The sequence below is a fragment of the Theobroma cacao genome, chromosome 5, assembly GCF_053813885.1.
Source record: "Theobroma cacao isolate CCN51 chromosome 5, ASM5381388v1, whole genome shotgun sequence".
Classification (NCBI taxonomy): domain Eukaryota; kingdom Viridiplantae; phylum Streptophyta; class Magnoliopsida; order Malvales; family Malvaceae; genus Theobroma; species Theobroma cacao.
The window spans coordinates 13,842,459-13,914,547 of record NC_142643.1 but is presented as its reverse complement, the minus strand read 5'-3'; the positions used below and the strand labels follow the sequence as shown (position 1 = coordinate 13,914,547).

Here is a 72,089-nt window from a genome sequence, read left to right as displayed (position 1 = left end):
TAGTTGACTCCCTATAAGCCTGTAGCTAAGTCCTTTAAAGTAACTACCCTAGTTGTAGACACTACAACCTTGGGAGCCTATCCCTTAACTACCACTTCAAGACCCTATCCCTCTATCTGTGCACTATTGGGGATATCTGTCCTCCCTGAATTGACGGCCCTACCGTGTCTGCCATGGCTTTTAGTACTAGGCATATGTGGTCTATCTATAGTCTCCATGGGAACCTCATGCTCTATCGTGCCTTTAGCATTAACCCATGTCCTAGGTGGCATATCTCACCTAGACAAGAGCAACGTATACTATTAAACTCAACACTATAGGCTTATGACTCTACTAGACATATCTCTAAAGCATAAAGGGGTTAAATAGACAAGGAATTATATGCAGGTCTCTTGTTCTTGGTTTGTGCCTAGGTACACAAAACAAAAACAAGATTCTTACATACGACTCCAAATATTTCGTAAAAAACCAAGGAAATCCTAGAACTTTATAAACCTAAAGTTTTGATACCAACTTTGTCACATCTCTTTTCCTAGAAGGATCGTGACCGATGCATAGACCTAAACGAGCATAACCTGATAGGCCTAAGCAAGCCTCTTATCTTAAACATATTTAAACATTCATCATTACACACAAAGCATCACAAAACATCTATTATCATACATTTCCATTATGCATACATTTCATAAAACTCATTACACAATTAAGGAACTTCTTAACTTAATTATATAAACCCAAAAATTTCATATATATATATATATATATATATATATATATATATATTAACAAGTGCCACAACCATAGTGCACAATAACATAAACATTAAACATTAACAGCACCCTTCGGTGTCCATATAGGCTCTCGTGCCATCATTATAAATCTTGTACAAAACATCATTCATGGAAGATGCCCAAACATTGGCAATAATAACATAAACATGTTCATAGTTTGTAAACATTAAAAACAAGTAAAAATTGACTTGTCAGTGGAACCTGATTGACCCTCTAGGCTTTAAATGGCTACTAGACACCTATCAAAGAATGAAGATTGAACATTTGTACCTACAACATTGGTTACTATTAGAATGCTATCATTGATCTGCAACAAAATAAAAGCGAAAAATAATATGAGTCACAAAAACTCTGTGATCGAATACTAAAAAGGGACAGGCCAGGGGATAAGAATATTTCGTAAACATGCACTTATAATCTCATGTTATTCATAAACAATCTAATCATAATGTTCATGAAACATGTTATTTGGACACATTTGAATAGGATTTGCTTGAAAACATGTAGATATAAACCTTTAGAAGTCCTTCACCTTTGAAACTCTCATTAAAATCACTCAAACAACCTATTATGCATTGAATCTATCGATACATTCTTGAATTTATCAATATTTTCAAGCATCTGTTGATACATTAGTAAAATGTATTGATATATTTCACACAAAAGGCTTCCTGAAGTGTTCTGTTTAGAATGTATCGATACATATGCCATATGTATCGCTACTTTCAGCCCAAAACCAAAATTTCTGAACAAAACCCGTCATTTTACCATTCTTTAAGTTTGCTTACCTCTTGGGACTTTCTTTAAGGCCCAATCCTTTTCACCAAGCTCATTTTCATGCCATCATGCAGTACAAATCATGAACAATACTCAACAACATAAGTATGCAACATACCATAAACATAATAATTTTGATCATTCCATTAACATTAATCTCATACTTTGTGATGTTACATCCCCCATCACCTTGAGCCAGCAACATACATCTCTATTGCCCTGGGAGTTTATGATGCATCATAAGAGTGAAGTCGTCACTTGCACCCCGTGAGAGTGGAATCAATCACACTCACAGAGTTCTCATATTCATAGCATTTAATATGTGGAATGTCCTTCACATACAAGCTTACTAATCTCATATACTATATGAAAATATACATCATATACATAATCTCATGCATTCATCATGCTTTCTTAATCATTTCAAGTAATATATGGAATGTACATCATATACTTAATTACATGGCATTCATCACACTTTCTCAATCATCTCATGTAGTATATGGTATATACTTCATGTACATAACATAGTATCTTGCTATAGCCTCCAAACAAGAGTGTGGAAAACGGTTGAAAAAAAAAGAGGGGAGTGAACGGCACATTAGAATTTCTTTTGTCTTGCCATTTCTTGTGTGAAGAAAAAATAGTTTTTCATTCATTTCTTTTGTGTGTTCAGCCCCATAATTTTGTGTGGATTATGAGTTTATGAAACTCATCTTTGCTAGCACATTGTCAAGGCATAGCACTCCCAATCCTTAAAGAAGGATTTTCTCATTCATTGGTGTGGATCACCATTAGAGGTTGCATAAGGATTCCTTGGACAGCTTTGGTTTGCAAAAACCGGGCTGAGGTGGTTGAGCTTTTTGAAGGCTGATTTGGTGGTTTAACAAAAGATTCATCAACCTTTGTTATTTAGGTAAAGTGATATGATCACATACTTTTATTTTAATTTAATTTTGTAATCAATTTGACATGAAAGAGATCTTGGGAAGGTGAGGCATAATTTAATTTTTTAAATTTATTTTCGCTGCGCTTTATTTGTATTTGATGCATGATCAGCCCTCACCCAATAGTGGTATCAGAGCCCCTTTCATGCCATTTGAGTACTTGTTCATGTTCAAAGGATGCTTGATTAACAAATAGTTGTTTTGTATTTTGATTTGGTGCGATTTTGTTAAAATCGATTTTTCAAAAATCTGCTTTGCCAATTTCATTTAATTCTGTTCAGCGACATTTGTACCCTCTTTTAATCTTATCTTAACTTATTTGAATCATATATAGACTTAACTAATGTGTGTTTTACATTGTGCTAAGGAAGCACAAGAAAAAGGGACACCATAAGGCACAGTTTTGGAGGATGTCTTGCAAGGCAGCACACACATGGTTTTAGGTGCGGAATTTTGCTTCTATTTGTGCTTAATTGCCAGCAAATAAAATATGTAATTTTTACACATTTATTGTTGGATATGTGGACAGCAAAATCATGAAATGTTCATGATTAAATAGGCTGATTTTATGGAAAAAATTAGAGCAAAAACTGAAAGCAATCCAACTCACTGTTATGACATGAATTTCAATTTTAATTAACAAGAAAGTCTTGGAAATTAATTCTGAAAAATTCCAGGAAAATTATCTTTATTAAAATGTTCAATAAGGATTATTTCTGGAAAATATCATGGTCAAATATGCTGATTTTGAGCAAGAAAATTGGTGCAAATATAAATCTGTCCAGCTCACTGTTTTGGCATCAATTTCAGTTTTAATTGACAAGAAACTCTTGAAAATTAATTCTAAAAAAATTCCAGAAAAATTATATTTATTAAAATGTTCAATAAGGATTATTTCTGGAAATTTTCATGGCCAAACAAGCTGATTTAAGTTATTGATTATTGAAAGTTTGAAAACAGTTCAAAGAATAGTTGTAGCTTGGAAATCGGTTTTGAATGGCAAGACAATCTTGCAAAATTAATTCTGGAATTTCAGAATATTATCCTCATTTGAAAGGTTCAATGAAAGGATAAAATTTTGAATTTGAATTAATTTTTGAGTGGCTGGACACTTAACTAAATTAAAGGAATGTCCTTTACATGTGAAACGGCACTCATGACAAAGGTTGTGCATGGTGCCACCACACATGGATGCTGCACCTCCCATTGCCATGGATGCAACCGCTTTATGGAAAGAGGTTGTTTGCTGGAGAAATTGGACACTCAATGATCAGGAAGGATTCTTTTCTTAGCTGATCATTGACTCCTAAATGTTTGGGATACATGCCTAAAATCAAGGAGTTTGAATCCTTGATGGAATCAATCAATTTTGAATTAATTGATAGTAAATCTCCAAAATATTAAATCTTCCTCATTTGATGAGGACTCCCTAAATTAGGGGATTATGATTTAAATTTATCCACATCTAATTAGATTAGATAATTTAAATTAAAATTGAAAGTCAACTTGAGTAGATGACATCCTAATCTAATTAGGATAGATTTTAATTAAGATAAATTTACTAAGAAATTAGGACTTCTAATAATGATTAGAACTCTACAATTAGTGAATGGATAATACAAGATGTTTGAGCTATTGGTGGGTCTTACTCAACTAGTTTCATAAAATCTTGATGCTTGGAAACTTGATTATTATGGAAACTAGAGGCAAAGGCTAGGCGAAACATATATGATATGTTTAGGCAATGTGTTGTCACCTAGCTGATCTAAGAGTTGTATAGAGATACAATTGGTAAGCTCAATTACCTACCTAATCTATCTATCATGGTTTGTTGAGCACACTCAAGGCCATGACTATTTGGATGGGATCCTAGCCCACTAAGAGAATCCTAGTAGAGATCTCTCGAGGTGATATGGAGGGTTATCATCTTGTAGAAAATAGTGGGAGAACTATTTAAAATTTTAAAACCTTATTTTAAATAGTTTATGCATGATGTTTACTTAATGCTTTATTTTATCTATTTAGGCATAATTTATATACATGGCTAATAATCTATCATTGCGGAGCATCTTGGATGCAAATAAACTCACTGGCCTAAACTTCCTCAATTGGTTTCGGAACCTCAAGATCGTCTTGAAACAGGAGAAGAAATCCTATGTCCTTGACACTTTTATTCCACTAGTCCCTGTTGCTAATGCTAGTGGTGAGGATAAGGAAGCATATCAACATCATAAAGATGACGATGATCCGACAGCATGAGTGATGCTAGCCAGTATGACTCCTAAGCTCCAAAAGCAACATGAGCATATGGATGTCCAAACCATGATTCTTCACCTTAAAGAATTGTTCGATAAGGAATGGCACACTAAGAGATATGAGATCTCTAAAGAACTATTCCGATGCAAGATGGCAGAAGGCAGTTCTGTTAGACCCTATGTGCTGAAGATGATTGGACTCATTGAGAGACTTAGACAATTGGGATTAGCAATGGATCATGAGCTAAGTATAGACTTAGTTCTACAATCTCTTCCTGACAGCTTTAGTTAGTTCGTGTTGAACTTCCATATGAATTGATTGGAAGCCACTCTTCCCGAACTTCTAAATATGCTTGACATAGCAGAGAGTTCCATCAGGAAAGATAAGGTATCATTGCGTCTTGTTTCTTCTTCCAAGGCTCATACGAAGCAACAAAAAAAGAAAGCCCAAAAAGGAAATAAGGTACATGTAGTACCCCATACCTTGATATGGTGGCTAAAAATGCTAGTTTTATGTTATTTATATTTATTTTATGTTTTTATAGAAGTAGGATCAAAAATAATTTCAATTGGTGAAGAAAGGTGCACAATAGACTGTTGCTCTATTTGCATATGTTTTGGTTTTTCAAGTATATCTCCCACTAGACAAGTCCAAATGACATGATTTTTAGACCATTAGAAAGCTAAAGGCAGGGCTACAACTTTTATGTTTACCGCTTTGCCCAGTTCTGACGGGAAGGTGGTCAAAATCTTTGTCGAAGTGAAAGTACTGCACCAAAAGAACAGAGTTGGACAGAACCTTGAGCGCCGCGACGTTGGAAACTTAGTGCCGCGGCCCTGACTGTAATTTCCACCAATAACAAGTTTATGGGACTTTGAAAGCTAGGACTTTTGGGAGGCTATTCAAGGGACCTTTTTAGAGGATTTTAGACTTTTTCTTAGTGTCAAAAGAATAAAAAGATTGCACAAAGGATAAGAGTAAGATAAGCCACCTTGTTAAGGGCATTATTGTAATTGCATGAAAAATTGGATAAGCTTTGTCTATAAATATCATTTTTCAGTAGCTTCTTCTCATTTTTCCAGCAGCTTCCACCAGTTTCTAGCAACTTCTTTTTTCTTCCTCCCCACCCAACGCCATATTTACCTTTACCACCATGAAAATGGAGTTTTTCAATTTCTTTTCCTTGTTTTCTTTTTATTTCCTTTCTTTTCTTACTTCTTTCTTCTCCAAACTTCTTGGGCATTAAACCTAAACCCTAGGAGGAGAAGAAAGAAAAAAAGAGAAAAAGGAAGAAAAGCTTGGTTTTGTAATTCAAGCAAGCTAAGGTAAGGATTTTGTGTTTTTAAGCTTATGGTTGGTTAAATTCTTGGAAAATTATGTGTGAATCATTTTATGGCAGCTATTGTGACCATGGGTGTGAGGAAATTATGAATTCCGTTGGGTGAAATTCAAGCTAAAACCAAGTGGTAAGCTTAATGCCACAATTTGAAGCTTATGATTGGTCTAGTATGGTGAGAATGATTTCGTGCATATGTAGTGTTATTGTGATGTCATGGGTATGGTTGGAAGGCAATTATATTGATTGGAAGTTTGGTGTGTAGATATGTGTTGTTAGGAAAGGTTTAAAAGGTTATGCATGTTGGTGTGCACGAATGAATATTAATGTTATGCTTGGTGGCAACATGTAAATGAGGATGGTGGTACATGTTGCCTTAGAAAATGTTGATGGAAGTAAATTTATAGTTGCTACCATATGTTAGATAATTGTTGTGGAAATGATGGATAAACTTGATCAATATCCTTAGACAAGATTTATATATGTGCTAAGTCATAAATAAGTTGCCAGTATCCATAATCTAAAGAATTACGCAAGTAAAGATAAAGGCCACTTTGGTAAAGAATGTGTCAAGATATAAGTTAGTTGGATGAGGATTCATGATTGAAGGAAAAAGAGAAGTAGAAATGAGGTACACTAAAGATATTGAATTTGGATTGTTGCTAGGAAGTACAAAAGTAAAGATAGTGCACGGTGGTGGCATGTCGGAGGGAATAACTAGTGACCGACAAGTAGAATAGCTAGATACGCCTCCGAACAAATAGCGATGTAATATCCTGCTATCATAAGGTGAGTGAACTTGCATTCCAAAATGTTTTGGGGAAATGTTTACGTGTTTCAATGAATCATTTGGAAATTTCATCGGTTTTTGCTTTAAAATTTCTTAGGAACAAGCCCTTGATAAAATGTTTGATGTTGTGAAAAGTGAAATGTGTAAAAGGATGAATCCATATGTTTTTGCATAATGTTGATATATATATATACTATGTCATAAATGGTACCATTGTGTGACAAATGCAACCATGCATGTATGGGGTGAGTGTGCACTTGCCGGTGATGACGGTGGTGGGGGAGATGGATGGGACGTCCGGCTATGTGCACGATGTGGTGGGATGCACATGAGCTGGGTGAGATGGGATGTCTAGCTATGTGCACGATGTGGTGGGATGCACATGAGTTGGGTGCGATGGGATGTTCGGCTATGTGCACGATGTGGTGGGATGCACATGAGCTGGGTGAGATGGGATGTCCGACTATGTGCACGATGTGGTGGGATGCACATGAGCTGGGTGAGATGGAATGTCCGGCTATGTGCACGATGTGGTGGGATGCACATGAGCTCGGTGAGATGCACATAATGAATCTTGAAAATTTATCATTTATTTGCAAATTGATTTTATTGCAACAAGAAACATTCTGTTTATACTGCCTTGCGTGGATAATTGCTGGAAATTTCCTCTCTTTCTAATTTCATACTAAATATGGTTCCTTCATCATTAAATGATTTAATAACCAGGGGTTTAATGGAGGGATTTTAATAAGAACTTGAACTAAGTAGCATTGTTTTCAAATAAGGGCATCATGATTATCAACTTTTCTTATCGTTGCTTGTTCCCTTCTTATGTTCACTCACTGGGTTTATACTCACTGTTTTTAAACTTCATGTTTTCAGATTCGGAGGCAGTTGGGACCTAGATTGAGTGTCCACGTATGCTTGTCTTCTTGGTAGGTACTATGGCATCTTAGTAGCGGTACCTTCACTTAAAGTCACTCTATTGAAAGTTGAGAGTCTTTTGTCCGTGCACAAGCATATGTAATGTAAACTACTAAGAGTCATGTTATAAATGAAGTATGTATATGTTGGATTGATAATGATGCCCTTATGAGATGGCAATGAATGACAATACTTTGAGGTAATATAAATATGAATATTCAGTTGCTATTAAATATTACTGAAACATTCATCGTCGAGAATTACAATACATAGGTTTAAAGATGATGGATGGAATGAGGAACAGGATCTCATAAAGAGGCTTGCTTGGGCCTAATGGGCTACGCCTATTGGGTCCATGCGCCGGTCATAGCCCAGGATTTGGGTTGTGATAGTAAAATCCCAAAATGAGAAGGCCTTGAAGCCTAAGGGAGGTTTCAAAAAGGACAAAGAAAAGGACATTTGCCATCATTGTGGCAAACTTGGGCATTGGAAGAGGAACTACAAGGAGTACCTAGCTACTATGAGCAAGAAAAAGAAGCTTATTGAAGTTTCTAATTCATGTACCATTTGCTAAATAATTCTACTTTATATATTAAAGGTATATGATACCTTAAAGTTGGTTCTCATATGTTTGAAATATTGCAAGGACCAAAGATAAAGATGAGTAAGATCTTGGCTGAAAAGGTGACCACATGGATGGACTACCTAAAGCATTAAATGCTATATTGGATGGTTACACTCTATTTATTTCGACATGTTGGATAATTTATTTGGATGTTTTTGAAACATTAATTATGTGATTGCCATGGGAATGGCTAGTGAATCATTTGTCTTTAGCATTTGGATGTGGAAGCTTATATGTTTCAAGTTTGAATAATTATTTGGAATAATTATGTCATATTTAATTATCCATGCTTCATGTTTATCCTTGCAATGATATTTGATCAATTATGAATTATGTTCAATTGATCAAAAGGTATTGATCAAAAGGTTGAATATTGATTCACATAAAATGTAATTTTCTTAAGAGCAAAACATAGAGATGAATGTTCAAGAAAGAAAGCAACTTCATATTGCAATATGATTTGGTCCATATATCTCCAACATAAAAGCCCATTATGATATTCCAAACCGATATGATTCCAAGCATACATTGAGATGTATATCTATCATGGAATATTCAAAAGAGTTTAAATATTACTCTCACAAAGGATCTTGGATTTAGTGGAAGCCCAATGACAAAAAAAGTTTAAAAGGGCCAAATGGCATAACATAGAGTGACACATGCATATGATGCTTGCAACATAGTCTAGTTGGAATGGTCCCAAGAAGCAAAAGGGATTATACGTTTATATAAATAAAGTCATATACATCCTATTATAAAGGGCTCAAATAGGAAGATATTTAGATCGCTAGTTCATGGAACTAATAAAGGCTTTCGAACATTGTTAATGTAACAATGGAGCCATAATAGTAGAACCTGGGTCTCATTGGATCTAGATATAGTAATATGACAGAATGTGATGCATGGACATCATAAAGATAGATAAAAGCAATTAACCACATTGAAAGGCACAAGCGAGTCTACATGGAGACACGATTGCTAGATGGAATTGAATCCATATACGATGAGGTAGCAATTGGCTTTATGCTAGTGGGAGATGTTGGGATGAGCCCTGCAGCCAATTGGGATTGGTTAAGGCTTGATTCCAATCATGCAACAATATCATTCATGTTGAATGATTAAAGGTTTTCCTTCATCAAAAAGACATCAATTATAACAAGTTATAAGTCTAATTGGATGAAGTCCATGAGATTAATAAGCCTTGCAAGGGAACTGTAATGGGTTGCAGTTATGAGATCCTTATGCATCAAAGTGTAATCTCAAAATGTTTCTAGTCAATGTATCATTGAGACTGGACATCAATGATACTTAGAGACTGGTACATTTTATATTTCTTACTTGAGAAGTAAGCAACCGATCTCATAGGTTGAAGTATAGAGATACTTGGAACTAGAATATAGGTGATTGCCTAGGAGAGCAAGTTCACTAAACATGACCCGCCATGAGAAGTGCATTTGGTAATTCACTCAAGTGTCTATGCAATACTTCTCATGTTTCAATTGTGCAAATACTCCCTAGAGTTGAGACACTATGTTGTCTTATGTGTGGAGTGCTATGCTTTGATTTCATCCCTGCGGGTGCCTAACCAAGGATGCCAAAACAAGATGCTTTTGGGTATAGTATGAAGCATGCGAAGGCAAATGAGTGGTCAAGATAGGAATCATCACCCCAAGTGATGCAGGGGACATATCCTAGCTGTTCTTGGTTGATATTAGCTTATTGAAGTCCTTGGCCAAGGTGACTTGAAGATTATGAAAGAAGTTTCATAAGTCTTTATAAAGCTGATGATCAAACTTTAAGAACGGATATGGAGATCAATAAGAGTAGACACTGCACCATGCTCTTATCATCTCCGGGATATATGATGAGGGAATGAATTACACTGAAAGGCTGATCATTGAAAGGTTGAGTCAAACCATCTTGACTCTTCTAACATTTGGGTGGCCATGATGGATTGCTAGATCCCAATCTTGGTCTATGAACTTTAGGTAGTTAACTTGATCAATGATAAATTTAAAGTAGTTTAAATTTATCTAATTCTAAGTTTAACTTAAGAATTATATGTCGAGTTCATTGCCAACATGTTAGAATCCTAATGGGTCACACACCTAAAATGAATGTTGAAAGTAAAATGGGAGAGGTGATTAAGCTGGACTTAATCAAATTAGAAGTTATGAGCTTCTCAAGCACTTGATTAAAATTGTTTAATTAAGTTATGCCTAATTAATTAAATTGTTTAATTAAATCATTGGGCCTAATTAATTAAATTGTTTAATTAATAGGATATTTATAAAATATTATTTGAAAAATCTTTCCAAAAGTCAGGTTCAATCACAACTCATTTGCATTAACAAATAGTATTGATAAAACATATTCACCTTCAAATCATTGAAATCATGCTTTTAGCTTTACATACTAAAATAGCTTGAAAGTGGTATATTCACTCACCTTTACAAAAGCATGCTTCTAAGCCTTACTTCGTCAAACCTCACCTGTTCTATGATTCATGAGCTCAACACAACCTAACACAACAATTTCTAACATAAATTTTCTATTTTTCTAATGAAACCAATTATTCAAAACTAATCAAGTAAATACATATTCTTCATTTCAAGCCAATAATCTACAATACTTTAAACCTAAATCATTTATGATGAAACCTTAATCATCTTACCTCAATAACCTTTTTTGTAGAGTGAAAATCCCCAAAATACTTAGCTCAATGAAGGATTAATTTGTTGGAATTTGTGGAAAGGTAGGGTTAAGTTACAACTATGATTTTTAAACTAAAAAATGCTAAACCTTACCTTAGATTGGAGTTTGGAAGGTTGAATCCTTGTAAAATGGGGTCTTGGGAGCTTGAAAGGGGGCTTTGGGTTGAGTTGGCTGTCACGACCTGGTACTCTCCTCGAACTCGTGACAACTGCCGCGATGTCCCGATAGACATTCATCACCCGGAATGCCGATCGGAACCTCGTAAGGCTTTAATATTAGTTTTCTCACCTCCCTTGTGATCAACAGTTGTAATATAAAAATGTTTTGAGAGGTTATAAAATATTTCCAAATCAAAACAATAGAAAAATAATTCTTTTGTCTCACAGGGGCATTTTGGTCATTTTTCCTCACAAATCTCGCAACTAGTTAAAAATGTAGTATACGAGTAGAAAACACATTTTTCATAATCAAAAATAAATTTAGATGTCTAAAACATTCATTTAAAACGAAACTATATCTATTTGAATATAACAAAACTATTCAATAAAATATTCTATTTTCTTATAAAACAATATTTATAAAGTTACTGGTAAATAATTTTTGTAGCGAAAAAGCTAAATAAATTCGTACATACTGTAATACAGATAACCAAAGTATAAAATTTAATTTACAGTGACACGTGGGCCCATGAATGACTAAAAGTATCAAAAGAAATGAACCTACAGTTTTTGGATGTGGCAAGTCCAATTGAGTTCTCGACGATATCAGTTATCTACAATCTATTCTGAGCCTGAAATGGGTGAAAATGAGGGTGGTGAGATTATATAATCCCAGTGAGTAAACAAATACCATCTAAATATCTAAAGCTGAGTAAATGGAGACAGATAAAATAGTTTAACATATTGTAATTCATCACCTTTCAACAAGTTTCAACCAAATAAAATCAATTCATATAAATCGAGTAATTAACATGGCTTATGAATTTCTTAAAACATTTGGCTCGTGCCAAAATCATTCTCATACTCGGTTATCAGGGATACCTTAGCCTCAGTCTATCCCAAACCGAGTCCGCCAAGGCTATTAAAAAGTTATATACTCATAAATCATGTTTTTATTTTGAAAATATAGTCGTTCCTTGACGTTGGCTGAGTTAGCCCTCACGTGGTGGTTTGGCGTGAAGTGAACTCTAAAAGTTATACCTCGGGAGTTACCCTACTCGCCTCTCCAACCGAGGTAAAATATATCAGGATTTCGTGCCCCTCTAATAGGCTAGTCCACAGAACCCTACCCACAGCAGCAAGCTTAACCCACCATACAAAAAAATTTGATAAAGCATGACATGGCAATTATTTTTTTTTACAGCTTCTCAAGGCAAATCAACAGTTCATACATTTTCAACACATTTATCAAGTCAACCATTCATGCCAATATTGCCATAAGCCAATCAATTAGAACCATAAATTTACAACACATCAAGTGGTCTCCAATTACTCTATTTTCAAAGCCATCATTTAATTTCAAGACAATTTATAAAATCATTTCATTTAAACACATTTTATTTATAAAACATAAAGATTTACCATTTAAACTCATTTTCCAAAAATCACAAAATTAGATAAAAACTACTTTAGATAATTAAGACATAGTAAGGTTACTCACTGTTTCGGGAGTTGAATTTAGAGTAGTTCGATTCCTGATCCTCAAGTACTATCTCTTTACTTTTGCCAGAATGCTCACCACCTATACATAATGCACAATAAGCCATTTACTACATTTGTGCTAAATTGTTATAAAACCAATTCATGCTCTATACTAATGCATGAAATGGGATGTGAAATACTCGGGTAACTATCTAAATACGGTGTTCAATATAAATTCACTTATGTACCTAAATAAATCGGTATTGACCTAATTCAATCTATCACCTGATTAATTGGCCAATACGTCCAATTTAACTCCAATTAACTCCATTTTTCTTTCAACTCTTAATTCACCAAACACAAGTCAAATAACCTAAAATTTGGCAAATCCATCTTCACTTTTCTTCTTAGAATTTTCGGTCAATAATGGTGCATCAACACCGTGATTTTTTCTACTACTTTTCTACACCATAATTCATCATTTTCTAACCAGTTCTCTTAAAATAAAAATCAAATTCATCCTCACTCAATACAAGGTAGGTTCAGCCATTGATGGGTGATGGGGAAAATGAATTCTTTTCTTGTTGTTTTGCTTCTAGACATGGTAAACTAACTAAAAACACTAACATAACTTGAAATCAAATCAATCCAACATCATTCTCTCTCCATACCCATTCGGCTAGCCATGAGTTCACCATGAAAACATGTAATTTAACCATGGAAAATAAGGAGAAATGCTTAAGGAAAATAGATTTCAAGTTTAAATTGAGAAATCCTACCTTTTCACTTGTTTTCCTTGATTTTTCACGTTTTTTCTCTTGAAATTCCCCACCTAGGGTTTGTTCTTTCTTTTCCTTCCTTTGTTCTTCCTTTGGCCAGCCATATGAAGAGAAATGGGCTGATTTTGTGCTAATTTATAAGAAAAATAATAAATGGATGAGATTTTGACACGTCACCATTCCATTGGTCCATGTGTCATACTTAGCCATTAAGCAATCTCTCTCCACCACTTAAATTTTCTCAATTATCCATGATAATATTGGGTAAAATTTATGTGCTGGACAAGTGTTGGGCGGTGTAAAGTTACGATTTTGCCCTTGGGCAGCAAAATGACTATTTTGCCCCTATGCTCAAAAAAATGCCGAAATTAAAATTTTTCACTTCTCAAACTCAAATTATGTTCTAAATAGTCAATCCTAGTCAAAAAATTTCATCCAACACTCACATCTTAATCTCGGGTGGCAAAATGACCATTTTGCCCCTAGGTCATGAAAATTTCAATTTGACTCTAAATCGGTTCTCGAACTCCGAATCACCATTTTAAGTCATTCTGGGGTTTTAAAATTCTGAATTTCATCTTAAAATCTCTATTTGGACTAGTTCAAGGCTTAATTCAACTTAATTGTACCATTTGGTACATTGCCGTCCTTTATCGATTTCCAAGGTACCCAAGTAAGAAAACATGCATTCTTATGTATGAAGGACACAATAAATATATTGTAGAGCTGGGCTTGACATTGGCAATGAGTTGAGGATTGAGAAAATGAAAAATGAAGTCTAAGGCTCAAGTTGGGTCTTTTATTTTTCTGCCCTATAGCATTAGGATTGAGTTTTTAAACTTGAACTCGATCCTCAAGCTTAATTTTCTGCCCTTGGATCAACAAGCACCTTCAATATTTTGATACCTTAAAACCATGAATATTTGTCTATGGATTGATTGATGTTACTTCAATATTTGAAATGAAAAATGAATTTTCTTTGAATGGACCATAGCGTCGGATTATTTGCTTTTGAGATATTTGGTTATGTTGATGACAATGGATTAGTCTTGTCACGACTCCTTTGATTTTGTTAGTGAATGGATTCACTCCTTTGTTTTCAAATGAACTTTGGTTAGTCTTAAAACTTGGAAAACGCTTTAATGGAACTTATTAAGTTAAAGACCTATAGCTAGCGACAGTAGACATTAGCCATTATGCACAATGCTCAATATCCTTTAAGGTCGGTGACTATATGTACTGTACAATTTTGGTGTTGCAGCATCCTTTGCTTTGTTCGATAATTGATGCAAACCCCTTTGATATTTAGTCGGTGGCTAATTCCCGGACTCAGTTTGTATTAGTTCTTTTTATTGGTGTTCCATAACTTAATTAAATTTGATTTGATATGTAATTTTGATGACTTTGCATTGGAATGATTGTGGACTTGTTTTGAGAACCTAGAATGATATTTTAAGTTGAAAAACTGGGTTCTGTGAAGGAGGTATCAAGATTTCAAGTTGAAGTATCGATTTCTGTTTGGAATGTATCGGTACTTTGAACAAAGTATCGATACCTTAAGTCCAGAAGGTCCTAAAAGACATTCTATTTGAAATGTAGTGATACATCTAAGCAATGTATCGATACTTAAGGCTTAATTTTGAATTTTCACAAATTTTAAAAGGAATTTTCAAAATACAAATGATTTTCTTTTAATCACTAAGTTTTCTAAACTCTTTGATCTTATGGAAACACTTTGAACGATTAAGTTACTCTTGGAAAACAAATTTTGGAAATATTTGAAAACTTCTTTAATTGTATTAAAACTCAAAACATGTTTAAGGATTTTAAAATACAAATGGTTTTTGTTTTAACTACTAAACTTTATAAATACTTTGGTTTTATTTGAAATGCTCTAAAAAGAATGGATTATGCTTTAGAAGTGAAACTTTGGAAATATTTGGAAATTTGATTACACTTGAGAAGCAGACTTTGGAAATTTTAGAAATTTGATTACGCTTGGGAAGCAATGTCACGACCCGGTACTCCCCTCGAGCCCGTGACAACCGTCGCGGTGTCCCGGTAGACACTCATTGCCCGAAATATCAACCCTAAACCCCGCAAGGCTTTACTATCAGTTTCTCATTTTCCTTGTGAGCAACCATTGTCAAATATCGTGTTCTAAAAGATTTTAAACTATTTCCAACTAAAAATAAATAAAATATTAATTTTTGTCTCACAGGGGTATTTTGGTCATTTTTCTCAAAAATTTTGAAACTGACTAAAATATAATATACAAGTACAAAACACATTATTCATATTCAAAATGAGTTTAAAAGTCTAGAATCTTCATTTAAAACGAAATTATGGTTATTTGAATATAATAAGAAAATAAAAGAAATATTAAGTAACATATTCTATTTTCTTATAAAACAATATTTATAGAGTTATACGTAAATAATATTTATAGCGTAAAAGCTAAATAAATTTATACATACTGCAATACAGTAAGCCAAAATATTTAATTTAATTTACAATAACAAGATGGCCCCCGAATAAACAAAAGTAAAGAGGACTGTGAACCTACGGTTTGGAAAATGCAGATCCAATGGTAGTCCTCGATGAGATCAACTATCTACAGCCTATACTGAACCTGAAATGGGTGGAAAGGAGGGTGGTGAGATTATAAATCCCAATGAGTAAACAGACATCATCATAAATATCTAGAGTTGAGTACATGGAGACAATAAAATAAATCATCATAAACTGGGTCACAGCATTAGAATACATTTCATTTAAAATATGTAAAGAGGCTTATGAATCTCATAAAAACTAGGCTTGTGCCATAAATCCATTCTCAGGGACACCTTGGCCGAGGCATCCTACCGAGATCGCCAAGGCTATTAAAATTCACATTTCACATAAATCATGTTTTTGTTTTGAAAACATAGCCATTCTTTGGCGTTGGCTGAGTTTCGCCTCACGTGGTGGTTTGGCGTGAAGTGAACCCTAAGCTTTACCCCAGGAGATACCCTACTCGCCTCTTCGTTCGAGGTAAGAATATAATGGGTTTACCGTGCCCCACTAAAAGGCTAGTCCACAGAAACCCCTACTGCAGTGATTAATTAATATATATAATCCACCATTCAATAAAACTCAATAACATGATATGGCAATTTTGTAATTCACAGTCTTTCAAGACAACCAAACAATTCGCATTTCAATACAATTGCCAACTAGCCAATCATGCCCGATTTATCATAAGCCAATCAATTTAAACAATCAAATTGCCATAATTAACAGTCTCCGTGTACTTTATTTTTCAAAATCACTATTAATTTCAAAACAATTTATAAGTTAATTTCATTGAAACACATTTATTCATAAAACATGAAAATTTACCTTTTTAAATTCCTTTTTCCATAGAATTCATGAAATCATCTAAAAACCACCCTAGATAATTAAAATGACAGTAAGTTTACTCACAATGTCTAGAGTGCCGATTCTCGAAATACTTAAACTACTTGTCCTCGAATGCAATTCCCTTGCCTTTATCGGAGGACTCGCCACTTTGACACAGTACAAAATTGAGAAACTCACTACATTGGTACTAAATTGAAATTAAACTAATTTAGACTATTAATGCATAATATGGAATGCAAAAATGCACTGGTAAATATCTAAACTCAATATTGGCCTAATTCGTCTTATCACCCAATTAAATTACTAACGCGTCCAATTTAATCCCAAATTAATTTTTTTCAGTTTCTATACCTCAATTGCACCCAAATTGACTTAATGTCCCTTAGTGTGGTGCAAATTATCAATCCCGGTAGCAAATTACGAAAATACCCCTAGTGGGTAAAAATTCATATTTTTGCTCCGAAAATTTCCATTATTTTTCTAGGCTGATAATTCATCATTTCTTAACCAATTCTCCTAGAATAAAAATCAAACTCATCCTCACTCATACATGGTAAATTCGGCCATTAATGGTTATGGGAGAAAATAAATTCTTTTCTTATTGTTTTGTTTCTAAATATGCTAAACTAACTAAAAACACTAACATAACTTAAAATCAAATTAATCTAACAACTTTCTCTCTCCTAACCCATTTTGATCAGCCAACAATTCATCATAAAAACATGTAATTTAAGCATGGAAAATAAGAAGAAATGCTTAAGAAAAATAGATTTCAAGCTTAAGTTGAAAAATCCTACCTTTTCACTTGTTTTCCTTGATTTTCCACACTTTTTCTCTTGAAATTCCTCACCTAGGGTTTGTTCTTCCTCTCTTTCTCTCTCTTCCTTGCTTGGCCGAATATTTGGAGAATAATGGGCTGATTTATGCTGATTTTTAAGTTAAATATTAAATTATCCTAAGCTTGACACATGGCATTTTCTTATTGGTCTATTTTTAAAATTTTAAAATTTTAAATATTTTATCTCCACCACATGGTTAGTCAAAGGTCAAAAATGAGGATAAAGGAAGACCATGTGCTGGAAAAAATTTCTTCATGGTGGAAAATTATAATTTTGCCCCTGGGGTGGCAAAATTACCATTTTACCCTTTTACTCCAAATTATACCGAAATTAAAATTTTTCACTTCTAAACCTCAAATTGTAAAGCCCGACCTTATAAAATACTATTCATGACTTACATGTGATGATAGCATGATTGCATGCTAGGAGAGTCCCGAAAAATTTACAAAAGTCGGTATTGTACCTAGAGGTACAACAAAGTTTATTTAATCCTCGAACTAGATCAAATAGGAATTTTAAGGTGAGATTAAGAGTTTCACATTTCATGGATGACTTAAAATGGTAATTTGGAGTTTGAGGATCAATTTGGAGTCAAATCGGAATTTTCACTAACTAGGGGCAAAATGATCATTTGCCACTTAGGGACAAAATGGGAATTTTAGAAAAGAATTTTTTTGGCCCCATTTGACTTATTGGAGTATAATTTGACTTATTGAAGTATGATTTGAGGTTTAGAAGTGAAAAGTTTTAATTTCGGTATAATTTGGAGTATAGGGGTAAAATGGTAATTTTGCCACCTCAGGGGCAAAATTGTAATTTTCCACCACCAGGATATTTTTTCCAGCACATGGTCTTCCTTTGTCTTCATCTTTGACCCTTGACTAAACATGTGGTGGAGATAAAATGTTTAAATTTTTAAAATTTTAAAAACGGGCCAATGACATGATGCCATGTGTCATACCTTTATTAATTTATTATTTTTCCATTTTAAAAGGCACAAAATCAGCCCATCTTCCACCCCATGGCCGGCCAAACCAGCAAGAAGAGAGAGAAAATAAAAACAAAACCCTCGAGAGAGAAAATCAAAGAAAAAGTGTGAATTTTCAAGGAAATTAAGTGAAAAAGGTGAGATTTTTTCTATTAAGCTTGAGTTTTCTTATTCCCAAGCATTTCTCTTTATTTTCCATGATTAAATTACATGTTTTCATGATGAATTCAATTCTGGAAAAATGGGTTAGGAGAGAGAAAGTTATTGGATTTATTTGATTTTAATTTATGTTAGTGTTTTTAGTTAGTTTAGCATATTTAGAAACAAAACAACAAGAAAAGAATTTATTTTCTCCCCCAACCATTAATGGCTGAATTTACCATGTAGTGAGTGAGGATGAGTTTGATTTTATTCTAGGAGAATTGGTTAAGGAATAATGAATTATGAGCCTAGAAAAATAATGAGAATTTTCGGAGCAAAAATACGAATTTTTACCCACTAGGGGTATTTTCGTAATTTGCTATTGGGACTGATAATTTGCACCACACTGAGGGACATTAAGTTAATTTGGGTGCAATTGAGGTATAGAAACTGAAAAGAATTAAATTGGAGTTTAAACGGACCCGTTAGGAATTTAATCGGGTGATAAGACGAATTAGGCCAATACCGGGTTTAGATAGTTACCAGTGCACTTTTGCATTCCATATCATGCATTGGTAATCTAAATTAGTTTAATTTTGATTTAGTACCAACTTGGTGAAACTCTCGATTTTGTACTGTGTCAAGGTGGTGAGTCCTCCGATAAAGGCAAGGAAATTGCATCCGAGGACCAGTAGACAGAGTGCTTCGAAAGTCTGCATTCTAGACATTGTGAGTAAACTTACTGTCAGTTTAATTATCTAGGGTGGTTTTTAGATGCTTTCATGAATTCTATCGAAAGAGGAATTTAAAAAGATAAATTTTCATGTTTTATGAATAAATGAGTTTCAATGAAATTAAATTATAAATTGTTTTGAAATTAATAGTGATTTTGAAAAATAGAGTACACGGAGACTGTTAATTGTGACAATTTGATTGTTTAAATTAACTGGCTTATGATAAATCGAGCATGATTGGCTAGTTGGCAATTGTATTGAAATGCGAATTGTTTGGTTACCTTGAAAAACTACGAATTACAAAATTGTCATATCATGTTATTGAGTTTTATTATATGGTGGATTATATATTAATTAATCACTGCAGTAGGGGGTTTCTGTGGACCAGCCTTTTAGAGGGACACGGTAAACCCCATTATATTCTTACCTCGAACAGAGAGGCGCGTAGGGTATCTCCTGGGGTAAAGTTTAGGGTTCACTTCACGCTAAACCACCACGTGAGGGGGAACTCAGCCAACGCCAAGGAACGGCTATGTTTTCAAAACAAAAACATGATTTATGTGAAATGTGAATTTTAATAGCCTTGGTGGTCTCGGTAGGATGCCTCGGCCAAGGTGTCCCCGAGAATGGATTTATGGCACAAGCCTAGATTTTTATGAGATTCATAAGCCTTTTTACGTATTTTGAACGAGATGTGTTCTAATTGTATAACCCAGTTTATGATGATTTACTTTATTGTCTCCATGTACTCAACTCTAGATGTTTATGATGATGTCTGTTTACTCATTGGGATTTTATAATCTCACCACCTTCATTTCCACCCATTTCAGGTTCAGTATAGACTGTAGATAGCTGATCTCATCGAGGACTACAGTGGGATCTGCATTTTTCAAACCGTAGGTTCACAGTCCTCTTTACTTTTGTTTATTCGGGGGCACTCTTGTTATTGTAAATTAAATTAAATATTTTGGCTTACTGTATTTAAGTATGTATAAATTTATTTAGCTTTTACGCTATAAAAATTATTCACGTATAACTCTATAAATATTGTTTTATAAGAAAATAGAATATTTTACTTAATATTTCTTTTATTTTCTTATTATATTCAAATAACCATAATTTCGTTTTAAATGAAGATTTTAGACTTTTAAACTCATTTTGAATATGAATTGTGTGTTTTGTACTTGTATATTACATTTTAGCCAGTTTTAAAATTTTCGAGAAAAATGACCAAAATACCCCTGTGAGACGAAAAATTAATATTTTATTTGTTTAAAGTTGGAAACAGCTTAAAATCTTTTAGAACACGATATTTGACAATGGTTGCTCACAAGGGAACAGAGAAACTGATAGTAAAGCCTTGCGGGGTTTCGGGTTAACATTCCGGGCAATAAGTGTCTACCGAGACACCGCGACGGTTGTCACGGGCTCGAGGGGAGTACCGGGTCGTGACAATTCGATTGGTATCAGAGCTTTTGGTTTTAAAGATCAAAGTTTTTAGTTTTAAATTTGTTTTAAAAATTTACAATATCAGTGTGGCCCCGGATTAAGTTAAGTTAGGTTAGGTTGAATAGAATGCATGCATCTGCATATAGAGCCTAAGGTTACCTAAACTTGCTCGTATTTTTTATAGATTACAATGCCTCCTCAACACGGACGCCCACCTCTCACTAGATCGGTTGGGAGGGGAAGAGGTCATTCCCAACGTCATCAACCAAATAAGTAGAGGAGGAATCAGCTGCATCTACCATTCGGGCAGCACCTGCTGCTGAGCAGGCTGATAGTCCTCCACATCCTCCATCTCCTCAGCCACTTACGGGTATTCCCGCCATGCCTACTGAGGCAGCACAAGCATTGACAGCTTTCTTTGCAGCAATGGCTGGTCAAGCTCAGACTGGTCAAGTTCCACCTGTAGTGCCTCCAACTACTCCTTTAGTTCCACCACCAGTACATGATGTATCCATTTCCAAGAAGCTGAAAGAGGCTAGGCAATTGGGTTGTGTATCTTTCACGGGTGAGTTGGATGCCACTATGGCAAAGGACTGGATTAATCAAGTTTCAAAGACTCTCTCTGATATGGGATTAGATGATGACATGAAGCTGATGGTGGCTACGAGATTATTAGAGAAGAGGGCTCGTACTTGGTGGAATTCAGTGAAGTCCCGTTCCGCTACTCCTCAGACATGGTCTGATTTTATCAGGGAATTCGATGGTCAGTATTTTACTTATTTTCATCAGAAAGAAAAGAAGAGAGAATTTCTGAGTTTGAAACAGGGAAATCTAACTGTAAAGGAGTACGAGACTCGTTTTAACGAGTTGATGTTTTATGTGCCGGATCTGGTGAAATCTGAGCAGGATCAGGCTAGCTATTTCGAGGAAGGGCTCCGTAATGAGATTATAGAGCGAATGACAGTGACTGGTAGGGAGCCACATAAGGAGGTGGTACAGATGGCTTTATGGGCTGAGAAGCTCGCGACTGAGAATAAGAGGATTCGAACTGAGTTTGCAAAAAGGAAGAATCCTGGTATGTCTTCTAGTCAGCCAGTAAAAAGAGGCAAGGACTCAACGACTTCAGGGAGCACTACTTCTGTTTCCGTGACATCTCCTCGACCTCCATTTCCACCATCACAGTAGAGACTTTCGAGGTTTAGCAGATCTGCTATGACTGGTTTTGGGAAGAGTTTCGGAGGTTCTGACAGATGCAAAAATTGTGGAAATTATCATAGTGGGCTATGTAGAGGGCCAACAAGATGTTTCCAATGTGGACAGACGGGTCACATTAGGAGTAATTGCCCACGGTTAGGACGAGCCACTATAGCTGCATCATCTCCACCAGCTCGCACTGATATACAGAGGAGAGATTCTTCTGGGTTACCACCGAGACAAGGAGTAGCCATACGGTCCGGTGTGGAGAGTAATACCCCGTCACATCCACCTTCGAGACCACAGACTCGTACCGCGACAAGAGTTTTTGCTGTGACAGAAGATGAGGCACGAGTTCGACCTGGAGCAGTGACAAGTACTATGTCTTTATTTGATAAAGATGCTTATGTTTTGATAGATTCTGGCTCAGATAGATCTTATTTGCATCAATTACTGATAGAAACCTGTCACCATTAGAGGGAGAAATTGTAGTGCATACCCCTCTAGGAGAACAGTTGATTAGAAATACTTGTTATAGAGACTGTGGGGTAAGGGTAGGTGAGGAAGAATTTAGGGGTGACTTAATTCCTCTAGAGATCTTGGATTTTGATTTAATATTGGGTATGGACTGGTTAATTGCACATCGGGCGAACATGGATTGTTTCCGAAAAGAAGTTGTTCTTCGAAATTCGGAGGGAGCAGAGATTGTGTTTGTAGGGGAACGTCGAGTATTACCATCTTGTGTAATTTAAGCCATCAAAGCTTCGAAATTAGTGCAAAAAGGGTATCCGGCTTATTTGGCATACGTGATCGATACTTCAAAGGGGGAACCTAAGTTAGAGGATGTCCCAATAGTAAGTGAGTTTCCTGATGTATTTCCTGATGATTTACCGGGACTACCTCCTGATCGAGAGCTTGAGTTCCCTATTGATTTACTTCCGGGTACCGCACCTATTTCTATTCCTCCATATAGAATGGCTCCAGCAGAGTTGAAGAATTGAAAGTCTAGTTGCAAGATTTGGTGGATAAAGGTTTCATTCGCCCTAGCATTTCTCCTTGGGGAGCACCAGTCCTATTTGTAAAGAAGAAGGATGGCACTCTTCGATTGTGTATCGATTACCGTCAGCTGAACCGAGTGACCATCAAGAATAAATACCCTTTACCCCGGATAGATGATCTTTTTGATCAATTACGAGGTGCTATGGTATTCTCTAAGATTGATTTGAGATCTGGGTACTATCAGTCGAGAATTAAGGAGCAGGATGTACCTAAGACTGCCTTCAGGACGCGTTATGGGCATTATGAGCTTCTGGTAATGCCGTTTGGTTTGACTAATGCCCCTGCAGTTTTTATGGATCTTATGAACAGGGTGTTCCATCCATACTTGGATAAGTTTGTGATAGTATTCATCGATGACATCCTGGTTTATTCGAAGAATGATGATGAACATGCTGCCCATTTGCGCATTGTGTTGCAAACTTTGCGCGAGAGACAACTCTATGCCAAGTTCTCTAAATGTGAATTCTAGTTGAAGGAAGTGGTTTACTTGGGACATGTGGTGTCCGGAGCTGGAATTTATGTCGATCCTAAGAAGATAGAGGCAATCTTGCAATGGGAGCAACCACGAACGGTTACAGAGATTCGTAGTTTCCTTGGCTTAGCCGGTTATTATCGGAGATTTGTTCAGGGATTTTCTTTGATAGCAGCTCCTCTGACTAGTCTGACTCGTAAAGGAGTTAAGTTTGAGTGGGATGATGTTTGTGAGAATCAATTTCAGAAGCTAAAGAACAGGTTAACCTCTGCTCCCGTTTTAACACTTCCTGTTAGTGGAAAAGAATTTGTGGTATATAGCGATGCATCTAAGTTGGGATTAGGTGTGTGTTTATGTAGGACGAGAAGGTAATAGCTTATGCTTCCCGACAGTTGAAGAAGCACGAGACGAATTACCCTACTCATGACTTGGAGTTAGTAGCAGTAGTATTCGCATTGAAGATTTGGAGACATTATTTATATGGTGAGCGTTGTCGGATTTTTTCTGATCATAAAAGTTTGAAGTATTTGCTCACCCAGAAAGAGCTTAACTTGAGACAGAGACGATGGTTGAAGTTGATTAAGGATTATGACTTAGTGATTGATTATCATCCGAAAAAAACAAATGTTGTAGCGGATGCTTTAAGTCGTAAATCCTCATCGTCGTTAGCAACACTTCGAAGTTCTTATTTTTCGATGTTACTTGAGATAAAATCTCTAGGGATCCAGTTGAATAATGGTGAGGATGGAACCCTACTTGCTAGTTTCGTCGTGAGACCTTCATTGTTGAATCAGATCAGAGAATTGCAGAAATCTGATGATTGGTTGAAACAGGAAGTTCAAAAGTTGCAAGATGGAGAAGCTAGTGAGTTTAGACTCAGCGATGATGGTACTTTGATGCTTAGAGACCGAATTTGTGTCCCTAAGGATGATCAGTTGAGACGAGCTATTTTGGAGGAAGCTCATTCTTCCGCCTACGCTTTACATCCCGGAAGCACCAAGATGTATCGGACTATTAAAGAAAGTTATTGGTGGCCGGGTATGAAACGAGACATAGCAGAGTTTGTAGCGAAATGTCTCACATGCCAACAGATCAAGGTAGAGCATCAAAAACCGTCAGGTACTCTTCAGCCTTTACCGATTCCTGAATAGAAGTGGGAACATGTGACTATGGACTTTGTATTGGGTTTACCGCGGACACAAAGTGGGAAGGATGCTATTTGGGTGATTGTGGATAGATTGACTAAGTCCGCCCATTTTTTGGCTATCCATAGCACGTATTCTATTGAGAGGCTGGCAAGACTTTATATAGATGAGATTATGAGATTACACGGAGTCCCAATTTCTATTGTGTCAGATCGAGACCCTCGATTTACTTCTCGATTTTGGCCGAAATTTCAGGAAGCTCTTGGAACTAAATTGAGATTTAGTACTGCCTTTCATCCACAAACAGATGGTCAATCTGAGAGACCTATTCAGACATTAGAAGATATGTTACGGGCTTGTGTCATTGACTTTATCGGGAGTTGGGACAAACACTTGCCATTGGTGGAGTTTGCTTATAATAATAGTTTTCAGTCTAGTATTGGGATGGCACCATACGAGGCTTTGTATGGAAGGAAATGCCGAACTCCGCTCTGTTGGGATGAAGTAGGTGAGAGGAAATTGGTGAATGTGGAATTGATTGATTTGACAAACGATAAGGTCAAAGTTATCCGAGAGCGATTAAAGACAGCTCAAGATAGGCAGAAGAATTATTCGGATAAACGAAGGAAAGATTTGGAGTTTAAAGTCGACGATAAAGTTTTTCTTAAGGTTTCTCCTTAGAAAGGTAATAATTTGAAAATTTCAAGTATTAAATCTTATTTGATTATACTATTGTGATAATTTGTGGTATTTATTGAATGATGAAAGGTGTGATTCGATTCGCAAAGAGGGGAAAGCTCAATCCAAGATACATTGGACCCTTTCGTATCATTGAAAGGATTGGGCCAGTGGCTTACAGACTTGAATTACCCCCAGAGTTAGATCGGATTTATAATGTCTTCCACGTCTCGATGTTGAAAAAGTATGTTCCCGATCCCTCTCACATTTTAGGGACACCTCCCATTGGGTTGCATGAGGATTTGAAGTTCGAGGTGAAGCCTGTATGTATTCTAGATCGAAAGGATCGAGTGCTAAGGAACAAGAGCATTCCAATGGTGAAAGTATTGTGGAAGAATGCTCGAATGGAGGAGATGACGTGGGAAGTTGAGAGCCAGATGAGAAACCAATATCCACATCTTTTATTCGAATCAGGTAAGTGAAATTTTGAGGTCAAAATTTTATTTTAAGGGGGGTAGTGCTGTAAAGCCCGACCTTATAAAATACTATTCATGACTTACATGTGATGATAGCGTGATTGCATGCTAGGAGAGTCCCGAAAAATTTACAAAAGTCGGTATTGTACCTAGAGGTACAACAAAGTTTATTTAATCCTCGAACTAGATCAAATAGGAATTTTAAGGTGAGATTAAGAGTTTCACAGTTCATGGATGACTTAAAATGGTAATTTGGAGTTTGAGGATCAATTTGGAGTCAAATCGGAATTTTCACTAACTAGGGGTAAAATGGTCATTTGCCACTTGGGGACAAAATGAGAATTTTAGAAAAGAATTTTTTTGGCCCCATTTGACTTATTGGAGTATAATTTGACTTACTGAAGTATGATTTGAGGTTTAGAAGTGAAAATTTTTAATTTCGGTATAATTTGGAGTATAGGGGTAAAATGGTAATTTTGCCACCTCAGGGGCAAAATTGTAATTTTCCACCATCAGGATATTTTTTCCAGCACATGGTCTTCCTTTGTCTTCATCTTTGACCCTTGACTAAACATGTGGTGGAGATAAAATGTTTAAATTTTTAAAATTTTAAAAACGGGCCAATGACATGATGCCATGTGTCATGCCTTTATTAATTTATTATTTTTCTTTTTTAAAAGGCACAAAATCAGCCCATCTTCCACCCCATGGCTGGCCAAACCAGCAAGAAGAGAGAGAAAATAAAAACAAAACCCTAGAGAGAGAAAATCAAAGAAAAATTATGAATTTTCAAGGAAATTAAGTGAAAAAGGTGAGATTTTTTCTATTAAGCTTGAGTTTTCTTATTCCCAAGCATTTCTCTTTATTTTTCATGATTAAATTACATGTTTTCATGATGAATTCAATTCTGGAAAAATGGGTTAGGAGAGAGAAAATTGTTGGATTTATTTGATTTTAATTTATGTTAGTGTTTTTAGTTAGTTTAGCATATTTAGAAACAAAACAACAAGAAAAGAATTTATTTTCTCCCCCAACCATTAATGGCTGAATTTACCATGTAGTGAGTGAGGATGAGTTTGATTTTATTCTAGGAGAATTGGTTAAGGAATAATGAATTATGAGCCTAGAAAAATAATAGGAATTTTCGGAGCAAAAATACAAATTTTTTCCCACTAGGGGTATTTTCGTAATTTGCTATTGAGACTGATAATTTGCACCACACTGAGGGACATTAAGTTAATTTGGGTGCAATTGAGGTATAGAAACTGAAAAGAATTAAATTGGAGTTTAAACGGACTCGTTAGGAATTTAATTGGGTGATAAGACGAATTAGGCCAATACCGGGTTTAGATAGTTACCAGTGCATTTTTGCATTCCACATCATGCATTGGTAATCTAAATTAGTTTAATTTTGATTTAGTACCAACTTGGTGAAACTCTCGATTTTGTACTGTGTCAAGGTGGTGAGTCCTCCGATAAAGGCAAGGAAATTGCATCCGAGGACCAGTAGACAGAGTGCTTCGAAACTCTGCATTCTAGACATTGTGAGTAAACTTACTGTCATTTTAATTATCTAGGGTGGCTTTTAGATGCTTTCATGAATTCTATCGAAAGAGGAATTTAAAAAGATAAATTTTCATGTTTTATGAATAAATGAGTTTCAATGAAATTAAATTATAAATTGTTTTGAAATATATAGTGATTTTGAAAAATAGAGTACACGGAGACTGTTAATTGTGACAATTTGATTGTTTAAATTAACTGGCTTATGATAAATCGAGCATGATTGGCTAGTTGGCAATTGTATTGAAATGCGAATTGTTTGGTTACCTTGAAAAACTACGAATTACAAAATTGTCATATCATGTTATTGAGTTTTATTATATGGTGGATTATATATTAATTAATCACTGCAGTAGGGGGTTTTTGTGGACCAGCCTTTTAGAGGGGCACGGTAAACCCCATTATATTCTTACCTCGAACGGAGAGGCGCGTAGGGTATCTCCTGGGGTAACGTTTAGGGTTCACTTCACGCTAAACCACCACGTGAGGGAGAACTCAGCCAACACCAAGGAACGGCTATGTTTTCAAAACAAAAACATGATTTATGTGAAATGTGAATTTTAATAGCCTTGGCAGTCTCGGTAGGATGCCTCAGCCAAGGTGTCCCCGAGAATGGATTTATGGCACAAGCCTAGATTTTTATGAGATTCATAAGCCTTTTTACGTATTTTGAACGAGATGTGTTCTAATTGTATAACCCAGTTTATGATGATTTACTTTATTGTCTCCATGTACTCAACTCTAGATGTTTATGATGATGTCTGTTTACTCATTGGGATTTTATAATTTCACCACCTTCATTTCCACCCATTTCAGGTTCAGTATAGACTGTAGATAGCTGATCTCATCGAGGACTACAGTGGGATCTGCATTTTCCAAACCGTAGGTTCACAGTCCTCTTTACTTTTGTTTATTCGGGAGCACTCTTGTTATTTTAAATTAAATTAAATATTTTGGCTTACTGTATTTAAGTATGTATAAATTTATTTAGCTTTTACGCTATAAAAATTATTCACGTATAACTCTATAAATATTGTTTTATAAGAAAATAGAATATTTTACTTAATATTTCTTTTATTTTCTTATTATATTCAAATAACCATAATTTCGTTTTAAATGAAGATTTTAGACTTTTAAACTCATTTTGAATATGAATTGTGTGTTTTGTACTTGTATATTACGTTTTAGCCAGTTTTAAAATTTTTGAGAAAAATGACCAAAATACCCCTATGAGACGAAAAATTAATATTTTATTTGTTTAAAGTTGGAAACAGCTTAAAATCTTTTAGAACACGACATTTGACAATTGTTGCTCACAAGGGAATAGAGAAACTGATAGTAAAGCCTTGCGGGGTTTCGGGTTGACATTCAGAGCAATAAGTGTCTATCGGGACACCGCGGCGGTTGTCATGGGCTCGAGGGGAGTACCGGGTCGTGACACAAATCATACTCCAATAAGTCAAATTATACTCCAATAAGTCAAATGGGGTCAAAAAATCTTTTTTAAAATTCTCATTTTGTCCTTAGGTGACAAATGACCATTTTACCCCTAGATAGTGAAAATTCTGATTTGACTCCAAATTGATCCTCAAACTCCGAATTACCATTTTACGTCATCCATGGACTGTGAAACTCTTAATCTCACTTTAAAATTCCCATTTGATCTAGTTCGAGGATTAAATCAACTTTGTTGTACCTCTAGGTACAATACCGACTTTTGTAAATTTTTCAGGACTCTTCTAACATGAAATCATGCTATCATCACATGTATGTAATGACTAGTATTTTATAAGGTCGGGCTTTACAAGCAGACTTTGGAAATATTTTGGATATAGTTTACTTGCATTAATTTGAAAATATATTTGATAAACATTTTTCTGTTTAAGCTTGTTCCCCCTCCTTATATCTGCTAACGAAGTTATTTATAACTCACACATGTAAAATACGTTTGTTATTTCAAATTAATAGATTGTTTGGCTCACTATCTTTTGGGAGGCTCTACTTCAATCAGGTTTTAGTAAGTGTTTGATAAAGCATCCAATAGGTGTCAAACCCTTTTGCTTTGAGATGTACTCCACTAGTCTGGTCATGCTTTATTTGTTATGAATTTTGAACATGTTTTACATTTTGTAAATTAATGTTATACTTTGAGATTTTGCCACGAGGTGGCTTATACTTTGGATATTTGAAACTATTTTGCCTCCTCATTTTGAGCACAGGATGGTGCAAACTAACATACTTTGATATTTGATATATTTATATATTACATATGTTTCCATAGTGATGCGTCCCATAATGTATTTTGAGTAATTGAATTTGTTTGTTTTTAAAGCTTGCTTGAGTCGAATGGGTTTTTCCCATTAGACCCTTGCGCGGGTCATGGACCTCGAGTTTGGGTTATGACATTTAGATGTTTAGATTTTAATGTGACTAAAATATTTTATATTTTGGGTAAAATAAACAAAGGGAGGAAGAATGAAGAAAGAAGAATAAAATATTGAAAACATATGACACTTTTTATCATTATATTTTTTTATCTTTTTTATTTATCCTATTTTTCCTTAAATACTTTCTTTGAAAATTTTATAATTTAATATAATTTGAAAAAAAGTAATCAAATATAAAAATTTCTTAATTTATATTTTTAAAAGGTTAAATTATGCAATTAATCCCTATACTTTTCAAAATGTATAGATTTAATCTATGTACAATAATTTGTGTAAATTTGATTTTTGAACTTTGTCAATTTGTTAATTAGTCCCTAACTTTAATATTGTTAAATTTAACCATTAAGTGGCACTCGAGCATTTGACTTATTGGTTGGTGCATTATCCCCCTACTTAAAGAGCAAGATCCGAATCCCCTCTCCCCCAATTAAAAAAAAATTAACCATTAAGTGTGTTGATATGGTATTTTGACCAAATTAACATGACACTTCTTGTTGACATAATGTTGACTATATGAAATAATGTTGGCTATGTGCTGACATGACAATTGTTGATGTTAATGCTGATGAGATACCTACTAACGTGGCAAAAATGCTCACATGAAAAATACTAATGTCATGACCTGGTACTCTCTTCGAGCCCGTGACAACTGCCGCGGTGTCCCGGTAGACATACATTACTCGAAATGTCAACCGAAATCTCGCAAGGCTCTAGCATCAATTCTCCGCCTCCCCTATGAGTAGCAGTTACTAAATATCATATTTTAAAGGAATATAGACTATTTTCAAGTCAAAGATAATTAAAAAGTAATTTCTACCGCATAGGGGTATTTTTGTCATTTTACCCGAAAATTTTGAAACCTGCTAAAAATATAATATATAAATGAAAAATATACATTTCATATCTAAAAATAAATTTCGGTATCTAAATCATCCATTTAAAGTGAAATTATAGCTAATCAAACTAAATAAACATATTGAATAAAATATTTCATTTTTATATAAAACAATATTTATAAAATTCTACGTAAACAGTTAATGAAAAGTAATAACAAAATAAATTCGTATATATAATAGCACATTGCGCCAAGGTATACAAAAATATTCTATAATGACATGTGAACCCCAAAATAACAAAAATAAACACGACTGTAAACCCACGATTTCTAAGAGTGTAAATTCAAAAGTAAACCCTCGACAAAATCGACGGTCTACAGACTGCCCTGAGCCTGAAATGGGTGAAAAAAGGGTGGTGAGTTTTTATAAACCCAGTGAGTAAGTAAAGATCATCTATAACATCTAAAACCGAGTAAATGGAGACAATTAAAACATCTCATCATAATATAATTCATAACATTAAAACTCATTTCAACCCATATAAAACAGTTACATTTCATTAAAAAATCAACAAGGCTTATGACTCTCTTAAAAACTTGGCTTGTGGCAAAACTCGTACTCGGTGACATCTTGCGCAGGGCATCCAACCGAGTCCGCCAAGACTGTTAAAATAACATATACACATAAAACATGTTTTTACGTTTAAAAACACAATCGTTCCTTGGCGTTGGCTGAGTTTCACCCTCTCATACTAAGGTAAAATATAACGGGGTTTACGGTGCCCCTCTAATAAGTCGGTCCACGAAAACTCGCCCACTGCAGTAAGCTAATCAATTACCCCACCAAATCAATAAAAATTTCGGCAATATGACATGGCTAATATGATATTACCCAGCCTATCGAGGTAAAACAAAACAGTTCATATATTCCACATAAACACAAATCCAGCCATTCATGTCATCACATTGTCATAAGCTATCAATTCAAACCATATATTAATTTCAAATCCCGTTATGCCGAAACATTCATTACAAAGCAGGGTCGGCATAACGAACAATAGCCAATATATATATATATATATATATATATATATATATATATATATATATATATATAATACAAGTATATAGTCTCCACTTACTCAATTTTCAAAACCAGCATTCACTGTCAAAACAATTTATGAGCCTTATTTCATTTAACCAACACTTCAGTTATAAAACATAATAGTTTACAACCTAAGTTCATTATTCTTTAAAATCATAAAAACGAGTATAAACTACTTTAGATAGTTAAGATGATAGTTTGATTACTCACAATAACGGGAGTATTCCTACTCTTGGTCCTCGGGTACGATATCCTTACCCTTACCAGAGGGTTCACCACCTATACCTAATACACAATAAGTAATTCAATACATTTGTGCCAAACTGTTATAAAACTATTCCAAGCTATATATGAATGCATGAAATTGAATGAGAAATGTTCGAATAATCACTTAAAGATGGTGTTTTACATAGGTTCAATTGTTATTGGACTGAAGTGGTATTCGACCTAACTTGCACTATACACTGTTTAATTAGCCAAAACATTCGATTCAATTCCAAATAGATTCATTGCACTTTCGATATTCCAAATACACCCAAAGTACCTCAATGAACTTGATTATAACTTAAATGATCACATCCGAAACTCATTTAGATTCCGAACTAACGTGCTAATCAGTGTCAACACAGTCTAATAAGTCCGTATATATCATTAGAAATCAAATTCAAGTCCATTTACCATGATTTTCTCATTGTCGTTTAAGTCGTTTACTAAAGGCACTATACTTTTCGATAACCATTGTCGATATTCGACACCATAAATCATCGAATACAAGCTAAATAATATGAAATATAACAAAATTCATCATCAATATATCCCCTATTAAATTCGGCCAAGGAGGGTTTAGTGAAGGACATGTGGTTTTCTTGCTTGTTTTTCATATTGAATATCACAAAACAACTAAAAACACCTAGATAGCATGAAATCTAACAAAAACCATCATCAAAACCTGCCCCCCTTGATTTGGCCAACATGACTTCCTTCATGAAAATTTGGGTTTCAACCATAGAAAATGAAAAAGAAAGCATGGGAAAGGTAAATCCTAAGCCAAAATCGTGAAATCTTACCTTAGATCGCGTCATTTTTCGGTAACCGATGAATTTCTCTTGAATTTTCTTCCTCAATGGTTGTTTCTATTCTTTGCCCCCTTTTCTTTGACTTGCATGGCAATGAAAGAAGAATTGAGAAAGGTTTATGCTAGTTCATAAAGAAAATTATAAAAGAATTAAAACTTGACATGTGTCGACGTGTGATTGGTTCATGGTTAAAACTTAACTATTAAGCATTATCTTACCACCACATATAATACATTAATTATCCAAAGTATAAAAATGATAATAGGTGAAATTCATGGGCTTGACAAGTGTCATGGTGGTGTAAAATTTCAAAAATTCTAATTATGTCTTCATGGACACGTGAAATGACCGTTTTGCCCATATGCTCGAAAAAATATCGAAATTGAAATTTTTCACTCCAAATCAATTCTCAAATTCAAATTATACTCCAAATAGTCAAACTTGATCAACAATCTCGTCCAACATTCCAATTTTTGCCCTCGAGTGGTAAAATAACCATTTTGCCCCTGCATTATAAAAATTTTCGATTGAATTCCAAATTAATTTTCGAACTCCGAATCACCATTTTAAGACATTCTAAGGTTCAATAACTCTCAAATACATCCTAAAGTCTCTCTTTGGACTAGTTGGAGGTTTTAATCTACTTAATTGTACCACTAGGTACGATACCGACTTTTAACGATTTTTCGAGGCATTCAAGTATGCAGACATACTATCAAGTACATGAATGACATGGAAAGTATATAATAGAGTTGGGCTTGACAACTAACATGGTAAAAAATTAACAAAAACACCTTAACCCTAAATTGAATGAGATTGACATAAAAATTAAGAGGAAAAGAGCAAAAAAAAAAATCAATAAATAGTATAGTGAGCTTTCCAACGCCATCTGAGAAGTACGCTACTCAACATCTTTCTTCTGCTTAAAAGACCCAAATACAACAGAAAAATCTAGAAGCATCAAGCTGTAGTGATAAAGGCAGGGAACCTTCTGAAGGATTGCCAATCTTGGGCATTTATTTTGAGTAGGCTTCTTTACTTCCTCTACTTTATAATAAGCTTTGCTGCCAAACTTCTAATGTAGAATAGCCTTAGGTGTAAGAGTTGGCTTTTTTAGCGTGTGTACCAATGATCCTCCAATTTCCATGCAAACTCCAGGTGTTTGAATAAATTAACTAGGAAAAAGAAAACGTTCAACAAAATACTAATTTATCTCATATGTAAATAAAATGCCAAGAAGAAATCAATTAAAGTTGCAATTCACCAATGGCACAATTTGTGCAAGCAAAGAGCTAAACATGAAATTGACACGCTACAAGAATAACAAACTAACTGCAAATTAATGTTTTTATATTTGATTCGAATTCAAAAAGATTCATATAGAAGCCTTTGCACTTCAATTATTTTATTGAAACAATAAAAGTGAAATTTGAGGGAAATATTAAGCAAATGAGACACTCATAATATTATTGAAGTGATAATCAAAGGGAGTAAATATGGTACCTCCGGAGCTAAAGTGGCGTCTGTATACGTATTGGAGGGAATTTCAATTTCACTTTTGGGCTCCTTTTCCATCAATATGAGTTACTTCGGTAGAGAGTTTGAGCTTTTTGTTTGGGTTATTCAAGCAAATGGGAGAGACTGAAAAGATGGGTTATGTCACATTAATATTAATGTGGTTATATCGCATCAATACATAGTTAATAATACATGGATAAAAAATATCATATTAATTTAATCAAAACATTACATTAACATATTTAACAGTTAAATTTAATAATATTCAAATTATAATTAAAAATAAAAAATTAATAAAATAGAGGGACTCAATTTATATAAATTTTTATATAAAAACTAAATTTATATATTTTTTTAGAATACAAAGATTAATTTTTATATATATTTTTAAAATACACAGATCAATTGCATAATTTAATCTTTTTAAAATAACAAAAATAATTATGTAGTAATGCATCTAAAAAATATAATTATTTTAAAAAATAAATTATACTAATCATCGTATAAATTTATTCAACAGAATTTAATCTCAAGCGGATAATCAACTAATATTAAGAAAATAAATCTCATGTATTGACCCTTCATGATCTAACAGTTGTTTTTAAAGAGATATTTTAGATTTTTCACATCTCTCTTCCTTTTGTTTTCTCTTCTTGGGTCTTATCGCCACTCGGTCACTTTTTTATTGTGCTTGACTAGGTATTTGTAAGGTTATCTCTTGTGATGTTTTATCTCCGCTTCTGGTTGAGATATTGTAGGAGAGATGTCAAATGTTTTATCTATTACAGTGAAAATTGATACTTTAATTGATTACATGTTAATTTCAAGATCAAGCCCCATTTCACATCATTACTCTCAAATGAGGTATCGGGTACAAAAAATACAAAAATAGAAACTAAAAATACGAAAAATATAAAAAAAGTAATGACTGAAAAGAAAATGGAAAAAGGTTATCAACTCAAAAACAACCCGTTCTCCAAGCATCAAGCACACAAGAAGAGGAAAAGACAAAAAGAAAAATCAGTAAAAGAAAATATGGTTTTTTTTTCCATTTTGAATCGTTGAAGGGTTCGATTTCTTTTCTAGATCTAGGGAAATCCAAGTCATTTACCAAAAACTTTCTCTAATTAAAAGGACGAGTGGCTCGAAAGGAGTCACGAGATGTATTATGGGCAAAATTCGGCAACGATGAATGGCAGTCGGTGATAGTCCGACGCCAGGATCTAGGCACGAAAAGGGGAGGGAAACCTAGAGAGAAGACGGGGAAAAAGAAAAAAAAAAAGATTTTGGTTATTTCATAGACCAATGAACGACATCGTTTTGAGGGTTACTTTGGAGCATTAAAATGATGACATCTTATAAGGCGGGAAGAAGGGCGGTTCCAGTCAACCTGACCCGTGTCTCTGCACCACTCAAGCCCACGAGTATGGGGTCTTCTTTGATTTGTGTTTTCAAACTCATTAAAGTGCGTATTCTTTTACCCAATTTTTCCTTTTTTTTTTTGAGTTCTTTAATTTAATTTTTTTCCATTTATGTATTTAATTTCTTTCTTTCATATAGATCCAAATTTGAAAAAAAAAATGGCTTTTAAAAATTCTATGAATAATAAGAATAAATGACAATAATTTTTTTTATTTTCATTATTTATTTATTTGTTTGTTTTTGTACATAAAAATTTTTAGAAACAATAAAAATTATAAAATTGAATTATTATTATTATTATAAACCTTTTAAAAGATAATTATAAAAACAAAAACATGTTTAATCATTAACTACTGTTTATAGAGTGTTCTAGGCTTAAAAGAGTTTAATTTGGGTTGTAAAGAGTATTAATTGTTGCTGCTTGCTGTCCAGGTAGTTGGTTGTTCACTATTTGACATAGTTTTGGTTTTATACTTTTTCCATCCAAGTAGCTCAATAGACGATTCGAGAGAGGATTTATCTCTCTAGATATTTACATGCCAACAGTGATGTAGTTGCTTTTGCTTAATTTTTTTTGTGAATTAATTTTTATATTTTCTCTCATTCCATTTTTGATATATTTTGTATTGAAAACTAATTTTGTACATTTGGATACCATCCCTTGTTTCATTTTTTTATTTTTTCCTTATTATTAACAAACAAAGATGTATTCTTCAATCTACAAAAATCATGATATTAAACATAAAACAGATGTTATTGTGTTTAAATTATTACAAATAATTTTATTTTTGTTGGTTGAATAAAAATTTTTTTTTATAAAAAAATAATTTTATTTTAAAAAAATTTTGCTTACCCGATTACGTAGCACGCACGGATCCTTTTCTAATTGTTGTTAGCATGATTTTAGGGAGCAAGAAATCAACGAAGAAATGAGAGGCAGAACTGAGGATCCATCTGGAATATTTTCCCATTTGCCAATACCCACAGCCCAGACAATGTTCGTTGTTCGAAGCTTTCCACGTTTCAATCCGTCGTGTTTACTCCCCTAAGTACAGATTCTGGCAGACGTCGTGAAACACAACAACATTTTTCAACATTTACGTCCGTCGCTATTGCCACCCTCCTTTTCTCCAAATATTTACAATTTAAGGACTCTTCCGTGGCACTCGCTTTCTCAAGTTTTTCTACAGAGGATCCCCCAAATGCCATTACTTTAATGGGAATTTAGACTTTTATTTATTTGGGTTATTTCGAACCAAGAAAAATGGCAAAGGTGTAAATAATGAACAAGAGGAGGGCATTCGAAAAGTAGGTGTCAGTTTAACAGGCATCCCGTCTCCCTCGCTTCATTCAACAAAAACTCTTCATTTTGGTGTGTTTCTGTCTCTCTCTTTCTTTCGACTCTCTCGAACAGAAACTCTCAACAAAGCTTTTCCCTTTCTCTCTCTGCTTTTTTTTTAGTCTTTTTTGGATATTTGGGAGAATACAATTTGCGAAACCAATCTCCAATAACCAAATCAAAGAAAGCTCGTTTCCTTTTTCTTTTGTTTGTTAAGAGAACAACGAGATAAAAGAAATGGCTCTCGAGTTGAATCCAATGATCTTGCCTTCAGCTCGCAAGCTACCTGGTCATTCCAATACTTTTAGATCTCTCAGGGTCTCCATGGCATCTACTCTCCATTCCACTCCTAAGTCAGTATATATTTTTCCCTTTTTAAATCATGGGGAATTCTGCTTTTTATTTTACCAAACATGGATTTTTTTTTTTTTAACATTTGGATTGTTTCTATTCAATGCTGAAATGAACTTAAAATTTCTGGATTTTTTTTTCTGATCTCGTGCATTTTTTGTCTTCCGATTGTGGTCTTGTGCATTGGGATTTTTGTCTCTTTTTTGGGAATCCATGGAGGTTTTTTTTTTTTGGGTATTGATTCGGGGTTGGCAGGATACCCTTTTTCTTGAATTTTATTGAATTTCAGTTCAGTTTTCTGTTTCGGATGTTATGTTTGCATGTTACTAAAAACAAGCTTCTTGGGACATAATTCATGTGATTTCATTTTCTTAAACTTTCTCAGCTTTTTTATTTAATGTGTCTGTTTTTGCTCTTGATGCATGCATGTCTTTTTTTTTTTTTTTCTTATTTTTTATTTTTATTATATAATCTTTTCTATTTTCTTGCATCATTTAGCTCCATCCAATATTTTTGTTGGGGTCACTTGGCTTCTATGATATTTTATTTCTTACTTCTTATGATAATGATCAAATTATTATTATTATCTTAATAATTTTGTTGATTTTGCAAATTGGATGTGGTCCTTCCTGATTGTCCTTTTCAGTTACCAGGACATGTATGCATTATTTAAATGTTTTGTTTCCCATTTGTTGAGAGTTAGGTCATATTATTATTTATATGTTAACTTATTCCCTTGGAACTAGGTGCTGTTGGGTGACTGGTTTCAATTCCTATTGGTATCATTCAATTCATTGTTTAGGGTGTGCTTGTTTCTTTCCTATTTGGTTGGAATTGGGAAGCCGTTTGATTCTTTTTCTTAAACAACAACCTTGTATTTGAGGTTAAAAAAAAAAAAAAAAACCTTGTATCTGAGGTTTTCCCTTATAAACTCTCTTTTGATAAGTATATCATTAAATTATTATGTGAGCGATCCCTTGGCCAAACAACTGGGAAACAAGAAAAGGATAGATTAATGAATGAATTGTGCACTTAAAGAGTTAAGAAGTCTCCTCTTATTTTATCCTTTACGAGCTGCCATTCTCTTAATTGAAGAGTGGTCCATTATAGCACTGCCTATCATCCTGTATTTCACCAACTCATGATTTTTCCATTACGCGACTTATTTGATCTTTTTAGTTTTCATTAATGAGACAGATATGGTCATTTGCAATTCCTCACAACTTCCTTTCTTCTCTTTGCTTATAGCATCATGGTTTTTCCTGCTTGTATTCACAGTGAGTGGTTGCCATAATTTTTTCATATTTATGGCAAATGTTTCCTTTCTTTTTGGCTTTATAAGATTTGAATATGGTTCCAATAGTTGAAGCAGCAATTCTACTTATTCTTTTTAGGTTTCATGTTTTTCCTGTCTCAATATTTGTAGTGAAATCTTTGATTTTCTCCTCTTCGCATAACACAACTATAAACAATTTTCCTTCAAACTTATTACTATGATAAATTAAAATTAAAAGAAGCTGTCCGAGTTTCCTTATGTACCTTTCTGATGTTACACTGAGTTAGAAACCTGTTACTTCCAAGGCTATGATGTTAATTCATAAGGTATTGCATTCATATTCTCTGATTCTCTCACATTATCTCTAGTACACATACATTATTTCTTTATAAGCTCTCAGCCGAACCTAAAATTGCCATGTTATCAGTGCTTCGTAACTTCATAAATGAATACTGACATTAAAATGCCATCATAGCACAGTGTGCATAGAAAGGACCAGAATACTGCAAAATAAGCAGTTTGGACTATTACAAGAGAAGTATATTTTAAGAGATTTGAGATTTGCGTCAACTTAGACTATACGCAGCCAAATGCTACATGATCCAGATCAACCAATTTGTTGCAGAGTTGAATGTGTCGGAATATTTTCTGACCTCCAATCTTGTTAAACCAAAAGTTTTAAAAATAAGTCATTGCTAGAATACCTTCTTTTAATTTTTCATTCTTTTTGAGTTTCCTATTGCTTTGTTATTTTAAGAACAAAGAAAGAGGAAACAGAGAAGAAGGAAGCTCTATTGAATTTTTCTGCATTTTGTCATTTATATGTGCAATTACTGCTATGAATTTGAAGACAATAAGTCCTACCAGTGCCCATGAAAATTGTTACTGTAACAGCACATAAAAGTTTATGCTGCTAAGTCCATTCCTCCCTTTATCTCTTGGTTACAGAGAGGTCAACAATCTAAAGAAGCCATACTGCCCTCCACGAGAGGTACATGTTCAAGTTACGCATTCCATGCCACCAGAAAAGATAGAGTTGTTCAAGACCTTGAATGATTGGGCTGAGAAGAACATTTTAGTGCTCCTGAAGCCAGTTGAGAGTAGTTGGCAACCAAGTGACTTTTTGCCACTACCTGAATCAGAAGGATTCTATGATCAAGTCAAGGAATTGAGGGAAAGGTGCAAAGAGCTTCCTGATGATTATTTTGTTGTGTTGGTTGGAGATATGATCACAGAAGAAGCTCTTCCAACATACCAGACAATGCTAAATACTCTGGATGGCGTTAGAGATGAAACTGGTGCTAGCCTTACTCCTTGGGCTATCTGGACCAGGGCCTGGACTGCTGAGGAAAATAGGCATGGTGATCTTCTCAACAGGTATCTGTACCTCTCTGGACGAGTGGACATGAAGCAGATTGAGAAGACAATTCAGTATCTGATAGGATCAGGAATGGTAAGATCATCATTCTCCTTTATTTTCTTGCATTTTTTTGGCAAAATTTTGATTATTTCTTGCCCGTCTTAGAGTTTGGTTACTCCATATAGACAGGAAAAATAGAAAATATTATGCATGCAAAAGGAAAGCCCTTTTCTCCATCTGGAGCTATCCCGGTAACTTCCTTTAAGAGAACTTTGATAAAAAATGGACACTAATATCCTGATGACATTGGACATTACCAAGCAATATCTTGTTTTGGCCATAAATTTTCTGCAAAAGAAGCTTCTGCCTAGATTTCATTCGTAATAAGTTTCTCAATTTCTTATTACTGATAATATTTATTTATGTCAGCTGGACTCATTTTATTATTGGAATATCATGAAAATATGTTGGTGTTTTATGGTCCATACTCTTGGAATACTAGTGTGGAATGACCTATTTTATTGTCTGTATATTTTTGTAATAGTCTAAACTATGAGCAAGTATAATGGTTTCATGATTGGTGTAAGCTAAGGAAACTTTAGTTGAGCTCTTTTTGCATGGGCAATTTGATCTTTTAGATGAACCTATGCATCAGGTCAGCAACCATAATGGACTCTGTGTGAAGTTGATGCCTTAATGCTACTTTCATTAACTTTGTCAATGTTAATTTATTGATGGTTTTGAAATTGTTTGTTCTAACAGTCAACCTTCTTCTTACATTAATTTCTTTCCTTTCTGGTTTATTGCTAGGATCCTAAAACAGAAAACAACCCCTACCTGGGTTTTATCTATACATCATTTCAAGAGAGAGCAACATTCATTTCCCATGGAAACACAGCAAGGTTAGCTAAGGAACATGGGGACTTGAAACTGGCTCAGATATGTGGTATAATTGCTTCAGATGAGAAACGCCATGAAACTGCCTACACTAAAATTGTGGAGAAGCTCTTTGAGATTGATCCTGATGGGACTGTATTGGCCTTAGCTGACATGATGAAGAAAAAAATCTCAATGCCAGCCCACCTAATGTTTGATGGCCGGGATGATAACCTATTCGAGCACTACTCAGCTGTTGCTCAGCGGATTGGAGTATATACTGCTAAGGATTATGCTGATATATTGGAATTTCTTGTGGGAAGATGGAATGTAGAGAAGCTGACAGGTCTTTCTGCTGAGGGATGTAGTGCGCAAGAGTTTGTGTGTGGACTACCTGCAAGGATTCGAAGGTTGGAGGAGAGAGCTCAGGCAAGGGCTAAGCAAACATCCACTGTTCCTTTCAGTTGGATTTTTGAGAGGAAATTGATTGTTTAATTGTATTGCCTCTAGACTGCTGCATACTACTGTTGGCAAGACTGTTCTGTGCTATCATCGTTTCAGTGGAACCTTGTGCGTGAGGAGATGGTTGCAGTAGGTCAACAGAAAGAGGACAAGTGTAGTTTGAGTGTGTTATGTCATTTTGCCCCATCTACTAGGTAACTAGACAGGGTTGTTATTTTGCTCTAAAACGTGCTCGGTAAGCGTTTCCTGTTTCGTCAAAATAGAATGTTGATGTAAGCTAAACATACATTCTACCCATGAACGTCAGTGAGTGGGTTTTTTTTTTTTTTTTTCTTAAAAAAAAATCAAATAATGAATGTTGTTAACTTCAGGGTTGTAAAAAAAGTGCAATGGTTTTAAGATTGAGGCAAATTGAAACTATCTTGGCATTCCACCCTTTTACCATTTTCATTTAAGCATGTGAATTCATTTATTCGATTTATATCTTCTTAATTCAATCATTGAAGATTGGGTTTTGTTCACAATTTTCTTTCGTTATTTTGCTTAATAGATTAGGTTCTGTTCACAAATTGAACGATGTGCAATGTCGTTTTCCATTTATTCACAAGCTGACTAATTAATTGAGAATAAAGAACCTAATTTTGTTGAAAAACAAATTTACTAGGGAAAACTGTCATTTAAATTTCTTAAAAAGAAGTAGCTATGTATGAATTCTTCTAAAAATAAAAATAAATAGATAGCAGCTTTGGAAAATAAAGATATAAGTAGCATAAGATGATTTCAATAGCTAATCAATATCATTAGCATTTTCATTCCATGTCCTCCATTGATTAGGACCATTAATACAAAAATATTAAGAATCGAAAGACAAATATATATATATAGAGAGAGAGATAAGCACATGAATTGAAACAACGAAGAAACCCCAAAACAAGACCTCCCATAAAATGAATAGATAAGCAAAAACAAATTTCAGCAGCACAGCAGGCACTAATTACCATGCCATCATCAATATAGAATTTAAACTTGGAAAGGCCATGGCCAGTCCTTCAAATCCTCATCCTGTTGCACTTTTGCACTCATCTTCATAGCTGTAGAATTTCCATTAACATCACCTTCCACATATGCATAGTACTTCAAGAAGAAAGCAAGTGTTAAAACCACCCACTCCAAGCAAAAGATGAGCGCACAAAGCCCACCAGCCAGCTTCAAGATCACTGCCCCATCATCTTCCCTCACGTAAGACTTCAAATTACCAAGAAAATCACTTGTCCTGGTGAAGATCAAAACTGACACTGATCCTTGAAATATTGCTGTCAACACGGTCGCCACCATGTGGGCTGCATACCATCTGTTAGTCCCCGAAGAGGCGGCGGTGCAGCCGGACACTGCCCCTGCTATGGTTAAGACGTGAAGGAGAATCAAGAAGAAGCCAAAGAGAGAAGGGAATAAGCGAAGAGAAAGTGTGAGGAAAATGCAGCTAGAGGCTGCACCAAGGAGGATGTAGTTGCAGAAGAGGAAGAACTTGTGTGTGTGGTAGTGGGATCGAGTGATTGTGGTTTGAGGAATGGTGTTTAAGTGGATACCCATTCGCACTTGGGGGGGAGTTTGCTGAAATTTTGATGGATTTGCTAATAATTTTCCGACTTTGAGAGATGGAATGATTGATTTTGTGAGGGGATAATTTGTCTGCAGATATAAAGAGTGGAAAATGTGGAGAGTAAAGGTCTATAACGGATGATTTGACAACAAGAACAATTCTGTGACCGTTGGGAGGACCCATTATAAACAAAAAAAAAACGGCTAGTTTGCTTTGGGTTCTATCTAAATTAAAGCCAACGCTTTTTTTAATTTTGGCTTTTCTATATATATATATATATATATAATATTCCTGAAACACCAATACAACAAACTCATTCGATAAATATGGTAAATCAATAAATAAATTCAGATGATTCTGATGATCAGCAGATTAACAAAATGATTTGAAAAAAACCTAAAAGATTTTATTACCCAAAAGTCACAGCACTTGATTTAAATATAGAAGAAAAACCAATGTTTCAAAAAAAAAAATATAATGCTAATACAATTTATGAATGGAACATTGATGGAATGTCTTAATACAACATCTTCAATACGCTCCAACAAATGACAATGGTGTCCAATATATATAAAACTCAAAACTAAACAGGTCAAATTACAAATCATTCTATAGCAAACTTTTTAGTTTGTTGGATTTACTGGACAACTGAAAAGTTAGTAGGATAATTATCTTACCACAAATCAACAACAAGAAATATTAAAAGCCATAAAAAAAAGACAATGAAGGCAATAACATCCTGGATGAACAAGGAAGAGAAATTCAAGACGCTGTTGCAACTCTCATCTTTTTAATATCAAAATATTTCAAAAGAGATCCTTCTCGTCGCAAAGACAGAAATTCAAAATTATTATCAAATTTGAAATATATAAAAAAAAAACAGACTTTAAGTAGTACAAAGATATTTTTATGACAAGAGTAATGCAAAGATTTGATAACCAACAACCTTTTTGGAAAGAAAAATTGCTAACAGGACTTCCCACATTATTAGGAAAAAAAGTTAAAAATCAAATAAGAGAAATTTATAAGGAAATAATTCTTTATGAAAATCTTACATATGGTGAACTCATAAGTTTCACTCAGAAAGAATGCTTAAAAATATGTCAAGATTTAAAACTTCAAAGATAATTGAAAAGAGAAAGAAATTTTTATGCAAAAGAACTAGGATCATTCTGCCAACAATTTGACATTAGGCATGAACCCTTTTCTTCAAAAGCTTGTTACTCTACAAAACCAAAACAAAGAAAACGTAAGAAAAATCTACCAGAATATTATCATAAACCAAAATACAAGAAGCATAGAAAAACAAAACAAAACGAAAAGAAACCTGCAAAAATAGACAAGACAATAAAATGCTTTAGATGTGGAAAAGCTGGCCACATTTTCAAAATACTGTAAAATTAAAAGAAGAATTAGTCAACTCTAATTAGATAAAGAAACCAAACAAAAAATTAACGAAATACTCATAGGATCTACATCTGATAGTGAAACATCTATAAATAGTGAATCTTCAAAAGAATTACAGATAGATGAAATACAAACTACATCTCAATCCCCAATAGAAGATGAGACTTTGATTAATGTCTTAACCAAAGACCAAGAATTCATGATTGAAATTATTGATAAAAGTCAAGACTCAACATTAAAAAAAGAATATCTTGAAAAACTAAAAAATTCAATAAAGGAAAAAACTGACAAACCTATAATGACAAATCAAGAAAATATGTACAACATTAAAAATATCATTTTCAATAAATATGAAAACTTTAAACCAAAACAAATAACAAAAGAAGAACTACACATAGAAATAAAAAACATAAGAAAAGAAATATCTGCACTCAAAAAAGAACAACTAAAAATAAAACACCAAGTTGAATGCTTAACAAATTCAGAAAATCAAATAGAATAGTCATCCTCATACACAAATTCAGAACAATAAAAATCACAAGAATACATGATGATTCTGTCAAGTCCGACCTTATAAAGTACTTGCCATGTCCTTCATGTGATTGACAATATGCTTGCATACTTAGAAAGCCCTAAAAAATCGTCAAAAGTCGATATTGTAACAAATGGTACTATTAAGTTGAATTAAGCCTCGAACTAGTCTAAATAGAGATCTTAAGATGAAATTGAGAATTTTAAAACCCCAGAATGACTTAAAATGATGATTTGGAGTTCGAGGGTTGAATTGGAGTCAATTTGGAATTTTCATGTTCTAGGGGTAAAATGGTAATTTTGTCACTCAAGGACAAACTGGGAATTTTTAGAAACGATTTTGATCACATTTGACTCATTGGAGTATGATTTGAGTTTGAGAGGTGAAAAATTTAAATTCTGACATTTTTGGAGTCCTAGGGGTAAAACGGTAATTTTACGAGTTTACGGGGGCAAAGTTAGAATTTTGGAATTTTACACCACCTAACACTTGTCATGCCCATAGATTTCAGCCATTAACATTTTACATTGTGGATAATTGAAACATTTTATGTGGTGGAGAGAGATTGCTTAATGGATAAGTATTGCATATGGACCAATGGAAACATACCATGTGTCAAGCTTGGATTATTCTAGAATTTTCTTGTAAAATCTATTTAAAACTCTCTTAGTCTGACCCATATGGCCGACCAAAGCATGAAGTGAAGAGGAAAGGAAATAATACAAACCCTAGGTTGGAGAATTGAAGAAAAAGTGTGGGATTTCAAGGGATTAAGCTAATAAAGGTAAAATTTTATGATTTTATCTTGTGATTTACACTACCCATGCTTTTTTTTTTTTCATTTTTCATGCTTAGAACTCATGTTTGCATGATGAACCCATGCTGGCTGAATTTGAGAGGAGAGGTTTTGAGCATTGACTTTGTTAGATTTTAAGCTAATTAAGTGTTTTTGGTTGTTTGGTAATGGAAAGTATGAAAATCTAGCAAGGAATCACTTTGTTCTTCACAAACCCACAGGAGGCCGAATTTTTTAGGGAGGATATTGAGGCTGAAATTGATGATATTTCATGATATATTGGTGGTATTTAATGATTGATGAGGCTAGAAATTTAATGGAAAATTTTGGCATGAAAATTCGAATTTTTACCTAATGTATAGACATGTGCGATTTATGGTTCGGACTAATAAATTGAATCATATTCACAGTCATTGAGGTATTTTAAGTATAATTGGAGTGTATAAAGTGAAAGAAATCGATTTGAAGTTAAATTAGAGGTTTTAGCCAATTACACCGAGAATAGTGCGAATTAGGTCGAATACCGTATTTAAACGGCTATTCAGACATTTTGCATCGCATTTAGTGCATTCATATAGATTTATAGAGCTTGAAATAGTTTATGATAAATTGACACAATTTATTGAAATTCATGTCACGTATGATATATAGGTGGTGAGCCCTCTAACAAGGGTAAAGAGATTGTGCTGGAAGATCGAGAATAAGAGTATATCGAACTCCTAGTACTGTGAGTAACCTTACTATCGTCTTAATTATCTAAAGTATGTTTTATCCGATTTTGTGAATTTTATGGAAAATGAATTAAATGATTAATTTTTCGATTTTATAAACAAAATGTGATTTAATGAAATGATTTCATAAAATTGTTTTAAAATTGAATGATGGTTTGAAAATAAAGTAATTGGAGACTGTTTTCATGTGTTGTAAATTCATGGTTTGAATCGAATGGCTTATGACAATATTTGCATGAATGGCTGAATTGGTATTTGTGTTGAACTATATATGAACTGTGTATTTAGACTTGAAAGGCTGTGAATTACAATAATTGCCATATCATGTTATTGAATTTTATTAATTGGTGGGATAATTATTAGCTTACTGCAGTGGGTGGGTTTCGTGGACCAGCCTATTAGAGGGGCACGGTAACCCCGTTATATTCTTACCTCAGTATGAGAGGCGCGGGTGGATAACTCTTGAGGTTAACACTTTTAGAGTTCACTTCATGTCAAACCACCACGTGAGGGGGAACTCAGCCAACGCCAAGGAACAACTATGTTTTCAAAATAAAAACATAATTTATGCGTACATGACTTTTTAACAGCCTTGGCGGACTTAATTGGGATAGCCCTCGATCAAGGTATCCTTGATAACTGGGTATGAGAATGATTTTGGCACGAGCCAAAGTTTTAAGAAATTAATAAGCCATGTTAATTACTCGATTTATATGAATTGATTTTATTTGGTTGAAACAAGTTGAAAGATGATGAATTTCAGTATGTTAAACTGTTTTATCTATCTCTATTTACTCGACTTTAGATGGTTTAGATGGTATCCATTTACTCACCGAGATTTTATAATCTCACCACCCTCATTTTCAACCATTTCAGGCCCAAGGTAGTCTGTGGATAACAGATATCGTCAAGGATTATAGTTGGCTTTACTTCTCCAAAAACTGTAGGTTTACTACCTTTGTGCACTTTTGTTCCTTGTGGGCCCACGAGTCACTGTAAAGTAAATTTCATATCCGGTTATTTGTATTATAGTACGTATGAATTTATTTAGCTTTTACATTACAAAAATTATTGACCGATGACTCTATAAATATTGTTTTACAAGAAATTAGAATATTTTATTGAATATTTTTATTTTATTTAAATAGTTGCAATATCATTTTTAATAAATGTTTTAGACACCCAAATTTATTTTAAATCATGAAATATGTGTTTTCCACTCATCTACTACATCTTTAGTTGGGTTCGAAAAATTTTGAAAAAAAATGACAAAAATGCCCTTGTGAGGTGAAAATTATTTTCCACCGTTTTGAAAGGGAAAGAACTTAAAATTCTTTAAAAATGAGGTTCGGCGATGATTACTCATAGGGGAGATGAAAAAAAAATGGTACTAAAGCCTTGTGGGGTTCCGGTTGGGACTTCGGGTAACGATTGTCTACCGGGACGTCGCGGCAGTTATCACGGGCTCGAGGGGAGTACCGGGTCGTGAAGATTCTTACAGAGCTATCAATACAAAGATATCTAATAAAAATACATCTTTTAATCAATGATGAATTTCGAAAACCCCCTCAAACAAATTACTATTTCAGCACTTGAAAAATCAAAGGGAAAAGAGATTGTCTTACACAAACCAAAATCTCTCCAAATTACTTTTCCTACATCCCAGACAGAGTCTTCCTCCCATAAGAGTTCAACCCAATACTATCCCAAAAAATCCTTCTAGAAAGTTTTACTTGTAGAAAACGGATTTCATAAGAAATTTCCAAATATCACAATTAGAAAAGCCTTTCAGGGGTGGCATTACAAACTATGGGATTTCCAAAAACCCTAACAATATTATGAAAGTATTCTGATTCAAACTAGATCCGTTTGTTTCAAACACTATATCAAAAAAAATGATCCCAATCTTATTACCCATTCTACAGCCCTAATCCTAAAAGTCCTTAGACCCATTGACTGGGGAGAAAACCTAAACCAACTTCAAAAATTTTCAGCCAAATTCACAACAACCATAGACCATTGTCCTGTTTTTAATTATTGAGATTATTAACAAGCCTGGTTCAATACCTTTCTCTTCAACAATAAACACACCAGACATTCCTGATTAGTATTTATCAAATTTGGAAACCAATACAAATTTCCATTAGGGTTCACACTTTGGTGGAATAGGTTTGGTCCATTAAGGGAAATACTCCTTCCAAAATTTGACGATTTATATAAAAAATTCTCCCAAAATTTTCAACCTGAGCTTGATTAGGACAAATTACATTTTCAATTCATTTTTTCTCAAAATTAATTATCTCTTAGATTACATCATGGGATTATGCATATGATGTTGATCCCCAAAATGGAGCACCTGTGGTTATTCGTACATTCAAAACCAAGTGGTGGGACAAGTTTGATGACAGGAAATATGATCATCAGTTCCTTAATAACTGGTTCAACAAAAATCCAAAATTCTGCAAGATGGGTAAATTATCTCAAGAAACGGTAAGATTTCTTCAAGCTAAATCAAATGCAAGTGCACTGCTTGCCCAAGCAAAAAATAAGACCGAATACAAGAGGATCATGGTGGAAATGCTCAACTCTCTTGATTCTGATGAAGAACAGGAACAAGAAGAAGACTCAACAACTTCAAAAGAAACCACTGATTTATCTTGAGATGAAGAATACATTCCCTCAAAAAAAATTAAAAAAAGACAAGACAGCCTTTGCATGCTTTCGACAAAGGGAATTAAAGCAGAAGAAAAAAGACGAATCAGTCTTTCAAAAATAAAGAAGACAAGACAGCCTTTGCATGCTTTCGACAAAAGGAATTAAAACAGAAGAAAAGAGACGAATCAGTCTTTCAGTCACTAATAATTCAGAAGCAAATGAAATCAAATAAAATGAAATGTAAGTGAAATGTAAATACAAATGTAAGATGTTGCCTATAAAAGGCCTAGAAGGTTAAGGAAAAGGCAGGCCTTTCAAATTATAAAATTTTTTTTCCTGTAAAATCTTCTTCAAGATCAATAACATTTCTGGAAATTTTTCTGCTTTACTTTTCTCTTCTTTTGAATATTTTCTTCTAGTAATACCGGTGATCCTCAAGTAATATTGGTATCAGAGCTAGTCAAAAAAAGGGTACTTCTTTAAAATCGATTGTTTTGTAACACTGATATTTATTTTTTGAGTTCTGGTTTTAATTGCTTTGCTTGTACTATGTCAATTTCTGATGAGTCCTAAGGATGAAAGTCTGGGCCATGGGTTAGGCAATTAAGACACCTCTCCTTCCTGTAGGCAGAAAAAGATATTGTTTCAAAGCAGTAGAGACCCTTTTTTGTAAGATAATAAAGTGATGGTTACAAAATGCTTCCTTTTTTAAGATCTACCTCTTGCTCTAGTTCGGCTTCTAACCAAGCCCAATCAATCAATGAAGAAAATATTCAATATGAAAATATAACACAAGAAATAGACAATTGAGAAATTCCTAGAGTCCCTCAAAATCAGATATATAAATCCTCAACATTTCATAGCTTGCACCTAAATTCTGTTTATGGATATTTAATAAAAATTAAAGAAAAAGGGATACCCATCCAAAACCAATATGAAAACATCCACCTTTTCGATCAAGAAATAATTGAGAAACTTAAAAATAAAAAATATAATTATATTCATTTTGGATTAGTACAAGTAGGATCTAAACCTCTTACCAAAGAAGGATTGGATATTTCTATCCTCATAGCCCTAAGGGACAAAATACATCTTCATTTTAATGATTCTTTATTACGGACAATAGAAACAAGTCTATGTAGAGGACCAATACATTTCAATTGTTTCCCAAATTTCATGGTACCATTAAAAGATAAAAACATCTTAAATTTTCTAACACTCCAAATTCAAACACATAATTATAAAATGATGCCAGGGTTAGAACCATTAACCTTGGTATATAGATTATATTACAAGGCTATGTACTCTATCATCGATACTAAGGCTTGTTGGCTTATTAGTTTTTGATGATAATAAAACATTCTCATTCATTTGTATCTAATAATTCTACTTGAGTGTGCAGGACAAGAATTGCATACTAATGATAAATAAATAATTCCATGGGACATATCAAAGAGGTATATGAATAGGAAGCCACAACTAATCAACAATTCAGAAGCTCCTTAGTTGAATAATGAAGGGTTAGTCAGTTAAAATTCGAATTAGAAGTTGGCGGGCACAAGAGTATTGAGAAACAGAAAAGACTTAGTCGACCAAGAAATGGGTTAGTCCACTAAGAGTCTATTGCTAGAAATATGGACTTCAAGACAAAACCAACTTAATTGACAAAGAAGGAAGTTAGTAGACTAAATGCTCACTGCCAGAAGTAGAGAATAGAAGATAGAAACAACTTAATCGACTAAGAGCATTCTGCTAGAAAATTTGAATTGTGCACTAGAAGACAGATTAACGGCCAGAACTGTAACAAAAACTGTTTCCAACAGTCAAAAACTGCCTAACACCTATCAGAGCTGATTTTCCAAGTATTTAAGAGGCTTCCAATGGCTAGAAATGTAATTAAAGCTTCCAAGAATAAAAAGAGCTCAAAAAACCAGCAAAAACTCTCTGCATTCTTCTGCACTTCACGCCTATCCTTGTAAAAGATTCAAGCACTTCACTTTGTACCACTTAAATCAAGCAAGTGATCATAGGTACACCTTTATTTCTCTTTTCTTTGTATACTTAGAGTGTGCAAGACACTATAAGGGGGTTGATTCAAGCTAGGATTGCTTGATTGAGCATAGGTTCTAACTTAGCCTTGAAAGGTTAGGTGTTGGGTTTTAATTGATCCTGGTAAAAACTATTGTGAAAAGTTTTGGCTAAGCCTAGTAAAAGCCATTGTAAAGCTTGGTGAAAGCTTGTGAATTTCACCTTTTATAGTGGATTGATTTGGAAAATCCTTGGTGGAATAATCAAGGTAGTGGATGTAGGTCTTGGATCGAACCACTATAAATTCTGGTGTATTATTTACTCTATCTTTGTTTTTATTTTTACTCCTTAAATTATTCCCTCATCTTGCATAGAAAAAGTCTTTATTGATCTTAAACTTGTCTTCAACTTAGAGCCAATTTGAGTAAGAGCCAAAAAGTGCTATTCACCCCCCCTCTAGCACATTCATTAGGGACCAACAAGGCTTTAATTCATAGCCCAATAGGAGAAATTCTCTTAATCTAGACAAACATGTCTAGGTCCCATACAACCATACCCAGGACCATTCAATGGCATGAAGTACAACTTCCAAATAGATAGAAACTCGAAAAAGTCACAACTGTATTAAAGAAGGAATAATTCCTACAAAATATTATGATAAAACATTAGAAGGACTAAAACTACCAACGGTGGTAAACTCAAAATTACATATAAAGTTCCTAATGCAGAAGTATGCAATCAAGGAATCAAATTTAAAACTCTTTTTCTAATGGTTAAAAACATAACCCAAGATGTCATTCTAGGTACCCTATTCATATCATTACTAAAACCATATAAAGTTACAAATCAGGCAATTACTACAAAAATACTAAAAACTAAAATAATCTTTCCCTTCATAGAAAAACCAAAGATCAAATATATTAACTTACGAAAATCTTTGTCAATACACATAAACCAACTCAATTCCTTAATCAATCATAAACAAAGACAAATTGCTTATTTAAAAGAAGAAGTTTCTTTTAAAAGGATAAATGAACAATTAACTAATAAAGAAATCCAACAACGAATTGGACAAATTAAGAATGAAATAGAAAAAATAATTTGTTTTGATATCCCCAATGCTTTTTGAGATAGGAAAAGACATGAGGTAGAATAACCTTATCAAAAAGATTTTAATGAAAATCAAATACCTACAAAAGCGCGACCAATCCAAATGAATAAAGAAATGGAAGAATTTTATAAAAAAGAATCCAAGATTTATTAAAGAAAAACCTTATAAGAAAAAGTAGTTCACCTCGGAGCTGTTATGCTTTTTATGTCATAAAGAATGCAGAATTAGAAAGAGGGACACCAAGATTTGTAATTAATTACAAACCATTAAATAAAGCATTACAATGGATTAGATATCCGATCCCAAATAAAAAAGATATTTTGCAAAAACTATGCAATGCAAATACTTTTTCAAAATTTGACATGAAATCTGGATTTTGGCAAATCCAAATAAAAGAAAGTGAGAGATGTAAAACAACATTCACTATACCATTTGGACAGTATGAATGGAGTGTTATGCCTTTTGGTCTGAAAAATGCACCATTAGAATTCCAAAAGATAATGAATGAAATATTTAACCCATATTCCCAATTTACTATTGTTTACATTGATGATGTTTTAGTATTCTCAGAAAGTCTAGAAAAACACTTCAAACATCTACAAATCTTTATTAATATTATAAAAAGAAATGGACTAGTAGTCTTTAGATCCAAAATCAGTTTATTCTAGACAAAACTGTATCAATTCATTTTTATATATATCAAAGTCATTAAGCTATATTAAGCTAAAGAATGGTGTAGAAAACATTTCTATTCCAACAAAAAAAAAGAGAAAATTATTTCAAGACCTATAAAGATAAGAAAAACCAAATCTTACAAGAATATTACTATTTCATGAAAAAACATAAAATCTTAATAAAATTCTTCGAATGGTTTGAGGAATACTATTTAAAACCAATAAACGCTACAGAAAATATAACCAAATGGCAAACTACCAAAGGGGAAGTTGAATCTCAACATCTTCCTTTGGTAGAAGTTCAATATTCACATAAAAATGCGGGAATAAGGGTAACTCCATTACGAATGAGATCTTCTAATCTAGGAGAAACTGTTTCATCAGGAGACATAAAATGATAGTTGAGCAAAACAATTATACAAATCTAAATCTCCATACTATTTCAAAACAATTAAAAAATCTAGAAACCTTAATAGAAAATCAACCTAAATCTATACAAAATTTACCAATAAACATAAAAAATACCAAAGCTAAAGAACCAATTTTCAAACCTTTTGAAATTTCCAAAAAATTCCATCAAGAACAACAAAATCAATTCCTAAGGGAAATTTAAAATCGAATTGATGCTTTAGAAAGCAAAAATTCAAGAATAGTAATCCCTGATACACCAATACAACAAACTCATTCGATAAATATGGTAAATCAACAAACAAATTCAGATGATTCTGATGATCAGTAGATTAACAAAATGATTTGGAAAGAACCTAAAAAATTTTTTTACCCAAAAGTCACAGCACCTGATTTAAATATAGAAGAAAAACCAATGTTTAAAAAAAAATACAATGCTAATACAATTTATGAATGGAACATTGATGGAATGTCTGAATACAACATTCTCAGTACACTCCAACAAATGACAATGGTGTCCAAAGTATATAAAACTCAAAACCAAACAGGTCAAATTACAGATCATTCTATAGCAAACCTTTTAGTTGCTGGATTTACTGGACAACTGAAAGGTTGGTAGGATAATTATCTTACGACAAATCAACAGCAAGAAATATTAAAGGCCATAAAAAAAAAAGGACAATGAAGGCAATAGCATCCTGGATGAACAAGGAAGAGAAATTCAAGACGCTATTGCAACTCTCATCTTTTCAATATGAAAACATTTCATAGGAGATCCTTCTCATCTCAAAGATAGAAATTCAGAATTATTATCAAATTTGAAATGTAAAAAACTAGCAGACTTTAAGTGGTACAAAGATATCTTTATGACAAGAGGAATGCAGAGATTTGATAACTAACAACCTTTTTGGAAAGAAATATTTCTAGTAGGGTTTCCCACATTGTTAGGAGAGAAAGTTAGAAATCCAATAAGATAAATTTACAAAGGAATAATTCTTTATGAAAATCTTACATATGGTGAACTCATAAGTTTCACTCAGAAAGAAGGCTTAAAAATATGTCAAGATTTAAAACTTCAAAGACAATTGAAAAGAAAAAGAAATCTTTATGCAAAAGAACTAAGATCATTTTGCCAACAATTTGACATTAGTCATGAACCCTTTTCTTCAAAAACTTGTTGCTCTGTAAAACCAAAACAAAGAAAACATAAGAAAAATCTACTTGAATATTATCATAAACCAAAATACAAGAAGCATAGAAAAACAAAACAAAACCAAAAGGAACCTGCAAAAATAGACAAGACAATAAAATGCTTTAGATGTGGAAAAACTAACCACATTTCAAGATACTGTAAAATTAAAAGAAAAATTATTCAACTCCAATTAGGTGAAGAAACTGAACAAAAAATTAACGAAATATTCATAAGATCTACATCTAATAGTGAAACATCTACAGATAGTGAATCCTCAAAAGAATTACACATAGATGAAATACAAACTAAATTTCAATCTTCAACAAAAGATGAGAATTTGATCAATGTCTTAACCAAAGACCAAGAATTCATGATTGAAATCATTGATAAAATTCAAGACTCAACATTAAAAAAAGAATATCTTGGAAAACTAAAAAATTCAATAAAGGAAAAAACTGACAAACCTATAATGACAAATCAAGAAAATATGTACAACATTAAAATATCATTTTCGATACATATGAAAACTTTAAACCAAAACAAATAACAAAAAAAGAACTACACAGAAATAAAAAAAATAAGAAAAGAAATATCTGAACTTAAAAAACAATAACTAAAAATAAAACACCCAGTTGAACACTTAACAAATTCAGAAAATCAAATAGAACAGTCCTCCTCAAACATAGATTCAGAACAAAAAAAATCACAAGAATACATGATGATTCTCACAGAGGTATCAGTGCAAAGATATCTAATCAAAATACATCTTTTAACCAATGATGAATTTCAAACAAAAATGATTGCACTTTTTGACACAGGTGCATATCAAAACTGTATCAGAGAAGGAATAATTCGAACAAAATATTATGATAAAACATCAAAAGGACTGAAAACTGCTAATGGTGGTAAACTCAAAATTAAATATAAAGTTCCTGATGCAGAAGTATGCAATCATGGAATCAAATTTAAAACTCTTTTTCTAATGGTTAAAAACATAACCCAAGATGTCATTCTAGGTACCCCATGTTAGGATGAGCCCTGCAGTCAATTGGGATTGGTTAAAGCTTGATTCCAATCATGTAACAGTGTCATTCATGTTGAATGATTAGAGGTTTTCCTTCATCAATAAGACATCAATTATTATGAGTTATAAGTTTAATTGGATGAAGTCCATGAGATTAATATGCCTTGCAAGGAAACTGTAATGGGTTGGAGTTATGAGATTCCTATGCATCAAAGAATAATCTCAAAATGTTCCTGGTCAATGTATGATTGAAACTAGACATCAATGATGCTTAGAGATTAGTATATTCTATATTCCTTACTTTGAAAGTAAGCAATCGATCACATAGATTGAAGTATAGAGATACTTGGAACTAGAATATAGGTGCTTGCCTAGGAGAGCAAGTTCACTGAACATGACCCGCCATGAGAAGTGCATTTGGTAATACACTCTAGTGTCTATGTAGCACTTCTCATGTGTCAGTTGTGTAAATACTCCCTAGACTTGAGACACCAAGTTGTCTTATGTATGGAGTGCTATGCTTTGATTTCATCCCTACAAGTGCCTAACCAAGGATGCCAAAACATGATGCTTTTGGGGATAGTATGAAGCATGTGAAGGCAAAAGAGTGGTGAAGATAGGAATCACCACCTTAAGTGTTTTAGAGGACATATCCTATCAGTTCTTGGTTAACATTAGCTTATTGAAGTCCTTGGCCAAGGTGACACGGAGATTATGAAAAAGGTTTCATACCTTTCTATAAAGCTAATGCTATAATTGCAGGAACAAATATAGAGGTTAATAAGAGTAGACACTGTACCAAGCTCTTATAATCTCCGGGATATATGATGAAAGAATGAATTACATTGATAGATTGCACACTGAAAGGTTATCAAAGAACCCTTTGACTCTTCTAACAATTGGGTGGCCATGATGCATTGCTAGATGCCAATCTTGGTCTATGGAATTGATTATAAATTAATTGATTGAAATTTATATTAATCAATTAAGTCATTAATCAATTCTATTGCCAACATGTTGGGAACCTAATGGGTCACACACAATGATTGTATTTGAATTAAATTGGGAGAGTGATGATTTAAGTTAGACTTAAATCATATGCTAGGTAATTAACTTCTATAAACTTAAATAAAAGAGTTTAATTAAGTAATAGGCCCAATATTATAATGTGTTATAATATTGAGGGCTTAATTGCAAAATTGAAATTATTTTAACCTAACTATATAAGTCACCTTTTAACTATTTTCCATATGAGAGTTTTTCACAATTGAAGAAACCTAGTTTTTGTCAGAAAAAGAAAAAAATGTTTTCTTTTTTTGCCACCATTCCTTTTGTGTGAAAGAGAAAATTGCTTATGAAGTAATTTTCGAGAGAGGTTCGGCTAAGATTGTGAAAAAGAAGAAAAGGACAATTGTTGTCCTCTTTTCCAGCACAAAGTATAGTTAAAACTCTCTCCTTTGTTGAAGGTTCAAGTGAAATCGTGTGTACTACCATTGGAGGCCAAGCGCTTGATTGGCTAGGGTTTTTGCTCCTTGTGGTGTTCACAGGATTACTTTGGGAAGTGCCATTGTGATTACGAAATTACTTGGTAAGGTAACTTTTTGAATAATAATTTATTTTGTGCTTTTATGTGTTAAATATCACCAAGGTGATCCATGGGTGGAGGCATGTTTTTGTTGTTTAGTTATAAAGTTTTAATTTTCTTTCCACTGCATATTTTGAGCATGCCGTCCATAGCCAAACCCATCACCCCATTCATATCATTACTAAAACCATATAAAGTTACAAATCAGGCAATTACTACCAAAATACTAAAAACTAAAATAATCTTTCCCTTCATAGAAAAACCAAAGATCAAAAATATTAACTTACTAAAATATTTGTCAATACACACAAACCAACTCAATTCCTTAATCAATCATAAACAAAGACAAATTGCTTATTTAAAAGAAGAAGTTTCTTTTGAAAGGATAAATGAACAATTAACTAATAAAGAAATCCAACAACAAATTGGACAAATTAAGAATGAAATAAAAAAAAACAATTTGTTCTGATATCCCCAATGTTTTTTGGGATAGGAAAAGACATGAGGTAGAATTACCTTATCAAAAAGATTTTAATAAAAATCAAATACCTACAAAAGCACGACCAATCCAAATGAATAAAGAAATGGAAGAATTTTGTAAAAAAGAAATCCAAGATTTATTAAAGAAGAACCTTATAAGAAAAAATAGTTCACCTTGGAGCTGTTTTACTTTTTATATCATAAAGAATGCAAACTTAGGAAAAAGGACACCAAGATTAGTAATTAATTACAAACCATTAAATAAAGCACTGCAATGGATCAGATACCCGATCCCAAATAAAAAAGATCTTTTGCAAAAATTACGCAATGCAAATATTTTTTCAAAATTTGACATCAAATCTGGATTTTGGCAAATCCAAATCAAAGAAAGTGAGAGATGTAAAACAGCATTCACTGTTCCATTTGGACAGTATGAATGGAATGTTATGCCTTTTGGTCTGAAAATTGCACCATCATAATTCCAAAAGATAATAAATGAAATATTCAACCCATATTTCCAATTTACTATTGTTTACATTGATGATTTTTTAGTATTCTCAGAAAGTCTAGAAAAACACTTCAAACATCTTAAAATCTTTATTAATATTATCAAAAGAAATGGACTAGTAGTCTCTAGATCCAAAATCAATTTATTCCAGACAAAAATCAGGTTTCTAGGTCATTATATAACTCAAGGGACCATAACACCAATAGAAAGATCCATAAAATTTACAGAAAATTTTCTTGACAAAATTTTAGACAAAACCCAACTCCAAAGGTTTTTAAGAAGCCTCAATTATGTCATTGATTTTTATCCAGGTCTTAGCAAAATATGCAAACCTTTGCATGAAAGAGTTAAAAAGAACCTTATTCCTTGGACCACCATCCATACAGATTTGGTCAGACAAATTAAAATGCATATCAAAGAACTCCCTTGTTTGCATTTAGCAAACCCAAATGCTTTTAAAATAGTAGAAACATATGCCTCTGAAATAGGATATGGTGGCATCCTTAAACAAGTAAAAAATAATAAGGAACAAATAGTACAGTTTGCCTCTAGACATTGGACCCTGCTCAGCAAAATTATAGTACTATCAAAAAAGAAATTTTATCAATAGTTCGATGCATTTCAAAATTCCAAAGTAATTGACTTAATCAAAAATTTCTTTTGCGAATTAATTGCAAGTCTTCTAAAGAAGTTTTACAAAAAGATGTTCAAACTATTGCATCAAAACAAATTTTTTCTAAATGGCAAGCTATATTAGGCATATTTGACTTTGATATAGAATATATCAAAGGAGAATCAAATTCTTTACCAAATTTTCGTACTAGAGAATTTTTACAGGGTAAAACATGCCTCAAAAATTAAGAGATTAGAAAAAGAAAGGAAAAGAAAAACAAGAGAAAACAGACAATTCCCCTAAAAATACTACCAAAAAAGAAATCAAATCATCGTACGAAATTTGTACCCAAGAAGAACAAGAAAGTCCTTCTAGGACACAAGATATTTATCAAGATGCTCAAGATCCGAATGAATTAGATTCACAAATAAAAAGATGTATAGAATCTCTTTCCCAATCCCCAGAAGTAGCATTAGCATTAGCTTCTCAAACAGGGATGGAAAACAACCTCAAACAAATTACTATTTTAGCACTTGAAAAATCAAAGGGAAAAGAGATTGTCTTACACAAACCAAACCTCTCCAAATTACTTTTCCTACATCCCAGACAGAGTCTTCCTCCCATAAGAGTTCAACCCAATGCTATCCCAAAAAATCTTTCCATAAAGTTTTACTTGTAGAAGAAGGATTTCATGAGAAATTTCCAAATATCACAATTAGAAAAGCCTTTCAGGGGTGGCACTAAAAACCATGGGATTTCCAAAAACCCCAACAATATTATGAAAATGTCCTGATTCAAACAAGATTCATTTGTTTGAAACACTATATCGAAAAAAATGATCCCAATCTTATTACCCATTCTACAGCCCAAATCCTAAAAGTCCTTAGACCCATTGACTGGGGAGAAAACATAAACCAACTTAAAAAATTTTCATCCAAATTCACAACCATAGACCATTGTCCTATTTTTAATTATTGGGATTATCAACAAGCCTGGTTCAATACCTTTCTCTTCAATAACAAACACACCAAACATTCTTGGTTAGTATTTAATTATGTATATCTAAATTTAGGCTATTAGCTTATAAATAGGTTCTTTACTTCTTAGTAAATACACACTCTCGAATAAGATCTTCTTATTTTATTAATACTTTTCTTTCATACTTGTTCTTTTAAGTTATATTTTACAACATGTTATCAGCACGATTCTCTAATTTTTAAGTTTTGGTATGTTAGTACAATAAGCTCACTGTGAAGATTTTCAAGAGGGTGAATTGGAATATTTTGAAATTTCTTCCCAAATTTAAAAATTTTCTTAAACTAAGTCTTTTTTGTGGAGTGAAGAAGTTAAGAACACAAATAAATTTGAGAAGAATAAAAAGGAAAACAACATAAGAATTTTTATAGAGGTTCAGCCTCTTTGTCTACATCCTCTCCTTAGATTTACTAAGGAGTTCAAAATTTACTACTGAAATAAAGTTCAATACAGTGTCTTTTATGGATCAAGCACAACCTTACAATACAATGCTTTTTATGGATCAAGTACAACCACCTTACCTTTTACTTTAGTTAAGGTATAACCACTCAAACTACCTTTTAACTTGGTTAAGGTATAACCACTCAAAATATTACAATAAATGAAGAGAGAAGAGCTAATGTACCTCTTAAAGGCTGAATAGCTAGATAGGTACAATGTTTGGTGAGAAGGAAGATAGAGAATTAAAGCACAATAAATGTTACAATTGAAGACTTGTACAAATGTGAGAAGTAAATGAGACTAATGAATGTTAAGAGTAGTAATCTTCTCTTTAAATTGTGTTTTGAAGTCTTCCAACATTTATAAATGTGGTGAGAGCTTGTATTTATAGTTATTGAAGCTTCTAAGGTGGTTGAAGGTGCATTTAATGCGAAATTGGCCGTTTAGCACTCTGCTCCAAGATTCAATTGTCACAGCCCAAAACCCAGGCCATGATCGACGCATGGGCCCATAGGCACAGCCCGCTAAGCCCAAGCAAGCCTCTTTATGAAATCTTGTTCATCATTTCATTACGTCACCATCCCTAAACCACAAATCTTGATTCTCAACTATCCATATTTCAGTAAGGTACATGGCAGCTAAATATTTATATTTGTATTAACCCAAAATATTGTCATTCATTCATTGCCATCTCAAATGGCGTCATCAATCCAAATATACATCTATTGTTTGCAACCTAAATCTTAACGATTTACATCGAGTATATATATATGTATATGTATATATACATATATATATACATACAAAAGACTTCTGATGACCAGCGGAGTGACCTTGGGTAAGGGTATGGCTACTGAATGCTAAAATACCTACCAAAGGGTGAATACACTTGAATGCCTCAATTTAGGTCCCAACTACCTCTGAGTCTAAAAACATGAAGTTTAAAAGAGTGAGTATAAACCCAGTGAGTGAATAGTAGAAGGGAACAAGCAAACGATAAGGAAAATTTTGGAAAACATGATGCACGTGTAGTAAAAACAATGCAATTTAGTTTAAATTCTTGTTAAAACCCCTTATTTCAAACTTTGAGTATTTAATCCTTTAGTGTTGAAGGATCCATGATCAACCATGAAGTTGGAAAGGGTGAGAACTATAGCAGAATCCAAGAAAGACGAGCATAATAGCATAACAAAGGGTTTTTCGCTGCAGCGAAATTCGGAAAAAGAAATTTTTTGAACCTCCCGAGAGTTTCTTGCTTCATTCTCGCTGCAGCGAAATTTTGAACACAGATTAAGTGAACCGCCTCGAGACTTTTTTGCTGCAGCAAGATTCATTTTCGCTGTAGCAAGAATCAGGGCTGATGAAATTAAGGGGGGGTTTTGCTGCATTGAAAATCCATTTTGTTGCAACGAAAATCAATTTAAAATTAGTTAACAATTTCCAACACTTGACAATCAATACAATCACATCTGATTTCCTTATCCTTTCTATAGCACATATAAACAGTTTTATAACATGTATGATCATCTCTATAGCATATATGTATAAGCATACATACACCCACCGGTCACCAGCTCATGTGCACTCCCACATCGCACATACCTGTAATCATCCTGTGCACTCCCACACTGCACAACAAACATATATACAACCACCGGTCATCAACTCATGTGCACTCCCACACCACACAGCTGGAATCACATTAGGTCATCACTGGCATGTGCCCTCCCACACCTCACACACTTGGTTATAATTACAACACAATATTACTTATCAATACATATCATATATCTATATATATGTATCAACATAACATAGATTCACACGGATTCATCACAGTCATATTCCACAACACAAAAATGTTTCCTCAAGGGCTTGTTCCCATGCATATTTTAGAGAAAAGATCAATCAAATATTTCAAGTGAATCAATTATGCTTGTATGCACTTATCCCCAAAACATTTTAATACAAGTTCACTCACCATTTTTTTTGATGCTCTGATCGACTCTAACTGCGTTTAATGCTTTGGATGGAGATGTGGGGCTTCGTTGGAACCTATCATACACAATAGCATCACACCAACCCAAATTAGCGTTAATAAAATTCTAAAAGCCATTTCCTAAATCAGGTTCTACTAGTTATTCTTAACTAGCTTCCAATTACCATTAAATGGCTATTTATTTACTCTACTCTAATCACACTAAAAAAATATATAAACAACCTCAACAATAAAACACTCGCAATCTAATTATAACCATTACCGACAACTTTAAAATCAACCCTAATTCATTACTCACCTTGGTGGATTTTTGTGAGACCTCAACCTCTATAGACTTGTAACTAAGTATAGATGTAATAATACGAGCCAGGGGTAGTTTCGTCATTTTCTCTAATAAGCATCCAGAAGAAAGTTTTATGATATTTTACGGTCTAAATGGGTATAAGACTGCATAAATGATGTGTGCTGATGAAAACACAAAGAAAACTAGAAGTTTCAATAATTTTCATAACAGGGGCAAAATGGTCATTTTTCACATCGAGTTAAAATTTTAAGTTTTTATGAACTCGAACATGTCTAGACCACTATGGATCTCGTCCCAGTGTTAAAAGAGCAAAAAGATTGCATAAAAGATTGGAGGAGAATAAGTTAATTGGTGGAAGGGCATTTTCGTAATTTTATGAGAATGGATAAATTTGGCCTATAAATATCTTGAAATTTCTAGCACCTTCTTGAATTTCTACCAGCTGGTCTTCTTTTTCCCTTCTCCTCTCTCACGTTTCTTCAATTCCTCCATGGGAGTTTTCTTCAAGCTTCCATAACTTTTTCTCTTTAGCTCTAATTTTCATGCTTTTGGTGTACTCTTCCATAAACCCTTATGCTCTTTCATCCTCTCACTTTAAAACCCTTCAAAAATCTGGTTTTCATACTTTCTCTCACTCGCTGGGCATTCTAGAAAGAGAAATAGAGAATTACCCCATTGATTAGGAAGCAATTAGAAGAGAATTTGACTACAAAGGAGCCCTAGGGTAAGTGATGAACTAAGCTTGATTTTTAGCTGCAAAAAATGGCTAGTAATGGGGATTTATGAGCTGTTTTATTGTTGAGTATGTTCATTACTTTTAGTGATTAAGATAGTGAACATAGATGGCCATTTAATGTGGCAATTGAAAACTAGCTAAGAGATAGCTTTTAGGGTTCATAGTGTATAATTGACCTATTGCTTATGCTAATGTGATCCTAGGTTCTAAGGAAGCCCCATCATCTCATTTGGACAATTAAAGGAATTGGAGTCATTTAAAGGCTCTATAATCAATTGGTGAGTGGACTGCCTATCAAAATTATTTTGGGAATATGACTGTTTTGAACAAAGTGTTTAAATGATTTTATACAACTTTTCTCAAAAATGAATGCCTTGGGAACAAGCTCTTGAGAAATGGTTTATGTTATGATATATGGTTCTTATGAATTTCTATGTGGCTGCATTATGTTGATATACATTTATGCTTGAATATAATGTTGTGTAATTATATTGACTTGGCTATGTGCGAGTAAGGAGTGCACATAAGCCGAGGATGATCTGGTTATGTGAGAGTAGGGAGTGCGCATAACCCGGTGATGACCCAGCCATGTGAGAGTAGGGAGTGCGCATGAGCTGGTGATGCTAATGATGGGATGGTGTGCATGATGGTGATGGGTATATGTATATGTATACATACGTAAACATGTGTGTTATAATAAATTTATGAGTTATGTATATGGATGTAATATATGTGAAATTCAGTATGTTAAACTTTGGGAAGTTGTTATGTATTTTTTATTGGTTTTGAACATTTCAAGCAGGGTGGTTTTCTTTAGGAGAAAGGGAAATTTTCGTTTAATGCCCTGTATTTCGCTGCAGTGAGAAACTCTCGGGTTTGAGAACCTTCACCAGAACTGGTTCTCACTGCAGCGAGAATGTATTTCGCTGCAGTGAGATAGTCACTGTAGCTTCTAGCTGCAGCGAAAAGGAATCTCGCTGCAGCGAGAAACTCTCTGTTTGATCAGTTGAATTTCACTGTAGCGAGAAAGAATCCCGCTGCAGCGAGAAACCTTCTGTTTCTGGGTTACAATTTCGCTGCAGCGAGAAAGAATCTCGCTGCAGCGAAAAACCTTCTGTTTTGGTCTCCTATCTTGTCCAATTGTTACTCTATCTTTCACTTATTTGCTACCATATCAGAGCATAGACTTCCAACATTAAGGATTAAATGAGTTAAGTTTAAAATGGGGAGGTTTAATGAGAAACCCTCGGCCAGTTGAGAAATCCTCGTTCGACTAATAACTAAATCCCAATGTCGCTACAACGAAAATTCATTCTCGCTGCAGCGAAGATTCGTTGTCGTATTTGACTTACTTGTGTAATATTGAAGCTTTCATTCTTCAAATGGTTCGTTATGTATGGGTTAATGATTTTCAAATGATTAATCATTTAAGGCTTGATGAGGGGTTTTTAATTAGAATAGAAACAAATTGCATTGTTTTGAAAAAGAATGCATCATGATTTCATTAAAGATTCCTTATGGTATGCTTGTTCCCTTTCTTGTTCACTCATTGGGTTTGTACTCACCGTTTTTAACTTCATGTTTTCAGATCACGAGGCAGCCGATAACTAAGACGAGGTGTCCTTGTAGACTTATATCCATCTTTGGTAGGTGTCTTGGCATTCGGTAGCTGTACATTCTTCTAAGTCCCTCTGCTAGAAATCGAGTCTTCTTTTTAAGATGTATAGACAAACTTGATGTAAATTAGTAAGATACATGCTATAGACAATGTATGTATATTTTAAATGAGTAATGCCAATACAAGTTGTAAATGTATATTACTATTTTGGTTTAAAGTTATAATTTGTGACTTAGCAATATTTGATGAAATGATGAGTAAGATAAATCGATAGGCTTGCTTGGGCTTAATAGACTACGTTTATTGGGCCTTTGCGCCGGTCATGGCCAGGAATTTAGGTTGTGACAATTTTGTAATTTGAATTCCTTTCTAAGAGTTTTCAAGCTATTATGGAATATCTCTCTCTCTTTAAAATGTCCAGCTAGTGAGAGAGTGTATTGAGGAAAGACTTGTGAGACCCCAACCTCTATCGGCTTGTAACTAAGCATAGATGTAATAACACGAGCTAGGGGTAGTTTCGTCATTTTTTCTAATAGTTCCCAGAAGAAAGTTTTATGATATTTTAAGGTCTAAATAGGCATAAGACCACATAAATGATGTGTAATGATGAAAACACGAAGAAAACTAGAAATGACAATAATTTTCACAATAGGGGCAAAATGGTCATTTTTCACCTCGGGTCAAAATTTTTCAAGTTTCGCAAACCCGAGCATGTTTAGACCATTATGGACCTTGTCCTAGTGTCAAAAGAGTAAAAAGATTTCATATAGGGGTGGAGAAGGACAAGCTAACTTACTAAGGGCATTTTCGTAATTTCTAAGGGAGTGGATAAGCTTGGGCTATAAATATCTTCTCTTTCCAGCAGCTTCTTCTTCTTCTTCTTTTCCCATCTCACGTTGCTTCCATCCTCCATGGAAGCTTAATATAGAGCTTGCATAATTTTCTCTCTCTAGTTCTAGTTTTCATACCTTTGTGCCTTTTTGACTAGAACCCTTGTATTCTTTCACTCTCTCACTTTAAAACCCTTGAAAAATCCTACTTCCATACTTTCTCTCACTAGCTAAGTGTTTAGAGAGAGAAAGAGAAAGAAAGCCCTATAATAAGCTTGGAAGTTGTTGGAAAGAATTTCAAAGTTACAAAGCTATCAAGGTGAGTAGTAAATTAGAATTGAGTTTTAAGTGTTGATAATGTTTAGTGATTGATTTGTGAGTTTATTGTTGAGATTGTGTATTGACTCTAATGTAATTAGGTAGTGAACATAGATAGCCATTAAAATGGTAATTGAAAACTAGTTAAGAGATAACTTTTAGGGTTTATAATGTGTGAATTAACATAATACTGATGCTAATATGATTCTAGGTTCTAACGAAGCCTCATTACCCCAATTGGATCATTAAGGGAATTAGAGTCAGCTAAAGGCTCAATAATATACCGGTGAGTGAATTGCATTTTTAATTCGTTTTGGGGAATGTGATTGTTTGTACAAAGCGTTTGAATGATTTTATACAACTTTCTTAAAATTGAGTGCCTTGGGAACAAGCTTTTGAGAAATGGGTTATGTTGTGATATGTGTCTATTATGGATTCCAATATTGCTACTTTATGTTGATATATGTATATACGTACGAATATATTGTTGTGTAATTATATGGACATAGCTATGTGCGAGTAAGGAGTGCGCATAAGCCGATGATGACCTGGTTATGTGCGAGTAGAGAGTACGCATAAACTGGTGATGACCCAACCATGTGCAAGTAGGGAGTGCACATGAGCTGGTGATGATGGGATGGTGTGCATGATGATGATGGGTATATGTATATATATACATACGTAAACATGTGTGTTATAAGAAATTTATGAGTAATGGTATATGGTTGTAATGTATGTGAAATTCGGTATGTTAAACTTTGGGAAGTTGTTATGTGTTTCTTATTGGTTTTGGACATTTTAGCAGGGTAGTTTTCTTTAGGAGGAAAGGAAATTTTTCATTGGTGCCCTGTATCTCGTGCAGCGAGAATCATTCTCGCTGCAGTGAGAAACTCTCGAATTTTTGGAGGGTGGCTGGCCGGAAACTCGCTGCAATGAGAAAGTTTCTCTCTTGGGGCAAAAATTTCGCTATAACGAGATTTATTTTCACTGCAGCGAAAAACTTTCTGTTTTGTCTCACATCTTGATCAATTGTTGCCCTATTTTCCACTTCTTTGATACCATAGTTGAGCATGGACTTCCAACATTAAGGAAAAAATGAATTAAGTTTAAAAATGAGGAAGTTTGGTGAGAAACCCTCGGCCAGTTAAGAAACCCTCGGCTAGATGATAATTTAAGTCAAGTGTCGCTGTAGCAAAAATTCATAGCTGCAACAAGAATGCCTTTCCATTGCAGTGAGGACCCGTCGTTTATTTGACTTGATTCGCATGAATGCTATTAAAGTTTTCACTCTCCAAAACCTTTGTTGAGCATGGACTCTTTTCAATAAGTGATTTTTCTCATGTGGGGTTTACATGAGGCGTTTAATAAGAACTCAAATAAATTGCATTGTTTTGAAAAATGAATGCATGATCATTTCGTTAAATATTCCTTATGGTATGCTTGTTCCCTTCTTGTTCACTCACTGGGTTTATACCCACCGTTTTCAACTTCACGTTTTCAGATCACGAGGCAGTTGGTAACTAGGTCGAGGTGCCCTTGTAGGCTCGGCTATTGGTAGGTGTCTCGTCATTCAGAAGTTGTACATTCGTCGAGTTTCTCCGCTGGACATCGAGTCTCCTTTTGATATGTAATAGACAAACTTAGTGTAAATTATTAGAATACATGTTGTAGACAATGTATGTATATTTTAAATGAGTAATGCCAATACGAGTTGGCAATGTCTATCACTATTTTGATTCAAAGTTATGAAATGTGACTTAGCAATATTTGATGGAATGATGAGTACGATAGATAGATAGGCTTGCTTAGGCTTAGTGAACTACGTCCATTGGGCCCTTGCGCCGGTCATGGCTCGAAATTTGGGTTGTGACAAGACTTTTGAGGATTCTTGAGGTGTAGAAGTAAAAGAGTATGAAAAACCTTATGACAAGGTGTATAAAAGCATGAGAAATGGAGTTAATTTTGGGAAAGTTATATAGGTTTTAAGAGAGGCTTCCATGGAAGTTGAAAAACGTGAAATGGAGAGAAGGGATGGGAAGAAGAAGAAAAAGAAGCTACTGGAAATTAGATATTTATGCTTAAAGTTGATTAAAATTCCATTTATTTACAAAAATGCCATTTAATAGTTGACTTTGCCTCCTTTCTTTCCCTTGGTTCAACTTTTTGCTCCTTTGATATTGAGACAAAGTTCATAATAGTCTAGAAGTACTAGAGTTCATGAAAACTTAGAAATTTAGACCCAATATGCAAAATGAACATTTTGCCCCTACTGTGAAAATTGTCATTATTTCTATTTTCTTCATTTATTTCATTATTATATACATCATTCATTTATTTCTTAGGCCTATTTAGACCTTAATAATGTTAGAAAAACCCACTTCTAGAAGCTCACCCAAAAAATGATGAAACTACCCCTAATCCACGTCATCGTGTCTACCTCCGCTACACGTCTATGAAAGTCAAGGTTTCACATCGATGGTCACTATCTATTAATAAATTTTATGATTTATTGGTAGATGATCCTTTATATTTTTGAATATCACTCTCATCTATTGATATATAGCCTTTATCTATCGATAGATGCAAGTTAGGGGGTCTTACAGGAGCTCTCAGGTTGCTAGTATCTATCGATAAATTTTGTGATCTATTAATAGATGGCATTGGTCATTGAAACCTAGATGCCAAGATGAGCAACTATTGATAGATGTAGAACATCTATCAATAGATAGAAGGCATAATCCTTTTTTCAAAGGGATTTTGAGTTGGTTTTTGATTTAAAACACTTTGCCCTTCCATTTTAAAACATTTCAAAGACTTTTTGAACTTTTTGATCATGTGAAAAACAATTTTGATAACTTTTTTTTGTCATTTCAAAATTTAGAATCAAATTGAAAAGATAAATCTAACAATCTCCTTATCTTTGATATGACAAAACAATGAGCAAAATTTGTTTCTGTTTCTTTAAAATGCTCCCCCTGATTTTATGCATTAAATGTTGAGAAGGGATGTGTTTTGAAAAAGAAATATAAGTGCTCCCCCTTAATTTTTGCATTTAAAATTTAAAATTCCACTTTGAAAATTGCAACTCTTGTTAAATAAAATGAGGAACAAATTTTGACGCCTCTATTCTCCCCTTTTTTGTTATATTAAAAAGATTGTGAGCAATGAAATGGAATCAATTGAAGCATATTTGTCAAGTTTTTAAATTGTGAATTAAGCTATGAAAAATGCACAATGTGATGAGTAAGATCAAAAAACAACTATAGATTATATCAATGAGAAAAAGAAACGAAACAGTCAACATGAAGTTTACTCATAGAAACCAAGCAAGCTAATTACACCAAATATAAACCAAATGTCTAAAACATGAAAATAAACAGCTAAATACAACTGAAATAGCTAGATACAACTAAAACAATCAAAATTACATGATGCATGATGAAGAGATGCTCATGTAGCCATCCAACCAAGGCATCAAAAAATCAAGGCAAAGAGATGTCTCCCCTGAACACTCAAGACGATGGTGGAAACCGAGAGCGAAACTCATCCTCCAAGTTTTATTGGTGTTGCAAGATCTCATAGTTTTACACCTCTAAAACATTCATACGAGTGGTCAATCTAAAGTCCATGGTTTCCATATACGAGAGAAGTTTGGTGAAGGCCCACTCAATATTGAGTGTGGTGGACATAAGATAGTTAGAACTAGGAGAACTAGGTTGAGCACTAGATGGACAACTAAAATATGCACTTGGTTCACCCTCATTCCTTTCATCACCCTCGTCATTTAAGACTGAATCATCAACTAACTCCTTCCTCACACAAATGTTGTTTTTGAACTTAAAACCTAGCTTGTTTGTTGGTTCCATTAGTTTTTGATGATAATAAAACATTCTCATTTATTTGTGTCTAATACCTTTACTTGAGTGTGCAGGAAATTAATATATAAAATTAATTTATTGACTCTTCAAAGAGTATTTTTGAAAGAAAAAAAGGGATAAAATCAGCAAGATGTAACTGAATAACAAGGAGAAGCTTATTGGTGAAACAAGGAAGAACATTAGTTGACCAAGTTTCAAATTGGAGAGATGGCGGGTTGAAGAGTTTGAGAAACAGAATCAACTTAGTTGATTAAGACAGTCGACTAACTGCTTTCTGCCAAGATCTGCAAACCAAAAACAGAATCAACTTAGTCGACCAAGTCAGTCGACTAAGAGCTCTCTGTTTGCAATTTGAACCAGAGCACTATAAGACAAATTAACGGCTAGAACTCATCCTCAACTGTTTCCAACGGCCATAAATTGTCAAACTGCCATCAGAGTTGCATGTCCAAGTATAAAAGGGTCTTCCAACAATGAGAAATGAGTTTTTGAGAAGCCTTGAATGAGATTTGAGCTATAGAAAGTAAAAAAAACCAGAAAAGCTTCATTGCACTTGTTTGCACTTAAACGCCTACTCTTTGCAATTGTATTTAGCACTCAATCTTGTACCACTCAGATCAACCAGTGATCATAGGTACCTTCTTTTTCTACTTCTCTTGTATTCTTAGAGTGAGGGAATCACTCTAAGGGGTTGTTCAAGCTTGGGATAGCTTGATTGTTGAAGGTTGTGGTTGAGCCTTGGAAAACCACTTTGGGTTTTAGTTTAGCCTGTGCAAAACTAGTGTAAAAGGTTGTGGCTGAGCCTAGTAAAAGCCATTGTAAAGCTTGGTGAAAGCTTGTGAGTTTCACCGGTCTATAGTGGATTTGTGGGAAAATCCTTGGTTGGATAATCAAGGTAGTGGATGTAGGTCTTGGATCGAACCACTCTAAATTATTGTGCATCTTATACTCTGTTTTTATTTTTTTAAGTTCTGGAAATTAGTTTCCAATATTGTTGAGACCCAAATTGTGCTATTCACCCCCCTCTAGCACATATTATAGGGACTAACAATTGGTATCAAAGCTAGTTCCCTATTTTTAAGGCTTAACATCCTTTGGGATAATCCAAATGGCTCAACAAAAAACCATAGTTGCTGAGGGACAATCAACAAACAGAACACCTCTGTTTGATGGCTCTAATTACCCTTAATGGAGCACTAGAATGTCAATTTATATTAAGGTTATAGATTATGAAATGTGGGACGTCGTAACTAATGGACCCTTTATGCCTTCAACCGTGAATGTAGTGACAAATGAGTTGATGCCCAAGCCAAGGTCTGAATGGTCTGAGGCTGAAAATAAGAAAGTTCAAATAAACTTTAAGGCCATCAACACAATACATTGTGCCTTGACCCCCACTGAATTTAACAAAGTCTCAAGCTGTACAACAGCTAAACAAGTATGGGAGAAACTTAGGTTAATCCATGAAGGGACTTCCCAAGTCAAGGAGTCCAAAATTGTCTCTTAACACATAGTTATGAAATGTTCAAAATGGAGCATGGTGAAGACATCACCAACATGTTTGATAGGTTTACAAACATCACAAATAAATTGAGTCAACTAGGCAAGCCTATCCCTAAACATGAATTAGTTAAGAGACTGCTTAGAAGCCTACCAAAATCATGGAAACTAAAAGTGACTACCATTAGAAAGCTTAAAGATCTGAACATCATCACTCTCGATGATATTTGTGGTTCTCTTCTTACTCATGAGTTGGAGCTTAAGGAAGAAGAAGAAGAAGAAGAAGACCGAAGGGAAGC

General features: G+C 33.9%; 2 protein-coding genes across 2 annotated transcripts; one reads left to right on the top strand and one right to left on the bottom strand.

Moving 5' to 3' along the window:
- The first annotated feature begins 37,474 nt into the window (after nt 1–37,474).
- On the top strand, nt 37,475–42,207 carry LOC18598496 (stearoyl-[acyl-carrier-protein] 9-desaturase, chloroplastic). The gene is made up of 3 exons (XM_018121944.2): nt 37,475–37,815; nt 40,038–40,542; nt 41,260–42,207. Exons 1-3 carry the CDS (start codon nt 37,700–37,702, stop codon nt 41,818–41,820), a joined length of 1,182 nt encoding a protein of 393 aa, XP_017977433.2. The 5' UTR covers nt 37,475–37,699; the 3' UTR covers nt 41,821–42,207.
- A 433-nt stretch (nt 42,208–42,640) lies between these two features.
- On the bottom strand, nt 42,641–43,482 carry LOC18598495 (uncharacterized). The gene has a single exon (XM_088806143.1). It carries the CDS (start codon nt 43,375–43,377, stop codon nt 42,808–42,810), a length of 570 nt encoding a protein of 189 aa, XP_088662269.1. The 5' UTR covers nt 43,378–43,482; the 3' UTR covers nt 42,641–42,807.
- Between the last annotated feature and the right edge of the window lie 28,607 nt (nt 43,483–72,089).

Excerpts from the sequence above, each read along its gene's own strand:
- LOC18598495 (XM_088806143.1), bottom strand. The coding sequence starts at position 43,377 with ATGGGTATCCACTTAAACACCATTCCTCAAACCACAATCACTCGATCC.
- LOC18598496 (XM_018121944.2), top strand. The coding sequence starts at position 37,700 with ATGGCTCTCGAGTTGAATCCAATGATCTTGCCTTCAGCTCGCAAGCTA. Across the intron at positions 37,816-40,037 it reads ACTCTCCATTCCACTCCTAA|AGAGGTCAACAATCTAAAGA; the intron begins GTCAGTATATAT and ends TCTTGGTTACAG. Across the intron at positions 40,543-41,259 it reads ATCTGATAGGATCAGGAATG|GATCCTAAAACAGAAAACAA; the intron begins GTAAGATCATCA and ends GTTTATTGCTAG.